Source organism: Mixophyes fleayi, chromosome 10 (genome assembly GCF_038048845.1).
Source record: "Mixophyes fleayi isolate aMixFle1 chromosome 10, aMixFle1.hap1, whole genome shotgun sequence".
Classification (NCBI taxonomy): domain Eukaryota; kingdom Metazoa; phylum Chordata; class Amphibia; order Anura; family Limnodynastidae; genus Mixophyes; species Mixophyes fleayi.
In genome coordinates, this window is record NC_134411.1 from 52,400,182 (window position 1) to 52,472,270 (window position 72,089).

Genomic DNA, 72,089 nt, shown 5'->3' on the forward strand with positions numbered 1-72,089 from the left:
CAAGAAGTCCATGACCACAAAAAATCAGGCCACTCTGGAATTAGCAAAATACTTCAGTTGGTGTCTTAATGTAGGCCAAAACTCTGCAAAGATGTTCAAAGCTTTGTCCAGTCATGTCCAGTCTGTGCATTAGTCAAGTCTCCACAAAAAGCACACCTGGGTCTAGAGGAACCAATACCTATACTTAAAATTCCATATCACCATGGATATCATAGCTTATCTCCATGGGTTTCAATACCTCCTGGTTGTGGTAGATAGGTTCAAATGGCCCATTTTATTCCTCTAGAAGGACTTCTTTCAGCCAAAAATAATCTAAGTATATTTTATCTCTCATGTCTTCAGACTTTGTGGGGCTTTGCTTAATATTGTGCCAGATAATGGTACACAGTTTGCAAGGCATGAACAACTAATAGACTAATCAGGCAACAGCCAGTGGCGCTGGGTCTGGGCAGGGGGGAAAGACTCTGTCAGCATTTAATTATTATTATTTTTTTTTTTTCCTTAAACAGTGTGCTCTGTGGCTGGCATTATCGGGGCCGCCCCTGGTCCAAAGTGGGCGAACCTGACTGTCACTATGCACATAGACAAGCATGATCTACCTCCAAACTGACAGGCAAGCGGATTTCCTGCAGGCTGCCCAGAGGAAGACTGCTGTGATGAGGTAGGTCAGTTGGTGAGTTAGTAAGTGGGTGAGTGAGTGGGTGGGTGGAGGTGTATGGCTGTAGTGGAGGACATAAGGAAAACAGCTGCTGGGGGAGAGGTGAGAAAAATTGATGCAGGGGGGAGGTGAGGAATAAAGCTGCAGGGGGAGGGAAATAGCTGCAGGGGGAGATGGAAGCAGGGTGGGAGGTAAGGAAAATTGCTGCACTGGGGGGCAATGGCTGCTGGTGGGTTTAAGGAAATTGGCTGGAGGAGGGGTGAGAAAAAAAGGCTGCAGGGTGGGGGGGGGTGAGGAAAATAGCTGCATGGGGACAATGACTGTAGGAGGGTGTAAAGAAAATACCCACAGAGGGGTGGTGACAAAATTAATGCAGGGGGAGCATTGGCTGCAGGGAGGGAGGTAAGGAAAATGGCTGCGGGGGGAATGGCTGCAGTGTGGGTGGTAATGAAAATGGCTACATTTCTTGTTTGAAACCACAGTCTTCCCACATCAGTTTGACAGAAATCTCACATCACTACTCTGGGGATTATTGAATAAATTCTCGCTATTGATATATGGTAAAGCAAATGGCAATATGAAAAAAGGAAAAATATGTATTATTTAGGTGCAATTACATAAATTATTTTAATATTTCACACTATGGTCATTCCTATAAGCACAAATTGATGCTATTTAAATATTAAAATGTCATCTTCAACCAGATGTTTCTAGTCTTGTTAACAGTAGAGATGCTCATGCTCGGTTTTCTGAAAACTGAACCCACCCGAACTGAGGGCATCCAAGTAGGCTCGCGAGCCGGCTCGGTATCTCCGCTTGTACTGGGATCTGAATCGAGGCAAAATGTCATTGTTGCGTTGTCGGATCTCACGGGTTTTGGATTCCATAAGTACCTCCCTCCCAAGGAGATCCAGCGCCAATGCTCACACAGAAGCAGTGGTAGCAGTGTTCTTGTCATCCGCCATTCCCCAGTGACATTGCTCAGTGCCACTGCTCACACAGAAACAGGGGTAGCAGTGTTCTTGTCACCCGCCATTCCCCAGTGACATTGCTCAGTGCCACTGCTCACACAGAAACAGGGGTAGCAGTGTTCTTGTCATCCGCCATTCCCCAGTGACATTGCTCAGTGCCACTGCTCACACAGAAACAGGGGTAGCAGTGTTCTTGTCATCCGCCATTCCCCAGTGACATTGCTCAGTGCCACTGCTCACACAGAAGCAGGGGTAGCAGTGTTCTTGTCATCCGCCATTCCCTAGTGACATTGCTCAGTGCCACTGCTCACACAGAAACAGGGGTAGCAGTGTTCTTGTCATCCGCCATTTCCCAGTGACATTGCTCAGTGCCACTGCTCACACAGAAACAGGGGTAGCAGTGTTCTTGTCATCCGCCATTCCCCAGTGACAGTGCTCAGTGCCACTGCTCACACAGAAACAGGGGTAGCAGTGTTCTTGTAACTTGACACAAATTGACTGGAAATGATTGGAAATTAATGTTATTGAGGTTAATAATAATGCTGGGATAAAAAAGAGCCAAATTATGTGATTTTAGAAAAAAAAAAATCGGGATTGTAGAAAAAAATCGGGAACCAAAACCAAAACACGCGATGAAGTTAATCCAGATCCAAAACCAAAACCAAGACAATGAGGTCAGTGAACATCTCTAGTTAACAGTATCAATACTGTGCTTATCGCTGAGATGCTAAATAGCGATATTTTAGTAAAACACATTGATATCACAACTAGCTACTATAGCATGGTACCCTCTTACCTCTTTGTTTTCCCTTTGTTAATGCCTAGTCTTGGTTTATTACTTGGTTTCTTCCGAATTTCAAAGTATGCTGGTGCTATATAAATAAATGATAACAATAAATAAAAAATGCGCAAAGTACGTTGATATTACAATAATGTTGAAAAAAAAAATAAGCTTAAGCTTACACTTGTTTAAAGATGAATGATTTTGAAGTTAAATAATGCCTTAAAAAATATAACGTATAATGTAGTTTTATGGCTTGGGCACATTCCTGGCCAAAAATGAACCCCTAACTGATACTAGTTAGTAGGTCTTGGATCTCTATGGGTGGGTGTACCTGCTAAAAATCACAATTAAACTAACATGTCCCACCATAGAGAGTGTAAGGGGGTGACGTATTAACGCTTGTGTCTTTTAAATATACCACATATTGAAGAGATACCACTTGTTTCTTTTTCCTCTGAAATTAAATTTTTCTATGTAAAAATGTATTTCTGAGTTTTCCCTGTTAAAATTTGCAGCTGGCCAAATTTTATTGCGCAGAATGGGACATATGTTTGGCTAGTATGTGTATGTGAAAAGGATAAACTGCTACCTCCCACTGTCTGCATTTTACCTGTACCATAGTAGTGTTTCTGAGAAGAGAGTTCACCTTGCTGTGACTGAGCTGTGTGTCATGATGTAGTATTGTGTGAGCAGTGACGACTGCCAGGTTCTCAGCAACCGCTGGTATAGTAATATATGTGACAGAGCAGCTGGTGTCCCTCTCTTGACATTCCTGCTTGGGGGGAGGTGACAAATGACAGATACATAAGCTGTGACACTGATCTCTATGCTGGAGGGACAATCTCATATACTTTTCTCTGTCTCCTTCTATTTCGCTGACCTTCCTTTTTTTTGCTCATTCTTCTGTTTTCATCTCTTTTCTTTCCTGTCTCCCCCCTTCTTTTTCTTTCTCTTGTATGCTCTCACTCTATTATTATTCTCACTTTGGTGTGTGGGGGCGAAAATGACCTGAAATTAACATAATTACAGAAGACACCCGGAGAGAGAATGAAAGAGAGAGAGAGAGAGTGGGAGTGAAGGAGAGACTGAGGAAAACTGAACGTAGAAACAGAGAAAGGAATATGGGGAAAGAAAGACTGAACAGAAGTAAGGGATATAAAGTATTGATGCATGGGCATAATACATTCATTTTTAAAATAAGTTGGCACAAAACTTGTTTAACATGGAAAAGCTATTTGCAATTAATTAATTTTTTTCATAGATGATAAATATTAACTGTTTATGCCCTAATTACTGTTATTTTTTTCATTTTACATAAACAAAATACATACAGGGGGACTGATTCAAATTCCCTTCCGCTGCAATATATTATCAGAGGTTTCTCTTCGATGCTGAGACACTGTACTACCTGAAAATGTGCACAGCCGTAATATTCAATGGAACATTGGGGCTAATTGAAATTCCCCCATAGATAGATACAGAAAAAGACAGACAGAGATAGATAGATATTTTTTATCATGTTTCGTAAACCCAAACAGAAATTATCTAAAATATATTAGCCTCAATATTAAACATTCACATATGCTACAAGTTACCTAAAAATACACGTTTGCTGAATAAATTGGTGTCAGGCAATCTCATATTTGATTTGTAATAATTTCTTTTCCCTTCCAGCACATAACGTGGCTGCAGTTAACAAAATATATTATACAGTGAAGTGCAGGTATGAATTTGAACTGACAATCACTCACATTAGGTACTGTCTCTGTCACATAGCTAACACTGGGCCTGAGTCATTAAGGAGAGCAAGGGCAAAAAATGAGTAAATTTGATCCTGGACAAACCATGTTACAATGCAAGGGGTGCAAATTATTTTATTATTTTTCATGTAAGGAAAATAGTGGCATCTTTTTTATGTAGCACGCAAATACTTGATAGCTTTATTTTGACATTGAAATTTAAAGTTGACTAGGACATATCCTACCTAACTACAAATCTGTCCCCACATTTTAAATGTACCTCCCCCTTCAATGCAACATGGTTCTATCAAGGTACAAAATACAAAATAAAAAAATTTTGTTGTTTTTTTTCTCTCTTTCTCTCTCCAGGACTGATCAACTGTAGCTCTCAAGGTGCTTTGAAACTACAAGCATCAGCAAGTTTTGCCAGCAGAGTCCAGGGCCGCCAATGGGGAGGGGGGCAGGTACTAATTACCCGGGCCCGGGCATGTCAGGGGGACCGGCCCGGGCCCATGCGCCAACGATTTTTTTTTTCACAACTATATATTTTTTATTTTTTTTTAGGGGGGGGATCGGCCGTTGGTGGGGGGAGCAGGGTAGTAAAAAAAACAACAAAACATGCTCACGTGATCGCGGCGCCGGCGTCCCTCCTCTCTGCTGCTCCATTAAGACTGAATGCCGGGTGTGACATCATCATGTCACGCCCAGCATTCAGTCAGTCTGGAGCAATGGAGCACAGAGGAGCAGAGAAGACCAAGAAAGAAAAGAGAAGAAAAGGTAAGTGAAGGGAGGAAAATGGGTGGGGGGGGGCACAGAGGGGTTAAAAAATGGGGGGGGCAACATGACACAGAGGGGTTAAAAAACGAGGGGGGATACAGAGGGGTTAAAAAATGGGGGGCAGCATGACACAGAGGGGTTAAAAAATGAGGAGGGGCACAAAAGGGTTAAAAAAAGAGGGGGCAGCATGACACAGAGGGGTTAAAAAATGAGGGGGGGCATGGCACAGAGGGGTTAAAAAGGGGGGGCAGCATGACACAGATGGGTTAAAAAACAGGGGGGGGCATGGCACAGAAGGGTTAAAAAATGAGGGGAGGCATGGCACAGAGGGGTTAAAAATGATGGGGGCATGGCACAGAGGGGTTTAAAAGAGGGCGGGCATGGCACAGAGGGGTTAAAAACGAGGGGGCAGCATGACAGAGGGGTTAAAAAAATGGGGGGCAGCATGGCACAGTGGGGTTAAAAAGGGGGGGAGGCATGGCATAGTGGGATTGAAAAAGGGGGGGAGCAGCATAGTATAGTGTGATGAAGGGGAGCCAGGTGAAGGGGGCAAAAGCAGCATGGAGGGCGCAGTGTGATCATAAGGCATGGCGATGATGAAGGGGCACATTATTGTAATATTGGAGCTGGAGGAAGGCCTAATAATTAATCGTGGGTGGTATTGATTTAACGCCAGGGTTGTTTGGAATTATCTAAATGTAGCCATTTTTTCCAAATAGGGCCCCCAGCATTCCAGGATCCAGACAAGCCGCAACTAAAGAAACATGCAGCCACAGGTGGTGAAAGTGAGAAGAACAGGTAGGAGAGAGCAGGACAGTATGTGAAATGTTGTGATTCTAGTAGGGACAATGGAAATTTTTGGTGAGCCCAATGTAAGGTGCAGGCCAAAACTGAACTCTTTGTGTACACACTGCATTTTTTCTATACTACACTGTGGTGCTAGATGTCCTGAACGTCAGGAGTGCTTGGACATATGTGACGCTCCAGCGAAATGAGAGCCTAGTGATTTTGATGTGTTAGCCACGCCCCAATGGCGCATTTGCCACGCCCCAAAATGCATGACCACACCCACGAAAAAATTTGCGCATACTCGACTATAAGGGGGGCCCCATGAATTTGTTGTAAGGGGGCCCTGAATTCCTCTTGGCAGCACTGGCAGAGTCAACAGACAGCTAATAGAGTATGCTGGGACTTGTTATTTCACAACACTTAGAGAGCCACAGGTTGGACAGGCCTGCTGCACTCTGTCTTAGTAGACTGTCAGCACTCAAACCAACATTGTAGGTCTTGGCAACACAGCACAAGGTGAAACTGCAGCCACCTTCTCAGATCTCAGGCCAGTTTGACTCATGAAGCCAGCTTACTACCTCTACAGTCTCCGTGGTGGTCAGTGCTCGAAAGTATACAGGACTCAGATATACTCAGTCAGACCCGTCAAATTAAAAAATCAGAACTGAGACTCTCCCAGGCATTGGAACACGTATTTAGATCCTCCAATCTTGAACAACTCTAGCACAGATCGCATAACATGCCTCAAGGGAGACACTTTTACTTAGGCTAATTACTGGGGTCCATACAAACTGTAGCAAAGAGGTCTATTTGCCACACCTGTCATGCATAGGGACAGATGACTTCCCAGGAAGACTGCAGGGGACAGCTACATACAGAGTTAATTCAGTACTCAGACAAACTCCTAGCCTCCACACACACACACAGGTGGTCTAATGAGGTATTAGATCAAGGGGAGGAGACTTGTGTACGTAAAACCTGAGTTGGACAATTGTGTTTGTGACTGATGCTGGAAGAGCAGGCCAGTCAGTAGAGAGCCAAACTATGTTTAGCTTAGCATTAAGGTCACCAGGAGGTGTAAACAAGGTGATATTGTTTACTGGTGTCATCCTGACGAAGTATTGCTCTTTGTTGCAATGCAAACAATAAAGCACCGTTTAATTTGAAGCTGTCTGTGTCTGATGTCTGCAGGGTCTCAGTACCAGAAGTACTACAAGTGATGTCAGGAGGTGTCAGAAGTGCTACACTACGTAATAGTTGTCAGTCAAAGAGAAACTACAGTAATATGTTACAAATTGACCAGGCCATATTATAATGGACCGTATAACAGCAAAATTCTTGGGGGGAAAAATTGCATATACAGCCTGGCAGTCTGTACATATGCAGCACCAGCAATATTGTTTCATGTATTTTAAACCAAGAGAAACACATAGCCGCAATGGTTTGATAGCGCACGGCAAGTAAAAGTGAATGTCTCCTAGAGAAATACAAAAAAAGCCCACAGAGGGATCAGTTATCAAAGTATACAAAAAATAAATAAATGTGTTCTTCTAATTTCTGGGCCCTAGTGGAATATTGCGGTGGAGTTTCTCCTTTGGATTATGGGACAGAACAAAAGTGGTATCCTGTATACTTTTACTATCCTATCCACATTTCGACAGAAGAGATAGATGCACCTGTTTTGTTTCCTTGTGTTTTTACACCTTATTATATTATGTTTTAATATCAAACAATATCAACACCTATCAACATTATTGACTATAGTTTGTCTATCAGAAGATTCATTTATGTGTTCTGATAGATGGACTGAATATTGTCAATAATGTATGAACACAATCATCATAATGTGTAATAACACAAGGAGATAAAACTATTTGATCAATATTAATGTTTATTAAATTTATGATCTCCTTGATGTGGGTAATACTACAGATTTTCAGAATATACAATATTTGCACAAACCCTATGCCGGCTCTACTGAAGGGTCAGTTTATGATTTTATTTAGCTGAATTATTTACTATTCTCACATATTTGATTTTAATATTTACACCTTTTTTTTAGACCTGGTTAATATTTATAAGTTTTACTGTAGTACTAATAAAAGTGTTTTTATGATTATCAGTGGACTGGAGTGCTTCACTAACCAACTCTAACCTTGTGACTAAGTTCAAATGGTGAATTCTGTATCTAATCCACTAGTTCCCAGGAGTCGTATTATTGCGGCTAATTGAATCTCCCCCTTAGAGTTGGGTGTAGACATTGTTTCCTTCAACTGTGGTCAATCTGCCTTGTAGTGATGTCCCCCTTGGCCACAAGTTTGTACAGTACATTTTCCAGGCAATAAAAGTACTCTGTTAACTTTTCATACTCTTTTTGGGTAGTGATATTTATCTGCTGTAATAGTTCTATTTCATTAGCATCTTTAGTGGGACTATTCTCTGGTGCATGGAGATAGTCTTAGGAAGTCACAAATTCTTTGCTCTACCTTGTGGCCATAATCAGTTGTGGTCATAATCATAATCCCCCTCAATCCTTTCACAAAATCAGGGTACTGTCATTTATCAAGGTATTGAGTGGAAACTACTCTCCCTTACCCATAAACCAGCTATCTTATCTTGTGGTGGGGAGTACACTGCAGAAATGAGACTGCTTGGGGCCAGCCAACCTTCCATAGTCTTCCCTGTTAACTCTCTACTGAGATGCGTAATTTAATTATGATTGTCATATGGGTGCCCCCTTCAAGATGTTTTGGACTTATCTGTTTGGGTTAGTCCTTAGGTAAGAGCATGTCATATTCCTGTGTGCCTTCTTTAATATCAGTCACAATCGAGCAGTTGCAAAATTCACATTGCTGCGCCTCACACAACCGCAAATTTTTGCATTCTTTATGCACTATTAATTAATTCACAATTAACACACCTGGGTCAGTTCTCTCACCTGCCTTACTCGAGTAATACATGATGAATCTGTCTTTTACAACCTTGTATTCAGCATAGTCTTTATCATAAAGCATATCAATGCTCAGTTGTGCAGCTAACAAAGGGACCACCATTACTTCCAATTACACTGTGGAATATCACCAGAGGCTTTTTATTAGAGATGTCCACTGACCCCTGTGTTCTGATTTTGGTTTTGGTTTTGAATCTGGATTAACTTTGTGTTTTGGTCTTGGCATTGGCTTTGACAAAACCGCCTTTGCGTGTTTTGTTTTTGGCTTTGGTTTTGGATCCCTATTTTTTTTTCTAAAATCCCTATTTTTTTTGCTAAAATTACGTAATTTTGCTTTCCCCCCTACATTATTATTAACCTCAATAACACTAATTTCAAGTCATTTGCAGTCAATTTTGACCATCTCACAGGTCACAATATTATTTTCATACACTTTCAAAGACTGCAGCGATCTGGCTGGATGCTAAGTGATAGAGCAATGACTCAAACACACGGCAGTTCAGAGCACATCTAGGAAACATTGCTACACAGCAGTGGCAGAAAAGAAAAGTGGCACAAGATGGAATTGTCCTTGGGTCATGAAATCAGTTATGGTTCATTTGATCGCTACAACCGTTCCTTGGATAACTGTGGTAATTCTACAGCTAATACATGACGACGAGTGCTGACCCCCATCTGGGATGCATGCTTTTATCAGGTCCAGACTCATCCAGGGTGCCAGACAATGCATTAAAAAAAGCCAATGTAATTCACAGCAAAAAGCTAGTTCATCACTGAGTTTCGAATCAGCCCCAATACCCAAGAAATTATAATATAGTTAGGTACCCTTGACCTAAAGTGCAGATTACAAACACTTTGTGCAATACTGATGAAACAGGAGCAAAATGGAAGGTAGTACATACACACGTCTATTTAGACATCCATGCTCACATTACTGTGGCTTTACAAACGCTACAAAAGGGTAGACAACTGTTGTCAGGATTTGGGTAAGAATAATTCCACACATAAGAGGTGGATATTTTGGTCTTATGCCCAGGCATGACAATGGCCTTCTTCTTATCACGTGCAAGAACTGCTTCCAATGGAGCAGGACTACATCATCCTCATCAACATCCTCATTAGCGCCCTCGTCAGCTACACAAATATCCCCCTCATCCTGTTGAAATTCTAAAGTGGCATCTTCAATTTTATGCACACATCTGCATAAATGCTGAAAGGGGCCTTCTTTATGGGTACACTATCAGACAGTTCAGGATTACACATATCACTCGTGGATAGACTCTCCTCAGGGATTTGTGTCATTTCTGAATCTGAACATACATTTTCCTCTAATGCCTTACTGTTTTCTTCCAGCTCGGCTTTTACACGTAAAAGTATTTGGGCACCACTTTTGGAGTCCGAATGACAAGGTCATGCTTGTTCATTACTGACCTTACAAGAAGATGCCTCAGTGACAGTTGCAGAACTAGCACTCATAGAGAAAGGCGAAGGCCTCATTCTTTCCTTGCCACTGCGTGTGTAGAATGGCATGTTGGTAATTTTATTTTTTTCTGCAGATAACTTTGCCTGGATTAAAAGTCTTTCTTTCTTGACCAAGATAAAAGGTGTTTTTTTACATTTTTGTTTCCCTGACTTAAAAACACTATGCACTTTAACATAGGCTTTAGCAGATGACGTAGAGGGATTACTATCATCATGACTGGAGCCATCAGCTGCTTGGTGCTCCTGCTCTTCTGTGTACTGCTGTGAATCCATTTTGATAACACAGTACAATGTTACTGCACATTAAGAACAACACTGCCAGCCCTATTATTTCTATTTCAGCAATGACAATTAGCAATGGAGCAATGGAGCTCTCCTCTTTGTGTTTTACCTATATAACACAGTACAATGTGACTGCAGATTTAGAAGACCAAGCCTGCCAGCACTATTCTTTCTATTTCAGCAATGACAATTAGTAATGGAGCAATGGAGCTCTCCTCTTTGTGTTTTACCTATATAACACAGTACAATGTGACTGCAGATTTAGAAGATCAAGCCCGCCAGCCCTATTATTTCTATTTCAGCAATAGCAATTAGCAATGGAGCTCTCCTCTTTGTGTTTTACCTATATAACACAGTACAATTTGACTGCAGATTTAGAAGACCAAGCCTGCCAGCCCTATTATTTCAATTCCAGCAATGACAATTAGCAATGGAGCTCTCCTCTTTGTATGTCACCTATATAACACAGTACAATGTGACTGCAGATTTAGAAGACCAAGCCTGCCATCCCTATTATTTCTATTTCAGCAATGGCAATTAGCAATGGAGCTCTCCTCTATGTGTTTTACCTATATAACACAGTACAATGTGACTGCAGATTTAGAAGACCAAGCCTGCCAGACCTATTACTTGTATTTCAGCAATGACAACTAGCAATGGAGCAATGGATCTCTCCTCTTTATATGCTACCTATATAACACAGTACAATGTGACTGCAGATTTAGAAGACCAAGCCTGTCAGACCTATTATTTGTATTTCAGCAATGACAATTAGCAATGGAGCAATGGAGCTCTCCTGAATGTCACTGGAGACTTTGAAGAACACTGCTATCCCTCCTCTTTCTTTTCTACCTATGACGCTGCCCAACTGCACTAGAGACTGCCAAGAACTGTGCTACCCCTTCTGTGTCCCTCTATGAAATGGCGCTAGATTGGCATGGAGGGCGGTATTTATAGTATCCAAAACTCACGAGATCTGAGATCCGACAATGTAACAATGATGTTTTGCCTTGTTTTCAATTCAGAGGGCGCGCAAAAGTACCGAACCGGCTCGGCTCGGTACTTGGATCTGCTAAGTTCAAGGGTGTTCGGTTCTCGGGGAACCGAGCCTGAGCATCTTTACTTTTTATAATTCGCTGATGCCCCAGAATTCACAATGCAATGGGACTCTCGATTCTGGATACTATCCTGAGATATTTATGGCTGTGGCTGGCCTGGCACTCTTCTCTTGCAGGCCTCACTCCGTGTATCTTGCTCCAATTCTGTCCTTGGCTAAACAGAGCAAGATGGCTGCTCTTCATGGGCATATATACATGTTTCTCCTAGCATTCCTATGGCCAGGGTTGCTGGGAGGTATAGTTTCCCCAATAGCAGGGAACTGTGACAAGAACTCAGGGCCTGGAGATATATCTGCCCAACCAGCAATGTTGAAGGTGCATATAGTGCAGTGAGTGTTACAATAATATTATGTTATTACGTAAAAGCACTAGTGCAATTAATATCACCATCATGTGTTTTACCTCTGTACAGACTCTATGAATATATCATCATCATCATCATCACCATTTATTTATATAGCCCCACTAATTCCACAGTGCTGTACAGAAAACTCACTCACATCAGTCCCTGCCTCACTGAGACTTACAGTCTAACACACACACACACACACACACACACACACACACACACACACACACACACACACACACACAGACTAAGGTAAATTTGTTAACACTACATAAGTATTTTTAATCCCTTGCGATCAATTCCACCAGCCTCTACTAAACTAAAACAGTCAATGACAGTCAGAGATGGCAGCCATTTTGAGGACTGAACCAATTATCATGCGACTGCAGCCGATTAATGTACTAAGATGCTGTGGCCTTTCATGACAAAAAAGTTACACCAAACAATGGAATTATACCAGAAATATTCCAGTGCTTACAGTACGTAAGTAGCTTCATAAGTGTTAAATTCAAGTTGATTCAGGCAGTATTTTGGTGTGTTAAATAACTTTCTGAATTTCTCAATGTTTTATCTACTTGTATTTGGCCATGTATTAATTATGACTAGGTCTGGCACAGCAGATGAGGTGACTCTTTGTGATCTGCACTAGGCACAGGATTAAAGTTCTCCCTACAAGATGACTAAATTACAGCCATCCAACTTGTAAACCTTATATATTTAGGTTGCTTTCACTGGAATTAGGCCACAATCTGGGAGAGGTGAACGATTTGAGTGTCTCCTGTCTAATGGATTCTGTGCAAGTCAGATACTTCATGGATATACAGTGAAGTTTGCCTATGCTTTGGTTGCAGCTTATTTCATATGAACTGCATTTTGAATGCAACCCTTGATGCAGATATGTCACTTGCTGATTAGGCAGCACACCCGCCTTCACGTCCTCAGCACCAGAGCTTGTGAACACACAGAGGAATTTGGGTGCAGGAAAGTTAAACATTTTGGGGCTGCTGTCTCAGGTCCCAACAACTTTCTGTTGAACTCAGATTTCTGGATTCAGATTATAAAGAGATAGCCATAACACCATGGATCCTCAAGTCCATGTCACCAGTAAAGCACTTTTTACAGGTTTTAGATTTGTGTTAGATCATGTTCTTAAAACGTAGGAAGAGCCTTTCTGCCTGAGATCATCTGGTTTAATAAGCAGCTAATTGCTAAATAGAGTGAAGGTCAAGTTAACTCATTAAATTCTTTTTCAGAGTATTCAATCTTTGGGACTGACTGGTGTTTCGGTGCTATGTGGCTAACAGCTAGTGAAGCAATTCCAGTAGTCTTGAGCCAGCAGGGAAAAAATTATGTGGTTATTGCCGTTCGACAAGGTGCCCCAATTTTGACAAGTGTTGGTAGCTCCTTTAGAAAACTGGTTAGGAAATCTAGCGGTGTCCTAAGAACCCACATGGTGACAATTTAAGAACCGTAACCACATCATTTCAAATATGTTTATGTATATTCACAAATTGTGAAAATCACAATAATTAATACAATATTGTGGAGACATTATGCCAAGTGGGAAAAACCTTTTACACTTTGTATTTAAGATACTAGATAGAATACTTTGCACAGTATGACATCATATTTTATACAAAAACTTACAAATTGAAGATACACTTTACATTGTGCCAATTTATGATCTTATTTTTTTCATTCTTAAATTTATAAATAGTTTCAAATTGGAATTTCTTTTTAAGAAAGCAGTATTAACCCTTAGCGTGCATTGATATTTTAATAAACTGGAAAAGAAGCAATGCTCAATCTCTGCTAATATAGGAGACGACCATTAGGCACCCGTGTAATGGAGCTCAGATTGAAAGAGGTCCTAAATATGCCTCTTTCTCCACCCATTGGTAGTCTAGCAAAAAATAAACCCCTCATTTAAATTATTTGATGTGTACTAGTTCTAGCTATCCCTATTGACAGTACTCATCTTGTATGAAAGCAAAATATCTATTTGCCTGACACAGGTTTTGCACAGAAAACGCCAATAGCAAGGACTCAATATACAAAGTATAGAGAATTTCTACTTTTATTTCTATTTGCATTGAACGTTAAGAAATCCGATCAAAATACCCCTTTAGTGCCTTACTGATTAAAATTGTTATTGACATTTATAAGCAGATTATAACCAATATTACAAACCATACTCATCAATAAAAATGATTCTGCAATGTTCTTCACCTATGATTCTTATATGAATATTTCTGCCATCTTGTGGTCACAATTAGAAAAACAGTAATTAGTTATTACTACTACAGGTCAACATATACAGTAAATTACTTACAATGTACTACACATCCTGTATGCAATGGCCAATTTGGTGTGAAACAATGAATAACTGTACAAGATTTCATGCATTTTTAGTTTACAATGTAGCACCAGCTGTGAGATAGTATTCATTCACAGTGCACGTACATTGTGCTTGCAATGGATTATATGCAATTGGGGCCTTTCTTCTGCCTGTGAGCAGAGATGGATTAAGGCTATAGAGCCCTAGGCAACATAAACGTTTAGGCCCACATCTCCCTCCATAAAAAGGTGTTAGAGTAATCCGGCCCCATCTGGGCCTACTGGGCCCTAAGCAGGAGGCTAGAAAAAATGGATAATCCAGCTGTGCTAGTGATGACTCCACAACCACCTATTTAATCTATTTTATAATAAAAATCATATACAGTGTTAAAACATTGTTTCATATGTAATTAACACCATCCAGGTGCGGGCTGGCAAGTTTCAGCCCGGGGGGGCGCACACGCGGCCGCATCACATGACACGTGATGCGGCCTTGTCATCAATGTCGCGGCCGCATCATGTGTCATGTGATGCGCCCGCCTGTGCGCTGACGCGGCCGCATCGCGTGTCATGTGATGCGGCCGCCGGTAATAATTAGGTAATAGTGCATCGGGGGGGGGGGGGGGGCTGGGCGGCCAGCACCTAACAGTGGTTAAACTGAGCGGCCCGGGGGACCAATGCCCCCCTGCCTCCCTCCCAGCCCGCCCCTGTCACCATCCCATCTAAACAGTACTGAATACACCTCCATTTCATAACAACTATTTCATTCAGACCCATATCTGGTGAATAGCATACAAATCAAATCCCTGTTTCTGGGCTAGTAAACAAACCGATTCTGACAGCAAATGTTTAAAGACCACAGTGGCAAATATACAATACAAGTTAACCCATGCATGATACTCATGCATTCTAGTCAAATCAAGCTACTTAAGGTGTTAAAAAGGTTCTTGTCATGCATTTGGGGCTAGGCCAGGCCTCCTCAGGGGAAGAGTGTTACTTCCCGACGCAAGCGCCCTTTTTTAACGTGGTTTTGTCCACATGTCACCACCTCATCATTTTTCTCCATCACCTCATCCTTCATCTTCATCGCCACATCCTTCATCAAGCTAATTAAGGTATTAAAAACTCCCCACTGTCACCCCCGGCAACCAACAACCACTCCCAACTGTCACTTCTCCTTCAAGAAATATATAGGTCAGTGTATAACTCTGCCCAGCAGGTGGCGCTGCAGCTTGTTTTTTTTTTTTCACACACACGCCACTAGGCATTTATATAGTAGATAGACTTTCTCTTCTGGTTAGTGTAAAATCCATTTTCTGGTAGCTAGTGAACAACACAGAACTTACTTAGTACCCAAATAGCTAGTAACATTTACAGACAGACCCCTTTCTCAAATAACTAAACAATGCAGACTATTAGTTGATAACTATTATACTATACGGACCCAAATGTTTGGTATAAAGTATATAATGCATATTATATTATCTGGCAGTTAGTAAACAATATAGACTTCATTGTATAGTGGCAAGCGGCCCATAGAAATTTCAGTAAATAATATAGTTCCAAAAAAGTGCTTTTGTATTATATTAGTTCTTTCTAGTTCAGCATTCATAAAGCAGGTTATAGTTCTCTAAACATGGATTGGTGGACGTGTATGATGTGTCACCAATCATTTTAAGGATGTGGGTACAAAAACACTTGGGGGTTGATTTACTAAACCTTCAAAAAGGAAAATGGGAGGTGTTGCCCATAGCAACCAATCAGAGGCTAGTTATTATTTTCTAGAATGTACTAGATATATGATAGTTACAATCTGATTGGTTGCTATGAACAACACGTCCGCTTTTGATTTTAGAATGTTTAGTAAATTTACTCCTTTATCTCTCTTTGTAAAGTCATATCAAGGTGCTAAGAGCTGTGTCTGGAATCCCACCACCGCTTCAATGAGTAACGACATCTTAAACTGTGGTTTTGTCTAAATTCCATGAAAAACATTTCAATGGGTCCTGGTATAGAGATACAAAGTGGACAAAAAAATGCAAATGCCTGGGTAAATAAGAGACATCAAGCATAGTGAAAGGAAGGGCTTCCACACTGGTGTTGTTTATGTGTTAATTAAGTAAATAACATCCTAGCATAGTCAGGGTAAGGTATAAAAATGCTAGATTGCCCTAGGTTTGTAAATTTATGAGTAGCATGACTTTTATTGCCATGCTTTGGGTCAGTTCCTTAAAAGTCAAGGTCATTGTTAAGCACTACTTAATGGCAGTGAGTGATCCCCATATTACAGCATCTCTATCCTTACAGGAAGGGTGTCTTCCAGGGTGACAATGCCCCACTCCACAGAGCATGTGTGGTTACCCAATGGTTTGATGAAAATGACACTATTGTTATGTATGTATCATGGCCTTCTCAGACACCAAATCTGAACCCAATCAAGCATTTATGGAATGGCTTCTGGGACAGTACTTTCCATCGCCATCAAATAGATTCAATTGAGTGCCTTTCTTGTGGAATACTAGTTCTTGTGATAATACCGTCGCCTTTGTCAATGACATCACAAAGTGGCGCTGGCTTCTTCCTTTATTGGGATTGGTTCAAGTCGCTTTGCAGAACAGTCGTCTTCAATACTCGTCGGGAAGGAGGCGTTCAGAGTCGAGATGTCGGGGTAAATCTTGTCGGAGTTAATTTACAGCCCAATTCGCAGTGGAGCGGGCCCACCATATTCCAACTCAAGCACCCCCTCCTGGAGCCCCCCCACGCACCTTCATAGCCAAATTGTTGCACTATCGTGACCGAGATATAATTCTACGCTTGGCTAGGCAGAAAGGTTCAGTGGAATACAATGGTCAGCGAGTAGCAATGTATCCTGATTTCGCTCTGGATGTACAAAAGAACAGGGCTCAATTCATTCCGGTGAAGAGAAGATTGAGAGATTTACAGATCCCATATGCCATGATTTTCCCTGCCCGGTTGAGAGTGGTTTCGGAGGGCCGTACATCCTTTTTTGATACTCCCCGAGAGGCTGCAATTTGGTTGGACCGCCTAGCTGCTGCTGGACGCTGATGCAGGATGAGTACTTTTTTATGTCTCTCCTGATAGTCCTTTGGACATTGCTGATTTGTCATTGATATTATGCATGGTATTTGCTATACATAATGTAATTTCTCTTCTGTGGTACAAAAAAAAAAAATGTATTTCGCTCAGGTGGGGTCTGTGATTTTCAAACTAATATTGAAAGGTCCACTGTAAAAAAAAAAAAAAAAATATGTAATGGGCTGGAGAGCCCATGGCTTTAAGGCCATTCTTTACCTCGTCTCAATTCGCCCCTTTTCCTTCCTTCCTTTTCCTTCCTCTATCTTCTGGTATTTTGCGGGTTGGCGGGTGACCTTTTTTGGTAGTGTGCTGGCCTGCTGAATATCTTAAGGTAATTTTAGTTAGGGTTTAAGGTATACTTAAGTTGGGTGGAGTATACAGGGTGGGGGTATGGGTTTAGTATTAAAGTTATTTAAGTTGTGGGTAGTTTTAATGTTATCGCAAATATATAGACAAGGATTATATGTGCTTATAAGTATGTCAATGTATGCTCTGCAGGGGTGTGGGATGCGGGGTAGTGAGATAAGCGGGACTACTATTATATGTATTCTGGTACATCTGATAAGGAGCTGAAAATTCTCTCCTGGAATGTGCGGGGCCTAAATAATGCTGTGAAACGTTCTCTTGTACTAAGACAAATTAGAAAAAATGATCCTGATATTGTTTGTCTATTGGAGACTCACTTACACGGTGATAGAATACTCGCCCTTAAAAAAGCATGGGTAGGTAGGGCATACCACTCTACGTACACAACTAATTCTCGAGGGGTCTCTATATTGGTACATAAACGTCTCTGCTTCTCCTTGGAAAAAATTCAAGTGGATGCAGGGGGAAGGTTTATACTGATGAAGGCTGTCATTAATTGGGTTCCGGTGATTCTGTTAGCTGTATATATACCCCCACCGTATAATGGTGAGGTGTTAAGGAAATGTGGAGAATTCATGGCATTGTTCCCAGATGTTCCAGCCATTTGTATAGGGGATTTTAATAATGTGATAAATGGAGAGGTGGACAGATGGCGAGAGAAAAATGCTGTAGTTGGCAACTCTAAGTCGGCTTTTTCTGCTCTGGTTGAGGAAATGGGGTTAGTAGATGTATGACGTTTGAGGCACTCAGAAGATGTCCAATTCTCCTGCTTTTCTACATCACATAATGCATTTTCAAGAATTGATCTGGCTCTGCTGTCACACTCTCTGGTACTGCTGGTGAGGAGCGTGGAATATAGGGCTAGGGGAATCTCTGACCACTCGCCCCTCTGCCTATCTATTGATTTTGCAATTGATAGAGGCCAGTCCTTTTGGAAATTAAATCCCTTCTGGCTCTCCTTGATGGGTACAGGAGCGACCTTGGTGACACAGTGGGAAGGCTTCTTTGTAGATAATCTGGTAACAGCAAGGCCACCTATAGTTTGGGACGCTTTTAAGGCTTTCCTAAGGGGGACATTAATTGCTGGCATAGCTGAAATTAAAAAGTCGTCCAGACAAAAAGAACAGATGTTAGAGAAAAAGTGTAAATCCTTAGAAGCACATTACATTGCGGACAAAACTGAGGTTGCAAGGGGAACATGGCAGTTGGCCCAGAGAGAGTGGGTAGAGTATGTATTTGAGAAATCCAAACGTAAATTTCTGTTTTCTAAGCATGTATGATATGCAGAGGACGATAGAAATGGTAGCTTCCTGGCTTATCTGACAAGGGCGGAGAGGGCAGATGCAGCAGTACCGGTTATCTGTGATGACAGTGGGGTTAAGAAGTATCTGATGCCTGATATTGTTGAGGTATTTCATAAATATTACACGAATACATATAAGTCACAGGTCAGATATGACATGGATACGTTACAGCAGTATTTGAATGGTATCTCCCTTCCTGTCCTCTCCGATGATAGTAGGGAGTTTTTGGACTCACCCTTTACTCTTGAAGAGATTGATATAGCTATTATGTCATTCCCTAATGGTAAAGCCCCTGGAGTAGATGGAATCCCAATTGAATTATATAAAAAACACCGGCCCTTTTTTGTGTCTAGGTTGTTGGATACATTCAAGCTGGGTGAGATTGGTGCTCTTTCCCCTTCAATGGCAGAGGCAATAGTGGTGGTGCTGCCTAAGTCAGGGAAAGATTTGTTGTACCCTGAGTCCTACCGCCCGATTTCACTTTTGTCAAATGATGTTAAGATTCTAGCAAAATTACTGGCTTTGAGGTTAAGTAGAGTGGTGCTGGAATTAATTCATCCGGATCAGACGGGATTTATGCCGGGCAAGTCCTTGTCTATCAATCTTAGAAGGCTGTATACTCTCCTGCAGGTGCGGTCACCCTCCTCTGAGAGCGAAGTTGTGGTGTCCTTGGACGCAGCCAAGGCGTTTGACTCGGTGGAGTGGCCGTACCTGTGGGAGGTGCTGTCCCGATTTGGAGTGGGCCCGGAATTTATAAAATGGGTTAAACTTTTGTATTCACATCCAGTGGCGCGGGTCTGTGTCAATGGGCATCTTTCTCAACAATTTCAATTAGAGCGGGGTACTAGACAGGGATGCCCGTTGTCTCCGGCCCTGTTTGCATTAGCAATAGAGCCGCTGGCCTGTAAGATCCGGCATGATAGAGAAATTGTGGGACTTAGATCAGAGCACAGAGAGGATAAGGTGGCATTATATGCAGATGATATGCTGTTGTTCCTTTCAGATCACGACACTTCCCTAAAACATTTGCTGCAGGTGGTTGATGGATTTGGGTTTTTTTCCGGCCTAAAAATTAATTGGGATAAATCTAGCGTGTTCCCTCTGGGATGGGAGTGTCCCGTGACAATGCCAGAAGGCTTACAGTTAAAATGGGTATCGAAATTCAAATACTTGGGAATATGGATCTCCAATACCCCAGCTGAATATGTAGAACTTAATTTGCGGCCCCAGATCAAATACATTAAAGAAAAAACTCATGTATGGAAGAAGCTCCCACTTTCTGTCTCCGGTAGGATAAATTTAATTAAGATGATGGTGCAGCCAAAGTTTTTATATATACTCCAGCAGTCACCTGTATATATTCCACCCTCCATTTTCCGATGCATTGATAGCTATTTGATTTCATTGGTTTGGGGAGGGGGAAGGGCTAAGGTCAAGCTCAGCTCGCTGTATAGATCCAGATCTTCTGGTGGATTTGCACTTCCTAACTTGAAATTATATTATTTTGCCTCTCAATTGGTCCACTTTAAGGCATGGGTTTCGGACCCCGATTACCATGAGCTACATTGGGTGTTGGTACACCAATTTAATTCTAATCACACTCCCTTACAGTCACTGCTGGCGGGGCGGCTTGGTATGCAGGCTCCTCCGCTCCTGATTCAGGCAGTTAAGATTTGGACAATCTGTAATAAAATAATGAAACAAACTGACATTGATCCATATACTCCTATCTGGGGGGCAAAGAAATTTAAGAAGTTGAATACAGTGAAGAGGGCCAGGGAGTGGTCTCGGTTGGGTGTGGTGTCGGTAGGTCAGCTTTATGATACAAATGTACTTAAATCCTTCGAACAGTTGGTTGGGGAATTCTCTGTACCCAGAACAATGTTTTATTCTTACCTTCAGTTACGACACGCCCTAGACACACAATTTAAAGGGGAGACTTTGGTGTTTGGGGTGGATCCACTGAGGAAACAATTACAGGCCTTGGGTTATAGAGGTCTGATCTCTCGAATGTATTCATGTCTTCTGTATGAATCCACTGCAGATGATTTGGATGGTTTGAGGAATCAGTGGGAAATAGATATTGGCCCTTTATCAGACAAGGAGTGGGAAATGGTTACAGACAGTACTAAAGGTTATACTTCATCATTAAAATTTCAACAAATACAGGTGTTTATCTTACACAGGGCCTACTTTACCCCTATTAGATTGGCAAAATTTCGCCCGGATGCTACCCCTAACTGTCCGAAATGCAATTCGATCAATGCTAACTTTTGGCACCTTCTATGGGAGTGTTCATGTATACAAATCTTCTGGCGAAGGATCAGGAGATGTATTCAGGTTACTGGAATTGAAGTGTCTCTTAGTTCACCGGCCACTTGTCTCTTTGGGCTCCGATTGAAGGGGAAAGTTAATAAACTGACAAAAATGTACATTTCACAGTTATTGATGTTGGCTAAGGTCTGTATAGCGAGGCTGTGGTTGGCCCCGGCAGCGCTAAGCAGGAAAATGAGATCGCAGGAGGGGTCATTTTGGCGGGGCTCCCAGATTGGCCCCGGCATGATGCATCTTAGCGGTACATAAAAAAGCATTACTGCGATGTGCACGATGCATATTTATTTGCATTGCATCAAATTAATGCATAGACCCTTAATTGTTTTCTAATAGCTGTTATCTAGGGCTAGTGTTGTGAATTTTCACAATCAGAGACGGAAGTGGGTTTGGACTACTGGTTTGCCCACATAGCACATGTACAGGACTACCAAATGTCATATTATTAACTTTTCCATCTTTTGTATATTTTCAATACATTCTCTCTGCATGTTGCTGTGATTTATTGTTCCCGAGGACTACCACAACAATTTCTTACACATTTCTCAGGCTAGCTCCCTCATTTATTATCCTCTGATTTCCCCAACAACATTCCAACCATTGATTATCCACAATCTCTGTTTGCATCCAAACTGCTCTCTAATGTCATCTCTTGGCCTTTTCCAGTGGACTGACTAGAACATCATTAGCGAATGTCCTCAAATATACTGCTTTCTACAACACCTATCTAAATGCTGTTTACACTGCCTAACATACTTCCAAATCTCTCATCTCTGCTCAGGATTCTAACCTAATGCCTTTTTAATACATTTAAATTTTTTTGCAACCCTCTGAAACCAACCCCTCTGACTATCATCAATGAAATATCTTGTTTTCAACTTCAAGGACAAAAATTGATAAGATCCGAATTGAAATGGTATCTTTTTCTCAGACAAATGCTAATTTATCAATCCTCTCTGGCTCTTTGGATTTGCGTGCATCTGACTTTTGTGACTCCTTACCACTGGAGAGGTGAACCTTTAGAAAATACATGGGAATGGGAGGTCTAACATAAGCCAAGTGGAGTGCAAATTCAGCTGAGGCAGACCAACCAGGGGACCCATTCACACCTGTCAAGAGTTGTATCTTTTACACCTGCTAGAGGGCCAGTACAAATACATGCTGCAGATGATGGTTACAGTTGCCAGCACTTTGTAGCAGATTCTGATTGGTTGAGTGCAAACTCACCTCTGAAGCCTACAGGTGCAGAGCTGGACGTATCTTCAGATGCCTACAATTTAGCATAAGGGTATAAATTTGCCATTTTTACAGGTGTTTTTTGTAGCATGGTTAATAGGCCCAACATTTTTCTACCGCTACTCTACTCTGTCAGTCCCAACATGACTATATTTTACAGAATCCAGTATAAAATACTTTACATACAAGGCCATAAATAAATATTCACCAACATACATCTCTTCACTTGTTTCAAACTATCTCCCAACCCAACCAATCAGCTCTTCGAAGGGTTGCATCTCTCCACACTCATTACCTGCTCCTGTTCCTCATTACTGGACTGTTTTTGGGCTGCACCCACTCTGTTGAATTCCCTTACTTGCACAACAAAACTTTCCTCTAGCCTCTAAACCTTCAAATATTTTCCTGAAAACTCACTTCTTTAGGACAAGCTTATCTAATTTCAGAAATACCCTCTTAACCTACCTAAACAATTCTACCCAATTACCATACCTCAACAGGTTTCCCACAAAACTTAAATGTATCCTCTTTCTTTACTCAAACCACACTACAACCCCAAAATTAACATTGCTGTGTGACTGGATCAATATGCAATATGTTGCTCTTAACCTCATGTATCAAGTTCCTATTTCTTTATAGATTGTAAGCTTGTAAACAGGAACTTCTTACCTTACCTCTTTGTTTGTCTGTTAATAGCAGTCAAAAGCTGGGTACACACTACAAGGTTTTTGTCCAATAATCGGCTCAACCAGCCGACCTACGACCGCTCGTTCGAAAGTCGGGTCAGTGTGTGTAGTGACACATTGGTCGAAAGTCTGGGCGATTATCGCCTCATTTGGTTGGTCGTACCGTTCAATATTTTCCGATCAATCACCTAACGATCATGTAGTGTGTATGCACTCATGCTGACGATCTCCATAGAGTTTACAGAGTCAGGCTCTTTTCAGCCGATGTTAGCACTGAATGTCAGAATGAATAAATGTAGAGAGTGCTGTAGAAGGAATAATTCATTTGTTCGTTCTGAGACAGAATATTTCGTTTCAGAGTCACAGAAGCTAATGAAATTTGACATGTGGATAGAAAGGCGGTTTTAATCAGTGTGACAATGTGACAGTAGTGAATTAATGAATGAATATTGTGCTGTCATTCTCCAGACTAGAGGACCAGATAAAGGACTAGATGAAGAGCACAGATCTGAAGGTAAATCGTGTCAGTGTGTATGCATGAATCGTCACACTGATCGGACCTTCAGTTGTAGGTATAATCGTTTGAAATAGCACGTCCGTCGGAAAATTCTTCAGTATGTACCCAGCTTTAGTAAGTAATTGTTTTCAGAGATATACAGTGCAGATAAAGATCAGATAAAGAGTGGAGGTTGAAAAAACAGGAAGTCAAGAAGGAGAAAATTAAGAAAGAGTAGGTAAAGCTTAAAACAAGAGGTGAAAGAAGACAGATATATCAGAGGACAGCTGGAGATAGAGTAAAGCAGCTCAAAAACAAAAATGTGTGTGATTCAGAGAAAATGGAGACTGGAGTTGTTAATTGAGAAGAGAAAAAGGTGATATAGGAAAAAGATACTATAAAATCCATTAAAAGCACAATTTATTATCTAGCCCAAGCACTATCCACCAATCAGCAGTCAATACTGTGTTTTTTTTCTGAATAAGAGTAAACTTACACGGCCATACAGCAGGCACCAAGTGACACCATACTGAGTAGCTGGAGTTTACTATTGATTTTGGGCACCCAAGAGATGAGACATAATTTAATTAACCGCACCCCCATCTGACACAGACATCACATTACAGAGGAGCGAGTATTCATTAGAGCTCTGATACAGCATAAGCCTGGCAGATAATCTACAATACTGAAATTGAAAGGAATTACAGTAGGCACTTATTTTTTTTAATATCATTTTCTAAACTAGTGCCATGCTCGTTCATTTGTATAGTGACACACCGAGAATTGGGATTGTAATATGGCATGTTCTCACAATCCCCCCTGGTGCCTTATTTAGATTAAGATTCACTGTTTGCATCCTTGTCTACAGGTGGTCCTTCAGAAGCATGCATTGTGTTTAGCACTGTGTGAGTTGGTCTGCCGTGTTTACCATGCATTTTTATTTTCAGCTTAGTATTTTGTGAAAGCTCATCATAGCAGACATGTTATATTTGTTGGATATTTTTTGGAGTCTCTCACATTAAACCCCTGTCTCCCAGTCAGAGTTTTTCTCCCACAATCTCTCTCATTTCTTATGTTCAAGTACAAGTAGCAGTAGATCAAAATAACTATAGTGGTGAATGTGTCCGGAAGTGGTCATGGCCACTTCTAATGGTTCTGTTTAAAATCATAGTGCCTGTTATGGTGTAGTGCTTCCTGGTACTTAAAGTCCCAATATTTTTCTGTTTGAGGCTACACACTAAATGGCACTGGACATATTTTATAATCTCATCTGAGCAAGTTTATTATACCTCAAGTGCACATCACAAAGTGCAACTGTTTCAGGAGGCTACACCTCCTTCTTCATGTAAAAGAAAGATTAGATGGGACTTTAAATAAAAGAACAAGAGGAAGCCGCGTTGTTTGGGAGCGCTCTATGGAGAGAAAACAGAAAATTGTGTACATATTAAATATTTGTGCTTTCTGGTGCCACCATAGAGAAAAGCTCACAGAGGGAGCTATAGATCTGCATTGTATCACCACCACACACTTAGTGGTCTGCATGATATAACCAACATTTGGGATCTATGTTGTATATTCATCACAGATGTGGAAGTTTGCATTGTAATGCAACCAGAGGTTTGGGGTTCTCTATTCTATAGCTACCAGAGATTTTTGCCTGAATTGTATTGTGGTAAAGTGGTCACTTAGATGGCCCTCTGTATTTTATAGCGGTCACCAAGAAGCTCTCTGTTCTGTATAGTGGTTACTATAATGTTCTCCGTATTGTATATTGTTCACTCTGATGCTCAATTTATTGCACACTGGTCATTAGAATGATATTTGAATTGCCTATAGTTCACAAGAAATTCTATATATAATTATTAGAATGTGTTCTGTATCATATATGGGTCACTAGAATGAACTATGTATTTTTTTATAACTCATTAGAATTATCTTTGTATTGTATATAGTCACTAGAGTAGGCTGACCATTGAATACTGGTCAGATAGGGCAGCATTGTATTTCATTATATATCCTTGAAATATCATATTTATAATTTATTTAATTTGCTTTATAAAACAATGTGCACATTAGACAAACCACACCCAAATGTTTTGACAAAGCCTATTCTTTCCCACAGTCCCTCTAACATAGTACCAATATCTCCCTGAATGTAATTTTTCCAGGCTGACATTGATTGTAGGCTGGGTGACTGGACACAATATGCTAGCTCTTCTTTAGTGTTTGTAGTAGTGATCAAAGCAGGATTGTATATGGTGGTATGACATAACGCCACTTCTCCTACTGCTTTGATTGTAAAACAATCAAATTCCATCCACTTTTATATTTTTCCTACCGCCACCTCTACATTTCCATACCACTACTTTTACTGGTTTGTAGGTAATAAATGGGCATGAAAGGATTCCTAGCAGGCCCGTCCCTGACATGAATTGGATTTTCTAAAAACACAAAAGGTGTTCTGTTCTGTAACTATCCTGCCAGTAGCCAGCATGCAGGGTAGCAATCTCTTGCAGAATGAAAATTAATTTAGCTGGGACTCCATGATAAATAAGTATCACCCCTAAACCCTCTATTCTGAGTGGCATCACTACCATTGACAGTGTTGCTGTAGAAAACCTGGAAGCACTTGTCCGCTCCAATTCACGTTCATGCTTCATGGACTTTATTTGCTGTACTATAAAATAGCTAAGTATGCTTAAAGAGTTATCTCTATCCCAAGACCAACAAGATTCCAGCTGTATGGCCAACTGCATCAGGCGCTACTTAAAATCATGGATACCTTGGCTTGTCTAGGAGAGCCTCAAACATAAAAATCTGCTTACTGTACACAGTAACAAATACCCCAAAGTAAGGAAATACATAGTATAAATGCTGGATGCTATTTAAATAGAATTTAGATACAGGCACCTTTTAGGGCCAAAATACAAGGTTTTCTACCCACCTTTACACATGAGACTCTAAAGACAATTTGGGGCTATACATTTTACCTGTGGCCAGAAAAAGGTCAGTGATTTGCTGAACAGTCCCCGATGTTATTTACATGCATTCAAGTTGAAATCAAGTGCCAGCTCTAATGACATTATTTAAACATTAAACAATTATTTATGAATTAATACACTAGAAATTGTGAAAACAGCTGTTAACCTGTTAACAAAAACTATATACAATAAAGATTAGCTAAACTACAATAAAAAAGCAAAACATAATAACATAACATAATAAAACAATAATAACAGTATTGATAGAATGAATTAGGTATTCTGATCCTAATGAGATATCATCGATTCATAGCCACGTTCCTGAATCAAAACTTTACTGGGACCTGGAATCAGAAACAAATGTCACTTTCTTATTCAGTTTTGCTAAATAAACAGCAATAGCTTGTTCACAAAATTCCATTGTACATTAATATTAAGACCAATGTAATAAACACATAATGGGTGTGCTTTATGCATTTTAGCCAAACTATTTTAATATGCCTTTCTTCATCATTTTAATATATGTTAATATGTATACAGGACATGATAAATCATGGTAACTATTGTGCAGAAATTATTAGCAATTATGTATTATGTTTTTTTATCTCATCCTGAAAAAGTGGAGTAGCTAGATAGTGTCTCAATTTGTTTATTAACTATAATTATCTTGTTAGCAAAGCCTTCCACTACCAGTCTTCTACAGCAGTTATAGGTTGAAGTAACATCTAATTAATGTCAATGAATTATCTAAAGTAACTGAGCCAATTATTAGTCCATCTGTTCCAAGGAAGTCCATGCAAAAACTGCCCTTTGCTTGTCAAGGCATAATCCAATGAGAATTAAAAAAAAAAGGTCAAAGGAGGAACAAAAAGTACTATCTGGTTCACTGGGACAGTGCTCAATGAGAAACTGACTTCTTTGTATAGTCTCTTCTATGTTCTCTGATTGGTTGAAATATTGTCTCACTACTTCTCATGCATCTAATAGGTTGGCAATTCATATCAGTCAGAAGCTTAAGGATTTTGAATGATTTGTCTCACCACTCTCTAAATAGGTGTAGCCGTGGACCTAAAAGAGCTCAGAGGAAACCTTTAAAAGACTCTCCTATAAGAATCTACCAGTACATACAGTTGCAGTACTCAAGAATGCAGGTTTTTATTTTGGATTTTCTTTATATTGGGGCATGTCAGATCAAGAGAGGACCAGGGGCTTCGATCAAGATAATTTGTAGATTTTATCTGATAAAGGCTGAGGGAAATTACTTTGATTGGTTACGCATATAATGAGATTCAGTAAGTACTAAGGGATGTAATGTTTTATTTATTTTCAATAATTTCATGCCTGGATACTCATCTTTTTTCATGACCAGATCATTTTTCACATGCACAACTTTCAGAGGAAATAACTTTATTTTTCTTAGTTCGACAAGTGAATTTTATAAAATGTTTTCTTTACAAAGAGAACTTTTTTATGGCTGCATAATTAAACAAATATTAATATTTCATACATCTTATATGGGGAACATTTCAGTTTATCCTCCAATACTGTTTGTGTAGACTCATTCATGTCTTAAATTAATTATGAGAGTAATAACACTGCCTCATGTGACACTGTGTTTTAAGTTTTGGCTTTCATTGGCCTGGAAAAGCACAACTGATGCTGGATGGGCCTACTCTGTACTTTGCGAGGAGAACGCTCATTCCCCCCAACGTTTCCATTGGTTGGTGCAAACTTTTGGTCCTTATTAAAAATGATGTTGTCTTTCTAAGCAAACTAATGCCATTTGGTGAAAACCAAAGCGCACTTGCGCAAATTGAGATACTGTCCACCACCAAATAATACCTTAATAAATGATGCCCAGTGTGTTGTCATTGGTCAAGATACAGTGCCGGTGCTACCACTAGGCAAACCAAGATGGTCGTCTATCATCATCATCATCATCATTTATTTATATAGCGCCACTAATTCCGCAGCGCTGTACAGAGAACTCATTCACATCAGTCCCTGCCCCATTGGAGCTTACAGTCTAAATTCCCTACTATAGACACACACTCACACACAGACAGACAGACAGAGAGGGAGAGACTAGGGTCAATTTTTGATTGCAGCCAATTAACCTACCAGTATGTTTTTGGAGTGTGGGAGGAAACCGGAGCACCCGGAGGAAACCCACGCAAACACAGGGAGAACATACAAACTCCACACAGATAAGGCCATGGTTGGGAATCGAACTCATGACCCCAGTGCTGTGAGGCAGACGTGCTAACCACTAGGCCACTGTGCAGCACCAGAGTTTAGGTGGTGGAGTAGTGACAATGCATTTTTAGGGGCCATTTGCACTCGGTATAAACTCATAGCTGGTGATCTTCTGGTGTTGTCATATACTTTTAATGGGATCTGTTTTGTACCATTATGTTGCACTTCAGTGAAGAAGCAAATTTCCAAGCACACGCCAAGCAATGTAATTAAATGTTTCACACACAAATGCAGGCAGTCCTGATGTCCTCTTACTCTCAAAATTAATTTAAGCTGTAAAGTAGGCTAATCTCGGAAGTATTGTAGGTCAAAAACCCCCAAAAATTTTTTAATAAAGAGTTGTACTAGTGGTAGAAGGTTGGAGTTTAATATGACAATTTAAAAATTTGAAAAGTGAACCAATTATTCAACTGCTCTGTACATCTTGACGCATCCCTAGAATGCATTAGTAGTTTCCTAAGCATCAAGGATAAGTGTGCACCTTCATGTGTGCTGTGCAAATCATCCAGCCACAGCCATCAAAACCAAGGTGACTTTGGCTGCACTTTGCAAATCACCCCAGTGTGATGTCCACAGAATAACAGGAGCGAACTGAGCAACATCAGGAGCACTGAAGATGTTGGGGAACTCGCCACATGTAAAGTAACCTACAAACTCCCAACCTGAGGTAAGTAACCTATTGGGATCAGGTTTTCCTTATGAAAATGTAGTTATGGGTGGAAACATAAAAACAAGTAATAGTGAAAGGAAGGGAATTGAAATTACTTTGGAATATATTAATGGGGGAGAAAATCTGAGAAAAGGACATACATTTTATCAACTGTCAGTCTGTACTTTCAATGTACCATCTTTTGTGTGGAATGATAAATATAACTTCCTTCTGTCTCTGTTACTGCCAGTCTGTCACCATATGCCTTTTATAGTGTGTCCATCTGAGAAGTTAAAGACATACTCACAGCTCCCTTAGGCATTATTCCTATTTTGTTTTTAAATATCAAAGAACAGGTTTGTAGTTCATATCTACAAATGCCTACTGGTTTGCTTTTCTCTTTATAGGCTAGCATATTGATATATGCTTATTCTTTTTCAACCAGTGTCGCACTAAAGAACCATTTCTCCAGGAACTCATGGCAGGAAAGATTTATCTTACTTAGTCCTTGAGGTAACTGCCCTGTCCCTCTGTCTTCTGTTCTTGTACCAGTTGGTAACCTGTGTAGGACGCAACCCTGTCATATAAGAGAGGTGCCTCTTTTGTGCAGGGCTTGGATATGGGTCTCGAAGGTAACACTCTCTCAGCAGCTTCCGAGTTCTCTCCTAGAAGAGACAATTACACATAATACACTCTCCTTTTTCATTATAACAAATATGTATTGTCATTTATATAGTCTCATAATAAGGTTAAAATGCATACATTTAGTTTTATTTATTTGTTTAGTTTTTGTTAATAGTGTGATGCTACGGATTCTGTAGTGCCTGATAAATAAGCTAAGATGGTGAAGATGATGTGTTCATTAAGTGCAACTATTTTTATAGCTAGGTTGATCCCGAGAAACAAAAAAAGAGAGGAAAGTTTTTCTTAACCAAATACCGACCACAAGATCAATCCCCTTGATTAATCAACTATACTGTATAACTTACACACTGTAACTTTCCAAATATCATTCCTTCTAAGAGACACCCAATCCATTTAGTGAATCTGCCATCTCCAGTTCCCTTGCTATAGAATGCCAACCTGACTGACATTACAGTGAAAAATCCCTTTTCATGTAAGTCAGGAAAACACATCTAGACATAATGAATATCCCTTTGTCCCTTGCACAGTCTTTTGTTTGAATCATTCAGTAGGTAAATCTATGTTTTGACCTTGACTATATTTGTAAATATTAATTAGATCATCTCTATGGCACCTTTTCCCCAAAGTTACTACTACATTCCTCCAAGCAAACCACTTTCTGAATCTTCCCATTGACCTGCTCACAATCTCTCCCTCTCCCTTTCCCTCCCTCTCCTCTCTCTTTCCCTCCCTCTCCTCTCTCTTTCCCTCCCGCTCCTCTCTCTTTCCTCCTCCATATCTCTCTCCCTCTCCTCTCTCTATCCTTCTCTATCTCTCCGTTTCCTCGCTATCTCTCTCTTTTCCCTTCTCACACTTCCTTCATCACTGCTCTGCTGTAGTTTACTTTAAAATATAGGGAAAAGCATAAAGCAGTTTCTTCCCTTGCCTTTCATGAAAATGTTTATATTCTATGTATATAAATAGGTCACAAATACAGAGCACAGGAAGTTATACAAACCATTCTGATAAAGAAGAGCTAATGCAAGGTCTTGCACAGGTGCAGAAATGGTTCAACAACATGTCTTTACCTCTATATATTCAAGTGTCTGTTAATAAAATTGTGATTTTATTTCAAGAAAAAAGTGTCTAGAGTTGAATTCCAGATACCTGGTATCCACCATCACACACAACCGACTGAATTGAAATGTTCTTCCTTCAAAAGTCACACACCATACATCCTGCTGCATAGCTGCCACACGTTTATGTCTATAATACCAAACACACTGTTCCTTTCACTCTTCTTGCAATTCTCTTATGCATTATTTTAAATTTTCTCATCCATTTCCAAATATGAGACATGGAAGAAGAGGGGAGAGGATAATACATATTATAGAAAAGAATATAAACATTTGAAGCAAGATTGGTTTGCTGTGCAATATTAATGAAAAGACAAAAAAAATCCCTATTACTAAACTATTATTTCTATCTATCCTTATTAAAATCGCACCTTCAAGCAGTTTGTTTTTTTGTTCTTCTCTTCTCCCTCAGCCGTCCCAGGTGTGGTACCATCTATGAGAGGAACAGTGGATTTGAAGGTCTCCCTTATAGAGTGTGCAGCAGATAAATGTGGTGGGAGCGACCAGAGGAAGAGAGCTAGATGATCCATCTCTCCAACACCATGCAATGTGGTGCAGACCTGGGCAATGTGCCCGGGGGAGAGTAGAGACACATGTGGGTAGTGAAAAGACATGATGGAGAGTGTATGAGGAAAAATGCAACAAAATCAAAAGAAGAGAGTTAAATAAAGTTTAGGAGAGAAGGACAAAGGTAGAGACTGTGCAAGAAAGAGTTATATGAAGGAATGAGTCACATACAGAGAGTGGGAAACAAGATACAGTTCTGTCCACTGTCATCAGGATGATCTCATGACGGCGAAGGAGTATGAAGGTATCTTGGGTATTATAAGATGAGTGCCAAATGTCATATGTTATTGGATTAACACTAATAAGATCCGATTAAAAGACAGAGGAGGGTGGGGTAATAGAGAGATTTGTGAAAGAGAGTATGTGTAGTATTACTACATTACACAAAATAATTGAAATATTGCATTACTAGAATAATGGCCTTTTTCTTCAAAATGCAGTATAAAATGATATAGTGGGAATAAACTAGTGAAACAACTTTTGCAAACCAAGGGGATAAACTATATTGGAAATCACCAAGGATTTTTGTGACACAATGCTGCAGACTTGCTATAAAGAGAACAGAAGTACAAGGCGACTGTATAAATGTATTTATGTATGCAAGTTTAATTACATGGCATCACACAATGGATGTCAAGTTGAATCACAAATACTAACAAAATAATGCAATATGAATGAGATCCCTGCTCTCAAGAGGTACATATCCAGTTTAATAAGTGTATATATAGAATCAGTATACAGTGCAGAGCCTCATCTGGTGTCCACTGTCCAATACAATGATGACTGTTATGTTTAATAGAACTCCTCAGACCAACAGTGTACCGCAGATACCAAAAGTATACATTATTGCAGAGCCGAAACTATAAATGTTAGCGTCCTCCATGAAGTGTTACCCAATCTAAAATATTCATGATCCTGCAACCCCTCCAGTTTTGTGCACGGGGCGAGTGCCCCTCGCGCATAGCTCTAGTTACAGCCATGCATTATAGAGCTACCTTTTGATGACCAGCATACAATACAGATCTCACCAAATATCTAATATACAATAAATGGCTCGCCTCTGTGGTGCACAATAAAAAACAGAGCCTCTTAATGTGGTCAGTACATAATACAGAATTCTTTTGATGTTCAGTATAAAATTCAAAACCCTTCTTTTGTGTTTAATATTCAATACAGACTGTCTCTGATATCTTGGATATAATACATATCCATCATTGATGTCCAGTACACAATATTGAAATAAGATCCCTGCACAGACAGCCAGCAATAAAACAATTAATTTAAATTTAAAACCTTCCTCTAAAATAATAATAAAAGTCTTACATATATTTGCATACACGTGTAAGCTACCCACCACTTTCAAGGTGTTTTCCTAATAGGATGGCCCTAACTTAAATCACTGAGAGTTCCAATATTGAATGATATATGTTATTTTTATATTTTTTAAATTAATTGAAACTTACCTAAGCAAAACAGACATGTAATGCATTGCAATGGAAGCCCAGGACACCAAGAGAAAACTGAAGACCTTACAGTATAAAATACAGCCTTTCTTCAGCACAAATACAATCACACATAAATGGAGAACAAGTAAAGAAAAGGTTGAAGGAGGTGTAGACATGAGACAAAGTGTAGCGAGAGCCCTGCTCAAGATAGATTACAGTCAAGAGGGAGAGGGCAATGCTGAGACAATAGGAGTGTCACAATCACAAAAATGAAGCATGTGTCACTTACCAGAAGTTGGCGCTACTGAGTACTGAGGCACGGAATCTAGCACGCACCTGGTTTTTACCAGGGACCCCCGCAAGGAGGTATGGACTTAGCTGCAAGGGACGTGCAGGTCGCAGCCATCAGTATCAGTCTGCTGGTGAGGTATCAAATGAGGCAGCGGTGATGGAGCATCAGGAAATCAGATGCAGCGGTACACAGGATAGTCAGCAAGCCGGTTCAAATCCAGAGAGACAAACACAGCCAAATCAGGAACAGGATAATGGTCCGGAAGCTGAGTCAGAACCAGGAATCACTCAAAGCCAAAATCAGGAACCAAAGGAGAAGTTGGTAACAAGCCGGGGTCAGAATCTAAAACAGTAATAGGCACAGGAACAAACGCTAGAGCAAGGCTGAAGACCAAATACTCTGGCAAGCAAATGGTGTCAGGGTGTTCTTTAAATAGAGGACAGACAGGCCCGGCGCTCCCATTAGGCAATGTTAGGCAGTTGCCTAGGGCGCCGGGCTCTGGAGGGCGCCTGTGGTCGAGGAGACTGATTATTAAAAAAAACAAAAAAACAATTATTCATTAGTTAATTTTAAGTGGGCGGCGCGATCGCCCAGGGCGGATCGTCCGCCCGCAATATAGTGGTCCTACAGACTTAGGCGGTGCTGCACTGTAGCAGCACCGCATTTTCAAATGTGCCCGGCGCCTGGCAGCGTCGTGACGTCATGACGCTGCCAGTGTAGAGAGCCGACAGGAGTCCGGCAGAAGTAAAGAGAGAGGAAAGAAGCAAGAAACAAGAGGCAGAGAAGAGAATGGAAGAAAAGTGAAGGTGAGTACAGAAAAGGGGGAGGGGTAGTGAAAGTATGCGACAGTGAAACGGAGGGGAGGGTGAGAGAAGTATGCTGCAGAGAAACGGAGGGGAGGGTGAGAGAAGTATGCTGCAGAGAACCGAGGGGAGGGGGGGCAGTGGATGCTACAGCAAAAGGGAGAATAAATTCTACATAAAATGTGTGTGGTGGAGAATGGATGCTACATAAAATGTGTGTGGGCAAGAATGGATGCTACAGAAAGCGTGTGTGTGGGGGAGAATGGATGCTACAGATAATGGCGGGAGAATGGATGCTACAGAAAATGTGTGTGTGGGGGGAGAATGGATGCTACAGAAAATGTGGGGGGAGATGGATGCTACATAAAATGTGTGTGGTGGGGGGAGAATGGATGCTACATAAAATGTGTGTGGTGGGGGGGAGAATGGATACTACATAAAATGTGTGTGGGGGAGAATGGATGCTACAGAAAGTGTGTGTGGGGGGAATAATGGATGCTACAGATAATGGCGGGAGAATGGATGCTACAGAAAATGTGTGTGTGGGGGGATAATGGATGCTACAGAAAATGTGTGTGTGGGGGGAGAATGGATGCTACAGAAAATGTGTGTGTAGGGGGAGAATGGATGCTACAGAAAATGTGTGTGTGGGGGGAGAATGGATGCTACAGAAAATGTGGGGGGAGATGGATGCTACATAAAATGTGTGTGGTGGGGGAGAATGGATACTACATAAAATGTGTGTGGGGGGAGAGAATGGATGCTACAGAAAATGTAGGGGGAGATAGATGCTACAGAAAATTGGGGAGGAGGCTGGAGAAAATGGGGAGACCGGGGATTACACTTATAAATGTCCTTAAGTTAGAGACTATGGAGTCTATGTACTAAAATAGTGCCGTGACAAATTGCAGCGATGCAAGGGCATATGTGACATATGTGAGAATAGCTAGTGGGCAGATGGGCATGTGTGAGAGAAGTTGGTGGGCAGCGGGGTACATGTCAGTCTGTAACAGGTGAGTGGTGTAAAGTTTTCTTTTTTTTGTTTGTTTTGTTCTGAAATCTAACATTTAGAGCCTCCCCTCTAGATATCCTGTGTTTGCTCCTGGGCAGCAGTGAAGCCTGGACAGCATTCTGCATCAGACATCTGGACTGCATTGTAGCCAGCTAAGAGGAGGTAAGAGTTATTATTTTTATTTAAAAAATTTCAAGTGTGTTAGGGGCTGTGACATAAAAAAAAAATATTTTTATTTGGGGGAGGGGGGGGGGGACAAGCTTAAGCTTTGCCTAGGGCGCCGAGCAACCTTGCACCGGCCCTGAGGACAGAGATCCCTCATTGGTGCTGCATCAATCGGCGGGAGGGTCGCAACCAATCGCCGAGTGGTCGCTATGCGACAGTGCCAAGATCAGCGTATGCATGCGAACAGAATGGAGAATGTGCGTTGCTATGCAACGTAACAAAGGCATCGCATGGAAGCAGACGCCCGTCTAGAGGCAGAAGCAGGACGGTACCTGACAAGGAGCACTAGCTCAGGAGAGTGCATGGGACTGCAGCTGGCAAACCATGCAGTGGGTGGTAATATCAGGTGAGGTAGGATAGGCTATAGTGAAGAGATGACTTTTGAGAAAGAACTTGAAAGATTGAAGGTTGGGAGCAAGTGGTCAGGCAGAGTAGGGAGTTCCATAAATGGAAAGCAGCATGGGAGAAATATAGGTGGCGGGAGTGAGAGGTGGTTAAATGGAGAGGAGGAGAGGCGTAGGTCAGAGGTAAATCATAGAGGGCATGAGGGAGTGTGAAGAAGTCAGAGATCTATGAAGAGAAGGTGTATGTACACTAAGCTCAGTGAATTGCAACAGTCTACTAAAGCTCATTGAGTAAATGCCAGAAGGCTTCCCTTGGCTACAGTGGTGTGTGATCTCAAATTTCTTTGAGCACAGATTGGAACACATTGCAAAATAATTTCTATACACGTTGCATAGATAATATGTCCTACCTTGCTAAGAGATTTTATATTGCGACGCTAAGTGGTGATAAAAATCTGTATTATCATCACATATTAATAAATAGGGGCATAAATGTTAACAAATTCATTGGAACTACTGAGTTTATCATTTCTCACTGTCTTCCTTCCTATGTTCTTAAAAACAAATCACTACAGTGATTTAACAAGTATGCTGTCAATTATATTTTAATTTCTGGTAATACTTTAGAGAATATGCCTGATATGTATTTTTAAATACAAGGTTATAAAAGCTGTGTGCATGTATTTTATATTCTGACTAACAAAAAAAAATTGGAATGTTATAGATATAGGATATATAGAATGAGGCATAGTGTCATGCATGAGTAGCTGATCTAGTTATTATGGTCACAGATTGTTAGTTAAAGGAGACTGGATGCATGATTAACTTTGTCATAAATCCATTAGAGAGATCCTCTTAAGAGATAAATCCCAACCTGATGCTTAATCCGGATAATGTTGGTGTGATCAGTGGACAGGGGAGTGCGATGACCATTATTTCCATCACGTGAGAGAGAGGGGATGGTAACACTAAATCTGATAATGTAAAGATTGAGTATCATTCATTTGAATTACTTTATAATTTAAATAGAACTTAACAACAGAGACGGATAATTTCTCCATATAGTACCAGGACATCAAACTTCTGTGCAAGGCCATTTTTATCATGTGTATTGTCCTATACTTTGTGAATAAAGGTTGCCTAAGAAATAGTATTTGCATTTCAGGCATACTCATGCCATATTGTCCAACATTCCCAAAGTGAAAACTATTGAAGCCAAAAAGAAGAGAGAAAAAAAAGCATATAGAAGACAATTAACCTGTAATAGTTTATTTGCACAGTTGCCTCCTAGTACTATATACACTTGGTATAACCTACCTGGGCTATAGTGTGGTACAGCCCTGGTACCCCAATTTTAAAAGTCTTTCCAAGTATATCATCATCATCATCATCATTTATTTATATAGCGCCAACATATTCCGTAGCGCTTTACAATTGGGGACAAACATAGTAAACTAATAAATAAACTGGGTAAAACAGACAAAGAGTTGAGAAGGCCCTGCTCGCAAGCTTACAATCTATTGGACAATGGGAGTTTGACACATGAGGTTAAGTCTACATTTGCAGTCGGCCCAGCCAGGCTGCAAAGGTAAAAGTGACTCATAAGCTAAATGATCCTGTCACACAACAATGTTGGTCAAGGGGTAGTTGTATAACAGGTGGTAATAGGGTAGTGTAGTGAGGCTAAGATGGTGGTTGAGGAATATTATAAGCTTGTCTGAAGAGGTGGGTTTTCAGAGAATGCTTGAAAGCTTGTAGACTAGAGGAAAGTCTTATTGTGCGAGGGAGAGAATTCCATAGAGTGGGTGCAGCCCGGAAAAAGTCCTGTAACCGGGAATGGGAGGATGTAATGAGTGTAGATGAGAGACGCAGATCTTGTGCAGAACGGAGATATTTTGTGACAAGAGAGGAGATGTATGTTGGTGCAGCGTTGTTGATGGCCTTGTGGGTTAGTAAGAGTATTTTATATTGGATTCTGTAGAAAACAGGCAACCAGTGTAGATGTAGATATATATATATATATATATATATATATACACACACATACATACACACAAGTTAACCCGTGTATGATACTCATGCATTCTAGTCAAATCAAGCTACTTAAGGTGTTAAAAAGGTTCTTGTCATGCATTTGGGCCATAGCCCAGGCCTCAACCACCAACCACTCCCCACTGTCACCCCCGGCAACCACCAACCACTCCCAACTGTCACTTCTCCTTCAAGAAATATATATATATATATATATATATTTTTAAAATCTTTATAAACACTTTTAACAATTAACAAATTAAATTAACAAATTAAAAACATCTTAGTATACCAAATTTCAGCCCTTTCTGAATTTTTTTTTCCACACACTAAGAATTTAGTAGGTCAGTGTATAACTCCGCCCAGCAGGTGGCACTGCAGCTTGGTTTTATTTTTTCCACACACAGACAGACTAACACACGCCACTAGACATTTATATTATAGATATATATATAGATATATATATATATATATATATATATATATATATATAGAAAGAAGAAGCGCCAAACATAGTGTATTATCACCAATTAGTTAAATGTGGAAATAATTATTCCAGATTAGCCCCGTACCAGATTGCAGATGATAAATTGCACATCTTTGTGATATTCCACTGGGATTCAAAACTGGCCTCCGAATTGGATTCACACACTAGGGCTCAAAAGGAACTAGCAACACAATAGTGTAGTACATTCATGACAAGTGCGTTATTTTCATAAAAAGGTAATAAAATTTAATAGACATGGCACATTCCAAAAAGACAAATATATTGCCCGTACATTGAATAAAATATAAGCAGGCTTATCTGTGTCAGAGTTCCAAATAAATCCAAGCATGGACCAGGAACTCCTTCTCCTGCTGCTAGCTGGAACACACAGAAAAAGATGCTGCCTCCTTGACGCGTTTCGTCCGCAATAGACTTTATCAAAAGGGTGAATATTGTTTGGGACACGGTTCCCCGTCTTTTATAGTCCCCACTTCCAATCAGTGATATCCGGAGTGTTTATTTCCCCTACAGAGATCAATGGATCTCCTTTGGCCTCCGTTAGCATCCGATATACACATCACTTCCGCCCGTTTGCGACATGTCACTTCCGGTTTTGCATCATTTCCGGAATACAGAGTAATACTATACAGCGCTATTTAAGTCATGAATATGCCAATAGTAATTATATATGACATAGGGGATATATATATATGGTCCCCATTAAAAGAATAATCACTAAAAATCTAGCGATATATTACAAATCCATAAGGGATACTAGACACAGTATGCTCACTATACTGATACACAAAAGTATAAAACATCAAATAGCTAACTTAGCAGATATGATAGGTGGTACATTGTATCGCATATTGAATGCTAAACATAGTATGCTAACCTAACTAATCAGAGTAAACAGAATGATTCTATATATCAAATAACTGACTGAACAAAATATGCAACTAAGATTCTCCAGGATAATAGCTTCCTGTTTGGTATAAAAGACTGGACAAAAGCTAGAAAAATGGAGCAGAGAGAAAGCAAATTAGTATAACAAACATTGAGGACAAAATCATACATCAAATGAATGGAGCTATTTCAAAGGCTTCGTTTAAGCCCAAAGGAACAAGTGTACTTAATTGAAAAATCCAATACATTTCCCTGCAAGATAATCTATTGGCAAGATCTCCCCCCCTTGGACCTAAAGTGACATGCTCTAAAGCTTTAAATCTTAGTAAACTGGAGTCTCCATCATGAAAAAGTTTGAAATGTCTGGAAACTGCATGGGTGTCAAGTTTATTTTTTATTGCCCGCACGTGTTCCTGTATACGTATCTTAAGCATTTTTTTAGTTTTCCCCCACATATTTAAGATGACACGGACATTCTAAGATATAAATAACTGAGGAACTTTGACAGGTAATAGCTCCTTTAATTTTACACTCCTTGGTATTAGTTGAGTCAAAAACAGATCTTCCATAAGTATCAGCTAGTTTGCAAATATTACATTTTGAACATTTTACAAAGCCACAGTTAGAGCCCAAATTAGAAAGAAAAGTTCCCCCACTTTTTTCCACTAGATTGCTCAAGAGGCTAGGTGCTAGTAGAGTTTTTAGATTCTTAGTTTTTCTAAACACTATATCGGGCTTATCCCCCAGTACAAGACCTAGAATAGGATCCATTTTAATGATATTCCAGTGTTTGTTTAGAGAGTGTCTGATTCTTTTTTCATCAGCACTATATTCTGTTATAAAAGGAACTTGTAATCTTCCTGCTGTTATCTTTTATTCTATAACTCAAAAGTTCTTCTCTCTTTCTTTCCCTAGTCCTAATAAGTGCATTATCTAGCAGGCTTTCAGGGTATCATTGTTCTTTGAATCTCTCAAAATAGATCTTAAATTGACTTGCACAGATGACTTCATCAGAACAGTTCCTCTTTACCCTATTGAATTGAGAGAAAGGTATATTTTCCTTCCACTTTTGCAAATGGCAGCTCTCAAAGTATACATAACTGTTACTATCTACCTCTTTAATAAATGTACTTGTTTCAATTCGGCCATTTTTGGCTTCCAATTTCAAATCCAAAAAATCAATATAGTTGACATCAGTCTTATAGGTAAAGCTTAAATTGAGGTTGTTGTCCCCAATAAACTTAAATAAGGCAACAAGGGTATCATCAGAACCCTCCCAAATTATGATGATATCGTCAATATAACGTCTATAAAACATTATGTTAGACTTGAATGGATTATTGGAGTATATGTATTCTGATTCCCATTTGCCCACAAATAAATTGGCAAAACTGGGCGCAAATATTGTGCCCATAGCTGTACCGCACAATTGGATATAGAACAGATCCATGAATTTAAAATAATTGTGTGTAAGAATAAATTTTATAAGAACACATATAAATTTTCTATGGGAATTGTCCAAATTACTATCTAACTCCAAAAAATATATTATGGCCTCAACCCCCTTGTCATGACCAATACAGGTATATAGTGCCTGTACATCTATGGTTGCCCATCGGTAACCATCTTTCCATTCAAATGATCGTAACAGCTGTAATAGAGAGGTAGTATCTTTGAGATATGCTGGTAATGTAACAACAAATTTTTTTAGAAATATTTCCACATATTGAGATGCTGCCACTGTCAGAGAGTCAATCCCAGAAATTATAGGTCTCCCTGGAGGGTTTGTTAGGGACTTATGTATTTTTGGGAGAAAATAAAAAATAGGGATAACAGGATTTTCCTGAGACAGAAATAGGAATTCATCTCTATTAATAACATTTTTACTGAGGGCTTTGTTGAGTATAATACGTAACTCATCCACAAACATCTCCGTGGGATCTTTAGGCAGAGTTTGATATGAATTAGAATACCCCAATATTCTATTGGCCTCCATAATATAGTCTGTTCTATTGAAGATAACAATACCCCCCCCCCCTTTGTCAGCTTCTTTAATAACAATTTCATTATTTTCCATCAGACTCTTAAGTGCTTTTCTTTCTGGAATAGAGAGGTTTCGTCTGAGTTTGGTAGATCTATCAATGTTAATAAGGTCCTTTTTAATCAATTTATAGAAAATCTCAATATTCTCTCCTTTAGACTCGAGAGGATTAAATTTAGATGGTTTTTTTAAACCAGATTTAGAATCTGAAACTACTGGATTAATCTGTGATTTTTGATTATCAGATTCTTTCTTTTCAAAGTGACGCTTAAGTGTAAGCTTTCTTACATACTTGTTAAGATCTACAAACAATTGAAATTCATTTACTTGGTTAGTGGGGGCAAACGAAAAACCTTTTCTCAAAAGTTGAATTTCATTAAAGGACAATTGATAGTTGGAAAGATTAAAAACACCCTGTGTTACATTTTGTGTAGTAACATTCAGACATTCCTTCTTTTTCTTTCCCTGTACTCTGGCTCGTTTCCCTCTCCTTCTGCATACCTTCTTTTGAGGGGGGAGGCTGGTCTTATATTTTCCCTTATTCCAAATCTTTTGAATATTGTATCCTCTTTGGGGGTGGGGGTTGGGGATAAAAAATCCTCATCTGCACTCCAAAATTTATCTCTTTGGAGAGGAGTATATCTATTAGAGAGTTTTAAATGGGGCGGTCTGTATGAACGGAAATTTCTAGGCCTACCACCTCTTTTGTTATAATTAGCTACAGTCCATTCCTCATTAGAGGACTTGTGATTTCTAAAGTTCCTCTTATCATTATCCCAGAAATTCTTTAATTTTTTCTAGTATATTTGCTCCAATCATAAATCATATCTAGATCGTAATCTTATTTATCTCAAAAATTTGGTTCTTTTCTTTCAATTACATCAGACTCCATTTTATCTAATTTTTTCTGGAGTACAGTCTCATTTATCTTAAACTCACCCTTATGTTTAAACTCTTCTGCCATTTTTTCCCTTTCTTTTACCTCTGCATTAATAGCTTCCAAATTTTTTTGTTTCTCAGATATGATCAATTTCATTAAATTAAAAGAACAATCAGTCAGAATTTTCTCCCACTCTTTGATAAAGTGAGAATTTATTTCCAAAGGTTGGATTTTTCTTAAGTCTCAATCCTCTTGGAATTAGGTCCAAGGGGGGGAGATCTTGCCAATAGATTATCTTGCAGGGAAATGTATTGGATTTTTCAATTAATTACACTTGTTCCTTTGGGCTTAAACGAAGCCTTTGAAATAGCTCCATTCATTTAATGTATGATTTTGTCCTCAATGTTTGTTATACTAATTTGCTTTCTCTCTGCTCCATTTTTCTAGCTTTTGTCCAGTCTTTTATACCAAATAGGAAGCTATTATCCTGGAGAATCTTAGTCGCATATTTTGTTCAGTCAGTTATTTGATATATAGAATCATTCTGTTTACTCTGATTAGTTAGGTTAGCATACTATGTTTAGCATTCAATATGCGATACAATGTACCACCTATCATATCTGCTAAGTTAGCTATTTGATATTTTATACTTTTGTGTATCAGTATAGTGAGCATACTGTGTCTAGTATCCCTTATGGATTTGTAATATATCGCTAGATTTTTAGTGATTATTCTTTTAATGGGGACCATATTTATATATCCCCTATGTCATATATAATTGCTATTGGCATATTCATGACTTAAATAGCGTTGTATAGTATTACTCTGTATTCCGGAAATGATGCAAAACCGGAAGTGACATGTCGCAAACGGGCGGAAGTGATGTGTATATCGGATGCTAACGGAGGCCAAAGGAGATCCATTGAGCTCTGTGGGGGAAATAAACACTCCGGATATCACTGATTGGAAGTGGGGACTATAAAAGACGGGGAACCGTGTCCCAAACAATATTCACCCTTTTGATAAAGTCTATTGCGGACGAAACGCGTCAAGGAGGCAGCATCTTTTTCTGTGTGTTCCAGCTAGCAGCAGGAGAAGGAGTTCCTGGTCCATGCTTGGATTTATTTGGAACTCTGACACAGATAAGCCTGCTTATATTTTATTCAATGTACGGGCAATATATTTGTCTTTTTGGAATGTGCCATGTCTATTAAATTGTATTACTTTTTATGAAAATAACGCACTTGTCATGAATGTACTACACTATTGTGTTGCTAGTTCCTTTTGAGCCCTAGTGTGTGAATCCAATTCGGAGGCCAGTTTTGAATCCCAGTGGAATATCACAAAGATGTGCAATTTATCATCTGCAATCTGGTACGGGGCTAATCTGGAATAATTATTTCCACATTTAACTAATTGGTGATAATACACTATGTTTGGCGCTTCTTCTTTCTATTTTTTTCTATAGGTTTACATCTGCAATCTGATGTACAAAAGTGAAGCAGCCTACTGTATGTGAATTTATATGTCTATGAGCACGTTTGTTCACATGTTGTTTTAATTTACACTGAGCGCCGTTGTCTTTTCCACTATTATATATATATATATATATATATATATATATATATATATTAATATTTATATAAATGCAGGCTTTGTGGGGTGAATGATACAATAAAAGAAGGCAAAGATGGACCTGCCCAAATGAGATTACAATCCAAGAAGCGTAGCGAACACTTGATATAGTACATAAGGTATAGAAAAATAAATGTAGCTGCAGGCAAGGAAAATGCAGGTGGATTTTGTACATTATTAGTCACCAACAATAAGCAGTCATTGGTGACTGGCGTTTCTGTGCAGCTGCCGGTGGTATTGCATGATTGGAATGAGGAGTGACAGCGGAAAGGAGAGACATGCAACAAGTCACTGTAGAAATCCTAAAACTGTCCTCCGCCTTTTATTTTACTTGAACCGTATTTCTCTTCTGGTTCTACAGTAGTCTTTTGTGCTGCAAGGGGAATCTTGTGGTTATCCACCAGCTGTGTGCCTGGTGTTTTTCTTTACTATCACACACAAATATGCGTCCAACTCTAAATGACCCCTTTCGTGTGAATTTCTATTATAAATTTTATCTGTTCTGTTATTATATATTTACATTGGAGGATTGTGACGACTGAGCACAATGACCTCTGATCAGGGCCATCTCTTCCATTAGGCACAATGGGCAGGTGCTTGGGGGCCCTGCGGGCCAGGGGGCCCGTCAGAGGTAGCGCTAAAAAAAAATCCTGCAAAAAAAATAACAATAAAATACTTACCTTGCGGTCAGCTGGCGATCCGGCTCCCTCCCTGGTCTCCTACTCCGTGCGGCGCTCGCAGTGCATGTCGGGGGTGTGACGTCATCACGCCCGCACGACATCCATTGCAGAGCGCAGCACGGAGGAGTCCCCCGTGCGAAAACAACTTTAATCATCAGGCAGCAGCAGTGACTCGGAAGAAAAGTGAAGAGGATCGCATCAGAGAATAAGCCGATTAAAAGGTAAGTTAAGGGTTTTTTTTCTAAATTATTTCAAGGGACGCTGACGGCTGACCATTGCATAAAAAATGTGATTATACATACATACATACATACATATATATATGGGCCCCGGTGCACTGCTTTGCCCGGGGGCCCATAATGTTGTTAAGAGGGCCCTGTCTCTGATCCCTCTGTGGAGATAAGTGTATGCATTTATAAACTTTGCTCTGGGGCCCTTAACTATCTTGGTCCAATACTGAAAAAGTTCTTTAGCTTAATTATGTTTTCTTGTAATAGGCGTACCTTTATTATGAATAAAATCAGCAAGTTCAGTTATCTAAAAAACAACACTATAATAGTGTAATATTGATAAAAGGACATAATTTAAAAATAGATGGAAAGCACTCACTGTTATAGATGATTGAGTGTCTTTTCCATGTACAAATTCCTTTATAACATCCACTTATTGCGATTTTGATGAGACCCTGCTCATTTCATTGGGAGACTTAAAATGACTGCATGGGACCTCATTGGAGAATTCAAAAGTCATGGAAACATCAAAAAATAAAAAATCTACATAAACCTTTATACACATAAATTGAATGTTGGATAACTTATACCAATGAATGCTTTCAATCCATATAAAATGATTAATAAAAAACTTTACAATCTTGAAACAGACATGTAAAAATCGTTAATACACATATCAATGATCCAACTGGGAGGTTCTGAATCAGCCAAATAAACACCCAAACTATAAACAATAAAAGAAGTAACCACATGAAACAACCATTCAGAGCAGAACCAAAATAAACTTATGATATGTTTAAGGAAATTGAGAATCACATTCTGGCACGTATCACAATGTCAGATACAACAACTTTAGTAATTACTTAAATCAGATATCCAAACCATAAACGCACTCATGGAAAAAAAGTAGTTGATTAACATTGTCCCAACTAAAATATCGCTGAGGAACTGTCCTGTCAGACCTCATTAGAATCACCATAAAATGCTTAACGGCTGATATCTTTCCTTCCTTTAACCTCTTACCCTTATTTTAACCATTCTTGAGTAAATGACACAACACCTTAGTGTGGCAAAATTAACTGAGTTTATTTTGACGGTATGGTGGTGGAGGAAAAGAGCAATCAGTTTGACATCCATCAGGCAAACCAGAGAGCCCCAGCATTAACCTGAGACACCCACAGCTGGGGGTACAACCACACACACCCCTGGTGCACCCATCTACCTTATATGGGGCATTCGCCTCGGGCACTAAAGAACCCGCAACCCTTCTGGGCTAACAGAATGCAACCACAAACTGATCCGCATGGGCAGTGCTTGGACCAAGACTATAGCTGACTCCATCGAAGAGAGACGGGTTAATGGTGCCAACTACCGTAATGTGCGCCATAACCACTGGCCATTGACTGCACTGCATTTTCCGGCAACTTCAGCATCCTTGACAACCACCAACACCAGCCGTACCAGAACCGGCTTCATCACTATTGAAACAGCCTGTATCCCCAGCAGGCCCTAATGTCATCTAACCAGGGAGGGTGGGTGGGTAACGTCCAGAAGCCACGAGGCTGCTTAACTTTCCACCCATCTAACTTATGTGCTAGATCTGGTCCCCCCATATGACGTCAGAAGGGCGTACTCCCTTTAATTAAACTATTAACCCCAGAGTACTGACTACAGTTTAATGATCCAGCATTAGCTTTTAAAATCCTTCGAGCTTAATTCATCCCTCAGTTCTCAAACTCTTCAAAATCACAAAGTACATACAGGAATGATATTTGTGTCTTATTGTAAAATTACCCGTTAGAATATCACTTATATATAATCATTTGGTTCGCTTAAAAGAGTTTACAAAAAACACAGCTAAATTGTCTTAAACCTATATCTGAAGACATAAAATCTTAAAACCAGCTTATTTGTAAGTCTACATGTCCCAAAGACAATCCCATGCCTTAATTACAAAGTTAATATGCACAAAGCCAAAACATCATAAATTTTAACTTTAAATTGTAATTTTTCAATAAGCATAATAAACACAACTACAAGCCAAATAGATCTATCTGCAAATTGAATAAAGGGACACCACTCTTTTGAGCTAATTAAGAATAAGAGAGGAAATGAACATACAGATAATATATCATTAATGAGAAATACATGTTACTAAATATAATATATATAAAAATATAAATGCATCATACAACTTAACTATAGATAAATTCAATATTGCAATTAAATATAAGTAGTAAAACCTCTATAGCAATTTCATAAAAATAAATATAGATAAATGTGGGAAAAAGGACCAGGATTTCATGTAAATGTACCGGAGGTTAAAATGAGGGTTGCAACAAAAATGCTCATAAGAGTATAACAATAATTAATCCATCAGGACTAAAAGATTTTATTGCATGAATCCAGAAGGTCTCCCTCTGGGAAAGTCTTTTGGCTCTATCGCTACCCTAATACCCACCATCACTTTTCAATCAAAATAATCCATATTGTCCAACATTATAATTGTGTTTAGAAATATTTTGTTTTTTTGTGATATTTCCACAAGTTTAGAATTCACCAATGAGATGCCAGCAGTCGATTTAACAGTACCCTGATAAGTTAATACCTGCACTCGTCTGACACAGTCAGCAGCGTTGCATGAGACTCATAAAAAATTGATGTTATAAAGGATTTTACACATGGAAAAGACTCTCTATGATCTATAACAGTGGGAACAACAGCATCACTTCTGTAACTGAAGCTTGTGTGTGAGTAAACAACTTTAAACTCGTTTTTCCTGTTGGACATGTGAGTGCATTGCTTTTATTTTAAAATTATGTCTTTTTACAATATTACACAATTGTAGTCCTCTTTGTTGGGTAAATAAACTTGTTGATTAATTAAAGACAAGAGGATACTTTATTATTTAATAAAGGAACAACTATATTTTGGTTGATGTGTGTGACTGCTTGAGAATTGAAACAAGTTTGGCAACTGTTTGTTGTATTATATTTATAGCACACAGGGACATTTTTTCTTGCTACTTGAAAAACCTGGAATAATTATGGGGACCCTCTATACTTCACTTTCAGCTGCTATTTTGGAAAGAATTTTAACCCTGACACTAAATCTTGCGGACAGTCTATCATTTTCTTTAAAAATATAAATAAAAATTATAACTTGTTTTGTTTTTAAACCATGATCGTAATGGATATCTGAAATTAATTCTATGTTTTGGTTATTCTATACTATGCAATAATGTATGTATACTGTATGGATTTCCCTAAAAGCATACTTTGCTATTTCTAATTTAATGGCCTGTAGGTTTTCAGCCTTTAACATAAAATAATCAGGTTACTTGTTGCTTAGCAACCAGCTTATACCTTTTGACAGAAATGATCAATTGACTGACATTTAGCAATTGTACCTGTTCTGTGTAAAGAGCACGTTCACATGTCATATTTGAGGAAATAAATGCTTTATTATATCCCTTAAATGTATGCCATGTATTTGTTTTCCATTTTGTCTTAAAAGAAGAGGACAAGTCCAGTTGTATCAACTATGTGCCTACATCTTATTTCTATACATGATTGATCCAACTTAAAAGTGTTAAGTGACTGAGTGAGTCACAGTAAAATCAACTCTGTTGGTAGATGTTCTGTTTCAGCATACGCCTATGCAATACTCTAAAAGCTCAGTGGGAGAGGTATTACTTATGAGGGCTGTATTTTATTTGCCATCAGCATTTTGAATGGTTTATTTGCATATGTGATAATGATCCCAAATGAAGTACAAGTGTTCTGAGATAGAGCAGCCAAATATGAATATAAAGTGCTCAGGATTATATAGTGGCCACACAGATGGTGTCTCTGTGGACATAGACTATTGGTTAGACATGTGACTAGGAAGATAAGATAAAGATTAGAGAGTATGTACTAAGGGCATTATCTGGAGAGGAGGATAGGTAGACTATTTAGAGAGCAGCATATGAATATATGGTGAGCTTTCTTGAAGAGTTTTCCATGGATTGCTTAAAGCTCTGATGGTTAGGAGATGGTCTGAAACAATGAAGATTAAAACTATATAGTTTAAAGTAGATGTAGCATAGGTTTGGCATAAGAGCAATCTCATAGGCAGAAATGGAACTTGATAATAATCATAGCTTATTTTTAAAGCATAACAACAAGATTCTGCAGCACCAAATGATTGGGATAACAATTCACACAAAGAAAATCATCCATAAAAACAGGACAAGTACACACAAGGCTGACGAAAAAGGAGAAGACACAAAAGATAGAAAAGACCCTGTTCATGAGAGATTTTAAAGTATAAGTGATGAATTGTGCTTTAATGTAAGAGGATAAGTACAGGGTAAAATCTGATTTGACCCTTATAAAATAGGTTGCGCTGGTTATAAGAGCATTATTTATTACTAAGAGTCTGGTGGGCAAATTTTGCTGGAGGGTGGAAGCGCTAGCAGTTTAGCTTAGATAGGTGGAGATTAAGGAACAGGTAAGGCATTTGCTATAGGAAAAAGAAAGTTGGGTATCATCAGTTTAAATATGGTATTGGACACTACAAATTCTGCTTAACTTGGCAAAATAATAAGTGGAAATTAAGAAAAGAAGATGCAGAGCTATCTCCAAGGACAGAAGCAGAGCCACCAAGTGAGACACTAAAATAATAACTAGATAGGTGGGAAGAGAAATAAGATAAATCAGTAATCCTTAGACAAAATGAGATCAAAGTTTGACCAACAATGGTAGATCAACTGTGTTAAAGTCAGCTCTCAAGTCCTGAAGAATTTTACGATCCTAGGGAATTAGTTTATAGGTTTCAGTGGCTTACAATAAGCGAACATCTGATTGTAGGAAGATAGTGGGTTAAGCACGCATAGTTCTACATTTAGATATTCTTGTGTCAGCTAATTCCTTGTGTCAGCTGTAAAATAATGTGCAGATATTACAGCAATGAGCAGTGCAAGGATGTGAATTATGCCAAATTGAGTCCAAAACAGCAGCACCTCTGTTGGAACAGAGGAATTGCATGCTACAAAATGTTTAGGACACAGTCTAACAATTCCCCCCCCCCCTCATTAGCAAATTCCTGATGCTCCAGAAGTCAGTCAACCATCATATGAATGAGACCCATTTTCTCTGGCTGGACATTATGACTTGAAGTTGATGCAGGTGTCACGGTTTGGTATTTTGGACTCTGGATCTGTTCATAGATGTTGTGGGAACAGATCCTTGGGGAGTGAGAATATGGTAGTACACTGGTAAGTGGTAATGATAGCCTGAGGTTCAATAGATGCCAGATGCAGGATAAAAGTACAATCAGTGGTTTAATGATGACTGGATGAATATACAGGAAAGTCTTGATATATACACACTAGGAGCGTAGTACAAGGTGGGCGGAGCCACCGGCAATATCATATGCAATATGAACAATCAGCATGTAATTAGATATGGCTTTGAATGCACAGTCCAGCAATAAGGTGGAAAGAATAAGGCAGCAGGTATATGGTATCACAGTAGAGCAGCCCACATCAGAGGAGAGATTAACTGTCCAGGTAGCAGTATATGCACAATAGCTGCAGCAGGAATCAGGAACCAAATAATGCCTTAATGCTTTCAATAATACATGAACAGTTCAGCCAGAGAAAAGAACAACAAGCAGCTTGATGATACTACCTGTGGAGTGTCACACAGCAGAGATAGTTGCAGCATGAGCTGAATAGTCTGTGGAATAGTACACAGCAGAGACAGTTGCAGTTTGATCTGTATGGTCTTTAACAGCAACACAGCAAGGCACTGACGATCCAGGTGAGAGCTCACAGAATAGGTAGGAACCTAATCAGACTGGTAACTTGATCAACAGGCCCAGAGGAAAGGGAGGAAGTGCCTTTTCAAGTCTGGAGCCAACGCAGGAACCAATAGGAATCTTAATTAGAAGTAGACAGGTAATCAGTCAGCACCTGTGCAGATCAAAACTTAGAGGTTTGAAGTCTGTTAATGAGACACCTGTGAGTGTCTCAGTCTTTGTCTGTGGAAGCCAAATGAGCAGCGTGTGACAGTAGGATTGCCAGTAAAAAACTTACTGATTACTGCATCATCAAAAGCCATAATGTCGTGCAGTATGGGGGTTGATGATAGAATATGCCCACTTTAGAGCCTCCCCTATAAAACCCATAACTATAAAGGCTATTGAGTGTTACTGAGTGATATCAGAGGAAATAATGCATTGATCATAAGAAAAAAAATCCACTGAAACTTGGAGAATTTAACATTGGCGCATTTGCAAGATAGTGGCTGATACCTTGGGTGGAGCAATTTTCTCAGAATTCACCGACAGGGCAGTAGATACTGTTACGATGCTGGTAGTTACAGGTCTGATAGTCAGAGCAGGCCTGTACACGACCAGATGCTGAGTCTACTAGGTTCAGAATAAGGAGGCAAGACACGATGTAGTTCTTCAATACTTCAATGAAAAACATATGTATATATATAAATGCAACAGAAAAACAAGCAGGGCGCCTCTCAGTGATATATCAAGTATACAACGTGGAATAGAGCAATACCATGCGTACCGTGAGGTAAACAATGATGTGTCTTGTAGGAGATAGTGGAGTAGTCTTTGTTGCACTTGTAGTCCTCCAGATCTCCACCAATCAGTACCAAAATGTAGAAAAAACAACCATAGTATAACTCTGTATTATTATAGTGAGGGCAATATCCCCAAAATCCTATGGGGTGTGTGGGATTGGTATCCCAAGATTATATATTAGATGACACCCATATAAGTGCAACAAAAATCTCTAAATCAGCGTACCAGATGTCATGGAGTATCCCACTTCTGGAGAATGTTAAAACATGTGCAACACCAATGACTTCACAGTCACAACCTCATCCAGATGGCGAAAATGCATAAGATTGAAAAAAAGGAAGATATTTTGGTATGCATATAAAAATTTTAATAAAATGTAATAAAAGCACTCACATGAGGTACTGGATAACACACTGGATACAGCTCAACGCGTTTCGTCTTGCATAACTCAAGACTTCATCAGGAGCATAAGATATATATAAATATGCAGATGATATGCAGATGTCAATTAGCCACAGCGGAGCGTGACAAGGTGGTAAACACAATAGCAGTCTAGTCACAGCACAGATGATATTATGCAGGTGTCCAATAGCCACGGCGGAGCGTGACAAGGTGATAACCACAATAGCAGTCTATTCACAGCACAGATGATAATATGCAGGTGTCCAATAGCCACGGCGGAGCGTGACAAGGATAAACACAATAACAGTCTTGTTATATGCACATGAACAGACTTGAAGCAGGCTGTGAATCAGTAGAGGCACAATAGAGAGAAAACAAAGTCTTGGTAATATGCACAAGATGATACTTGCAGCAGGGAAATCCCAGTAGAAGTGCTCCAGCACTAGGTAGAGAACTGAAACTCATACACAGGAAGACACAGGATACACAGGATACACAGGAGTCCAAGGAATCAGGCTAGCAACAAGTTGCACTGACAGTGAGCAGATGTCAGTGCTGAGTTTAAATAGAGCAGGTAAAGTGACCACGCCCTGAGGGTGAGTCATGTGATGCACAGAAAAACAGAGCAGACAGGGAAAGTAACAAAATCTGGTCAGGATTGTTACAGGTACGTCTACAGGGCTGGAAGTTAGGATATTTTTCTTTGTCATCCTACATTGAGAAAATATCTCAGTGACCTCAGTCTGGACTGCAGACAACGGTGGCACCTTGGGCTGGATTGTAGACAACTATTAATAAATAGATAAAGAAGTTTTAGGAGTTATCGTGTGTAAAATTGCTCTGCACATGCTCAGAAATTGACTTTATGCCAATGAATGCAATTTTCATACTTTTCATGTCCGAATGAAACTGACATTACGATTGCGGAATGGGGGTGGGAAGAAGTGGACCGATGTAGCCCATGTACAGTAAGGCCGTGCCGAGGATGTGACTATGCATATGCAGTCAATTTAAGTTCAGGACATCCCTTAAGTACGTGTTTTTTAGCCATATCATTTGCATCAGCTACAGGGCTGGTGTAAGTGTCACTGATAGTGATGATATCCTTCACCTGCAGCCCTCAGCTCCTCTGTGCCCTACTCTGACTTATTCTCTGTATTGCTATAAATCAGAGAATAAGACTGCACAGGAGCAGCCGACTTCTGCATCACGTGATCACAACCAATCAGGATAGAGGAGGAAAGTGTACAGTGCTTTCTCTACCACATGCTCTCCCTCCTACCTCTGCAAGTATTTTTTCATGTGGGGAGATATGAGTGGCATGTGACGTGCATGTGGAGTGGTTAAATGACATGAGAGGGGCATGTGGCGAGTTCCGAGTGGCATGTGGGGAGGTCTGTGTGGCATGTGATGAGGTCTGAGTGGCATGTGAAGAGGTCTGAGTCGCATGTGTTTGAGTTGTGGAGTACAGGTGGGATCTGAGGGCTTGTGGGGTATGAGGGCATATGAGGCTATTTTGGAGCAGGTGCGAGTAATGTGGGGAAATTTTAGGATGAGTGTCATTTAGGTGCTGAAGCTATTTTAGAGTTGTTTTCGCATTCTTGAAATGAAAGGTCCGTTTGAAGGGTGGAAGGCCGAGCGTGCATCCATTGAAGTATATTGGGTTGTTCATCAGTGTCATAGAGCATAGTGATTATATTATAAAATTCAGCTCAATGCTGACAATATTATTTTGGACATACCTTCCCTTTCTGTATATCATAAATGTCCTTGAATTCTGGTATGTAAAGAAGACTAAATAGTCTACATTATCTGTGAAATATCTTACTGTTCCAATATTTTAGGGTATCCCTTCATAATGTGGCACGATTTGCCTCCTGCAGCTATTGTCTGCCAAGATTTATGTTGGACATTACATGTATCCAGCCTGCAGTACCATTGTTCCCCCAAAGTGGCCACTGTGGTACTTGCATTGTCTGCTACCTGCTAGAGCTAAGTTTGTTACTCTGGGATGTTTAACACCTGCTTCTAGCCTTTAAAAGACTGTCTGTCCCATCAGCCTTTGCCAATTCATCTGTTGCCTTCACTGCTGCTGGGTTTCCTGTGTATGAATCCTGATTGATTTCCTGGTTTTGACCTCTGCTTGGCTCCTCGTTTTGCACCTCATATTATGAGCCAGACCCTGCTTTGTTGTGACTTCTCTTCTGCCTTCTCCCTGGTATCGTGGTGAACCGTGTTGGTTTTGACCCTCCTGTTTTAATGTGTTTGCATTCCATTGCACCCCTAGCAATCCATCATCTACAGTCTGTGGCATATCCAGCTCCTGTGTCTACATTCCATTTCACCAATAGCAATCTTGCACCTACAGTCTGTGGCATATCCAGCTCCTGTTTCTGCAGTTGTTACACCTCTGTATCTGATCCAGTTTCCTGGCTGTCTGCCTCTGACACCTGTGACTCACCTGGTGCCTCATGCCTCCAGAGAAAATCAGGTATCCTGACACCAGTGGTTTATCCCCCTTCTCAGTACTGCCATACCCTGAAGACTTGTACTAGTTGCCAGGGGAGGGCTTGCATATTTCAGCCCGGGAGGCAAGCACACAGCAGCGGCCCATCCTTAAAGGGTGGTTTTTGGTGCAATATATATTTATCTATATAAAAAGAGGCTATTGTAGTGTTGCTTAATCCATATATATATATATATTTATACCCAGGCCCAGAGTTGGATTAAGGCTCTGGGGGGCCTGGGCACTTTAGACAGGGTAACCCCCTATGATGAAGCATGGTTATCATTGTAGTCAAATACACAGGCAATACTGTGTGCACTATTGTTAGGTGCACACAGTTCTGCCTTCACAAGCAGTACACGGTGAAGCGGGACTTACCTCCCAACTGTCCTAAGCGAAAGAGTCACCCAAGTTCGGGACTGTCTCACCAGATTCAGGACAGTTGGCAGACTGTCCTGCTCTCTCCTACCTGTCTTGTCACTGTCACCACTTGTGGCTCCTGGTTACTTTAACTCATTTGCTGGTTATCTGGACCCTGGAATATTGGAGGCCCTATTTGGAAAAAAAAATGGGTACATAAAATTTAGAAAACTCTTATAAGTACCAGTGTTAAATCAATAGCACCCACATTTTATAATTAGGCCTCCCTTCAGCCACAACATTTTAAAATAATAATATTCACATTTGCTAAATAGATTTCTTTCCCTCCAACCAACCCTGACATTAGATAGATATACTGGCCTCTTCTCACACACATACATTCATACACTGGCCCCTTCTCACACACATACAATAATATACTGGCCCCTTCTCACACACACATACATATTTGGCCCCTTCTCACACACACATACATCCATATATTGGCCCCTTCTCACACACATACAATCATAAAATGGCTCGTCTCACACACACACTTACATCCATATATTGTCCCCTTCTCACACACACATCCATCCATATATTGGTCCCTTCTCACACACATACAATCATATAATGGCCCTTCTCACACACACATACATCCATATATTGGCTCCTTCTCACACACACATACATCCATATATTGGCTCCTTCTCACACACACATACATCCATATAATGGCCCTTTCTCACACACACATACATTCATATACTGGCCCCTTCTCACACACACATACATTCATATACTGGCCCCTTCTCACACACACACACACACACACACACACACACACATCCATATATTGGCCCCTTATCACACACACATACATCCATATATTGGCTCCTTCTCACACACACATACATCCATATAATGGCCCCTTCTCACACACACATACATTCATATACTGGCCCCTTCTCACACACACACACACATCCATATATTGGCCCCTTCTTACACACACATACATCCATATATTGGACCCTTCTCGCACACATATATATCCATATATTGGCCCCTTCTCACACACACATCCATATACTGGCCCCTTCTCACACACACACATACATCCATATATTGGCCCCTTCTCACACACACATACATATATTGGCCCCTTCTCACACACACACACACACACACATCCATATAATGGCCCCTTCTCACACACACATACATCTATGTGATGGCTCCTTCTCACACACACATACATCCATATAATGGCCCCTTCTCACACACATACAATCATATAATGGCCCCTTCTCACACACACATAGATCCATATAATGCCCCCTTCTCACACACACATAAATCCATATATTGGCCCCTTCTCACATACACACACACACATTCATATAATGGCCCCTTCTCACACACATACATCCATATAATGGCTCCTTCTCACATACATACATATACTGCCCCGCTAACACATTAATTTATTATACTGACACAAGTATACACTTTATTAGTATACTACTACCCCCCCAGCACTCACCTGGTTCATCGGCGCGCTGTGCAGTTCTTCATCTGTGCGCACATGTGATGGCACCTATGACGTGGTGCCGTTCCATGTGACACTAGGAGGTCAAATAGTTGAAGGGAGATTAGTGCCGCAGCCAATTAGAGATGGTGGCTGGCCCGTGGGAGGGGCCAGTCACTAAGTACACACTACAGTGTGCCCCCCTGCCCCTGCTAGTTGCCTTACAAATTATTACATCCCAAACATGTGTAACCTGTGAAATAAATAAACCAATTCATTCCATTTGCACTCTCTCAGTGGTCTTCATATTGGGAATCCTGACAGGATGTAAGTTCTCACAGGCAGGGTCCTCTACCCTATGTCCCAGATCTGTACACTCACTCATGTCTGTCCACTCTTAAGTCCTCCTCTCTGTTTTTGTTGTGACTTATGCTAAATTGTTTTTGTATGTCATATGATTTGTTTTATAAATTGCATCCTAACATTTATTATTCTGCTTACCCGTAACCATTGTTCTTATCTCTATATACTGTATGTTCTAACCCCTATGTATGGCACTGTGAAAGCTTTGTGGCACCTTATAAATAAAAGATAATAATAATTAAAGCTAAACATGTGAATTAACAGTAATCAGATCAAAATGAGGAAGTGCATGAGAGGTATGATTGCAGTGAAAAATAATTTTCAATGGTTATCAGGATAAAAACTTTCAGTAAAAAAAAGTAAAGAGAAACCTATTAGAATAAAATGTAACTGTCAAGGTGACAAAATATTAAGGCATGATTAATGTATAACATTTAATAAAGAAAATAATGCAATACCTAAAAGATCAATGCTATGACAAACAAATAATACAAAATTTAGGAGATTAAAGGAATTATCCACCGAAAAACAAAGAGTGAAACATCTATATACTGTCCTATAATCAAAACATATCTAAGATGAGCAATAAAGATAACCCTAACAAAATTACAAAATCTAATTACTGTGCTGGGAATGATTATAGACTGCCTAAAAGCAATATAAGAAAACAAATACAATATAACCACAAAACGCTAAGCTTCACAGCAAGATAATGATCCTGAGAAGAAATGAGAAATTGATTTCCCAAGGGAAGGTGTAAACCCGAGGAATATACAGGTAAGCAAAAAAAAATCTCTAGGTAGATAATTTAATAGCGTTTCATAGGCAGACAATGGAGAAACAATTTTCATGCCCATAGAAGAGCATCAGAATGATGACAATATTTTTTAAAATTGATTGTGCTCATAACAATAAAAATATACTGTATAGTATGAAGCCAAATGTGTGAAATTGCTTTGTTTCCATTGCAATTGCATGTGGTATAGTACATCTGCAAAAGTTACCGTGAGCCCACAAGTACACATTTATGTATGGGTATGTGTGTGTACAGTGTTGATACAGGGCCATCTTTTCCATTGGGCATGATGGGCAGCTGCCCAGGGGGCCCCACGGGCAAGGGGGCCTTATAGGCACGGCTCTTAATGAGAAAAAATAATCCTGCAAAAGAAAAAAACCTGCAAAAAAAACCTACAATGGTCACTGAGCAAGTACATCTATCTATCTCTATCTCTATATATCTATATTTATATCTGTATTTATATACATCTATATATCTATATCTATATCTATATCTATATCTAGGGGCCCCGGTGCACTGCTTTGCCAGGGGGCCCATAATGTTGTTAAGATGGCCCTGTGTTGATACTCCCCAGTGGGCACCGACGACTGATTGTTCCACCTTCTTCGTTGATGGGGCGGTGCAGAGTACTTACAGTATATATACTTACCTGATCGTGGCGTTGACACTCCTCCCTGCTTCATTCGCACTGAATGTGGGGCGTGACGTTATCACGCCCGACATTTGAGGAGGAGCGGCGCAGACAGAAGCCACGAGATTGAAGAAAGAAGACAAGAGACAATAGAAAGGTAAGTAAAGGAATGGAGGCAAGGGGGAGCGAAAGCACCATGGCACAGTGTGATGAAGGGGGGCCAGGTGAAGACGGTAAAATTTTAAGTTACGGCTCTGCCACCTGATGAAGCTAGATGCAAGTCCTACACTAACATTTACACTTCAAACAACACCGAGGGGTATATTTACTAAACTGCATATGTTGCCTATAGCAACCAATCAGATTTTAGCTGTCATTTTGTAGAATGTACTAAATAAATTATAACTAAAATCTAATTGGTTGCTATAGGCATCTACACTTTTTCAAACCCGCAGTTTAGTAAATATACCTTCGTGGTAATGCCGTTAAAATCAAATGCACTCATCTCTCATGTATGGTGGCTGACATGTAACAAAGGGCTGGTTTATTACCTAATAGTGTCTTAGCTGCCGTCCATCCAATTTATTTAAGGCATATTCACTAAAATCTCATACTTTCATTTTGCTAGATACATACAGATTTGTAATATATATATATATTTATATTGCCATGCACCTGATACCCTGGACAGTAGATGATTAACCGAGAGCATCCTTATTTTGTTTTTATTTTGTTACCAAATATTATCTAATGTTATCCTGCTTTACATCCAGCCTTTTTAAGGCTATTTGGGTGTGGTTCATAAAACAGCCCTTGTTGTATGTTAGCCTCCATACATGAGAGGTGAATGCATTTGATTTTAACTGCATTTCAGTGTTGTTTCAAACACAGATATTTGTGTAGGACTTCCTGACATGGGTTGCAAGCTTATAAGTTTTGATCAAAATATGAACTAATACCTCATACTTTCATTTTGGTAGGTAGAGACATACATTTGCAATAGTAAGGATAAGTGCTTAAAGCAACTGTTTTTTTGCATGTAACATTGTAGAAGTGTTCACACTCTCAATATTCTTAAAATAAAATTATTATAATAAATAGTCATCAATTTTTAAATAATCTCCAAAACACATCAGAAAAAAGTCTGCAGGTAACAGTGAAGCATGGTGGAGGTTCCTTGCAGGTCTGGGGCTGCATTGCAGCAAATGGAGTTGGGGATTTTGTCAGGATTAATTGTGTCCTCAATGCTGAGGAATACAGGCAGGTACTCATCCATCATACAATATCATCAGGGGGGCATCTGATTGTTCCAAATGTATTCTGCAGCAAGACAATGACCCCAAACATACAGCCAATGTCATTAAGAACTATTTTCATCTTAAAGAAGAACAAGGAGTCCTGGAAGTGATGATATGGCCCCCAAAGAGACCTGGGGTAAATGTGTCAAGCTCCAATTTTGAAAATCCAGTGATTTTCTCACGGGTGTTTCATCTCGCAAATGTATTAAACTGAGATTTGCTGCAAAATCGCCAGAGATGTGTTTCTGTCAAAATCGCTATATCAAAACTGATAGAGATCAAAGTCCCGACTGTTTGCTACTCTAGCTAAACAAGTCTCAAATGTATGAAGCTGCAATTTTAAAAAGCGCTAAATACAACACGCTGCATCCTAGCAACATAATTAGTAAACACATCACTGCTACACTGCCCCTGCCTATAGAGCCGAAGGTCTGGCGGCTGTCAAAAGTTTAAAAACAGATAAACGTTCTAAAAAAGAATGCGTGGGGTCCCCCCATCCGATCACTATTAACCCTAGTCAAACCAGTCAGGTGGTTGGTAATATAGCAGGGGGACACGAAGCAGGGGTCCCCCTGCCATAATGACAACCAACCTCAGGCTGTTCAGCGCGGGGTTGGATCCCCTAGGAAGTAGGGTCCGCTGAAGAAAACGAGCGGGCCCCCCATCTAGGAAGACCCAGCCCAGTGCTTAACGCACTAGGGATCTTCCTACCCCGTGGGCTGTGGGTAGTAGGGTAATAAAAGCGAATTAGTATTTAAAAAAACAAACAGACGCCATTTTAATTTGTGGAACTACAAGTCTCAGCCAGCCCAGGCGCCATAAACAGTATGGGCATGCTGATGCTTGTATAACTACAAGCACCAGCAGTTCCCTGCGCGTCCCGTTGGTAGGCAACGGGCCGCTTTAGCGCTTCCGCAACTCTGCCTCTAGTGAGAATTGGTCAGGGGGGATTTAAGGAAGCCTCTGGCACCACTAGGGTGACAGAGTATTTGGTTTCATCCTGCTCCAGCGTCTGTCCTGTATTTGGCTCCTGTTAGAACTACTGATCCAGCTTCCTCTGACTTTCCCTTCGGATCCTCCTTTGGTACCTTGTCTTCTCTCCTGGTTTCCTGATTTGGCCTGTTCCTGACGATTCTTTGGATTCTCCCTCTGTACCTCGCTGCCCGCTGGTTCTGACTCGGTGTGATCGACTATGCTACTACTCTGTTCCTACGCTGGTTGCCGTCTTGGAGAACCGCTACCTGCGCACCCCTTGCAGCAAAGCCCAAACTCCCTTGCGGGGGTCTCTGGTTAACACCGGGGGTGCATTAGACTCCGCAGCTCCTCGCACGGCTGCGCCAATATCAGCTAGTATCAGTGCGTGATAGTATACTCTGGCCAGAAGATGAGTGATCCAGACGAACCCTCCGCTCGTGATCTTCTGCTTCATCTCGCTCAGAGTGGACCAGAAAAAGTCGAATCAAGCCCAGCTCTTACAGTGCTTTTAGGGAGTGGTCTCCCACCTACACACCCTCCAGGGATCCTTGCCTGGTAACCCAGCGCGCGTGGCAGTGACCGCTTCCTCCTCTGCCACTGTCGCCAATGTAAGCTCTTCAGCTTCCAGGGGTCTACGAATTTCTCCGCCCGAAATATTTGACAGTGACCCTAAGAGCTCAATCAATACGCCATTCAATTCGAATTGGCTCCGGAGAATTTCGTCTCAAAAGGTTCAAAGCTGGCCTATATAATTTCCCTTCTTATGGGTCAAGCTCTAGCTTGGGCATTGCCCCTCTGGGAAAGAAATGATGTTATACTCCAGAATTCCTCTCATTTTATTGAAAACTTCCGGAAGGTTTTCGACAAACCAGGCCGGGTTTCATCTGCTGCTTCAGGTTTGCTGGCTCTTCATCAAGGTTCTCTAACTGCTGTCCAATATGCAGTACAATTTCGGACACTCGCTTCAGAACTGCATTGGAATAATGAGGCACTCGTAGCTACCTTTTGGCAAGGCCTAAATGAACGCATTAAAGACGATATGGTTTCTCGCGATCTTCCTCCCGACCTGAACGAGTTGATATCTCTATGCATCAAGGTAGACATTCGCCATAGAGAACGCAACCTGGAGAGGGATCGCTCACGCCAGAATTTTCCGTGCCTGGCTCCACAGTTTCAATCTCCCACAGTTTCCTCTGAAGAACCAAGAGAAACGTGATAGACGTATCAGAAACCACCATTGTCTCTATTGTGGTTAATTGGGCCACCTCCTTTCTTCTTGCACCAAGAGGCCGGGAAATGTTCCATCCTAGGCGATGTTGGGGGGGGTTCTTCCTAGGATCCAGGTCTACCACTCTTTATTCTACTAAAGATGCCAAATTCCTTATGTCTATTATTCTCTATGCACTGGATGGTCCCCAGCAAGTATCTGCCTTCGTGGACTCTGGATCCGCTGGCAACTTCATATCCACTGAGTTGGCATCCAAGCTCCACCTCTTCTCCCAGCCATTGACACAGGCCCTGGTGCTGACTGTGATTGATAGTAACCGCGTCACCAACGGCACCATTGACCGCATGACCAGCCCAGTACGGTTGTTGGTAGTAGCTCTCCACTCGGAATGGATACGTTTCCTTATTCTTCCCCATTCCATCAATCCGGTTATTCTGAGACTACCCTGGATCCGGTCACACTCACCATAATTCGACTGGCATCATGCCCAAGTCACCGCTTGGGGTTCTTCATGCAAGCATCGTTGTCTGTCTCTGGTACTCCCTGCCAAGACTTCGATCTCTTGCCTCACCTCTGCTACTCTAACCATCTTCCCCAGACTTCCTGGATGTCTTTTCTTTAGCCTTACCCAAGACTTGTGCCATGTCGGCCTACATTTCCGAAAACCTTGAACGCGGTTTAATCCACTTCTCCTGCTGGTGCTGGATTCTTTTTTGTTAAGAAGGACGGTTCTCTTAGACCTTGTATTGATTATCGGAAATTGAACACCATAACTGTCAAGAACCGCTATCCTCTTCCTCTAATTTCAGAACTCTTCGACCGTATTCATGGAGCCTAAATTTTTACTAAAGTCGACCTCAGGGGAGCCTACAATTTGATTCAAATCCGCCACGGTGACGAATGGAAGACTGCCTTTAATACTAGGGATGGACATTATGAGTACCTGGTCATGCCCTTCGGGCTATGCAATGCCTCTGTAGTCTTCCAGGAGTTTGTGAATTACATTTTCCGAGACCTGTTATATTCCCCCGTGGTTGTTTACCTTGACGACATCTTGATCTTTTCCCAAGATCTTCTCTCTCATCAAGAGCACGTCAAAACCATCTTACTTCGTCTACGAAAGAACCACCTTTATTGCAAATTGGAGAAATGTCTTTTTGATGAATCTCAAGTCCCCTTCCTTGCCTGTCTAATCTCTGGTACAGGATTGCAAATGGATCCCAATAAAGTAAGAGCTATCCTCAATTGGCTGTAACCTTCTTGCCTTAAAGCCACTCAACGTTTCATCGGCTTTTGCAATTGCTATCAACAATTTATTATGACTTTTTCTTCTTTAATTGCACCCATCTCCTCCCTCACTCGAAAAGGGGGACTGGTGAAAGATTGACCCAGGAGGCTATCTTCGCCTTCAGATCTCTGAAAGAGGCCTTCTCGGGGGCTCCCATTCTGAAACAACCGGACCTACACAAACCATTTTTTCTCAAGGTAGATACCTCCTTTGTCGGCGTGGGGGCAGTCCTTTCCCAGGAAGACTCGGCTTGCACATTTTTTCCTTGTAGGTTCCTCTCTAAGAAATTTTTACCTGTGAGGTTAATTATGGCATCACAATAAAGAAGTTCTTGCAATCAAGGTAGCCCTGCAGGAATGGCAATACTTTCCATCCCATCACGGTCTTCACAGATCATAAGAATCTTACTTACCTACAGTCAGCACAGTGTATGAACCCTCGGTAGGCCTGTTGTTCACTCTTCTTTTCCAGATTACAACTAATCCTGCCCTTTCGTGCTGGCTTAAAGAATGTTAGGGCTGATGCCCTCTCAAAGTCTTTTGATCCATCTGATTCCTGCCCTGCTGTGCCCAGGCCCATTATCAGTCCACTTAAGGTTTTAGCCTTAACCAAATCCTCACACAAGACACCACCGGTTGGGTGTTCCTTTGTGGACATACATCTTCGTCCTAAACTTCTATCCTGGGCCCACGACTCTAAATTTGCCAGTTACGTGGGCATTAAGAAAACCATTGCCCTCTTATGACATAATTATTGGTGGCCCTCCATGAACTCTGATGTCCACAAGTTTATTGCTACCTGTGACGTTTGTGCCTGCCACAAGACTCCTAGACGACCTCCAGCCAGGCTTCTTTTACCACTCCCAGTTCCAGAATCTCCATGGACAAGTATCTCCATGGACTTTGTTACAGATCTTCCCAACAGTAATGGATTCAATACCATTTGGGTGGTGGTGGATCGTTTTTCGATATAGGCACACTTTGTTCCTCTGGAGAAATTACCTTCGGCCTCTGAACTCACTATCCTTTTTATCAGCAATATCTTTCATTTCCATGGTTGTCCCTTAGAGATCATCTCTGATCGAGGGGTACAATTTATTTCCAAATTCTGGAGGTAATTTTGCAAACATTTCGGCATCCAACTAAAATTCCAAATTGAGATGCAGACATGTTCACCTAAGCTGAACAAAAGATGCATTATTATCAGTTTACGTACCTTCTAAACTTTTCCCTGCTATGATGGCCCAATTCCATTTTAACAAACCAGTTGATCACATAGGAATTACTAGAACCTTGGCTCTCATTTTCCATTAGCTCTAGGACCTGCCCTAAAAAGGGACATCAATTAGTGAAAGTCTGTCCAATATGTCATCAGTCTAAGACTATTCAGAAACCTACTCAGTGACTCCCCCAATCCCTTCCAATACCCATACAAGATAGCACACTGGTCTAAATTTACTTTATAACCAATTAACTTGTGTTGGGAACTGTAGACAATTTTTCTAAAATGTCTCACTGCGTTTCTCTCAACCAGCTGCTTATAGCCTCCATACTAGCGAAAGTCTTCATCCAACACAATTTTCTTCTACACAGCTTCCCATAGATCATCAGCTCTGACAGAGAAGCAATGTTTGGGCCTCATTTAGTGTTACACGCACATGAATTTTTGTGGTGTGGTTCATACTGTGCATACGCACCAAAAATCATTCATATTCAGATTGGTGCGTATCTTAAAATCAGTGCCATAACGATCCATTTTAGTGCCCTGGGCGAGACAGGGCACCGGCACCCCCCATCTAAGGAGGGGGAGGGGTAGGAGGAGAGAAAGAGAGAGAGATTTTAACTTACCGGAGTTTGATGCTTCTGCCGTTAAGTTCCGCTGTGGAACGCATATGCGTTTCACTGACAGGAAGTTCGGAATTTGGAACGCAAATGCCGAACTTCCTGTCAGTGGAACGCACATGAGTTCCACGGCAGAATTTAACGGCTGAAGCATCAAACTCTGGTAAGTTAAAATCTCTCTCTCTCTTTAGCCCTTAAGCAGTGGCAGAAAAGTGGTGCAAGATGGAATTGTCCTTGCATCATGAAATCGGTTATGGTTCATTTGATTGCTCCACTCGTTCCTTGGATAACTGTGGTAATTCTACAGCTGTTGACGAGTGTTGACCCCCCCAGGATGTGTGCTTTTATCAGACCCAGACCAATCCAGAGTGCCAGACAATACACTAAAAAGAGCCATTGTAATTCACAACAAAAAGCAAGTTCATCACTGAGCTTCGATTCAGCCCCAATTCCAAAAAAAATATAATATAGTTAGGTACCTTTGACGTAAAGTGCATATTACAAACACTTTGAGCAATACTGATGAAACAGCAGCAAAGTGGAAGGTAATACATGTACACGTCTATTTAGACATCCATGCTTACATTACTTCTGCAAGCAACGTTGTACTTTCTTAATAAAACTGTTGTCTTTATACCGCTCACCATTCTTTGGATGTTGATAGTTGATAGTAGGGTCAGATGGAGTTACAGCAGAGGTGTCACTAATTCTGCTCAATTCTTTTACAGTAGACAAGACCAGATGTCAAAATCTTGTGTTGAGTCATCTGCATCATCATCAATGGGTGTCTAAGATTTCTGCAAAGCACACAACAGTATATAGCACATGTAGGTAACATTGGCACACAGCGGTAGCTGAAAGGAAATGTGGTGCAAGATGGAATTGTCCTTGGGCCCTCCCATCCACCTAAGGCACCTAAGGTAACAGTGCTGTTAATGAACTCTACTGTGGAAAGATGGTGTTATCATCCCCAGCCTCATCCTCACCCTCATCAGTGTGTACATCATCCTCACCCATTATTAATTCATCAACGCTGGAATCCACCATTACAGAAGTATCAGTATTTTGATGTAATTGTTGGAAAAGCCTTCCTCGTGGAAATTGAAGTTAATTTTTATGAACATCATCTTTGAGGAAGTAGCTTCCTACGCCGATCACTGACAAGGTTACCGGCTGTGCTGAAAACTCTGAGTACACACTGGAGGTTGGGAAGCTTAGGCAGTGCAAAGTGAGTTGGTACATGGGTCTCCAAATTCCCTTTTTCTCCTCCCAGTATGTAAAGAGACTATCTGATATGTCTATTTCTATGCTGTCGCTAAAATAATCCTCCACCATCCTTTGGATGTTGATAGTAGGATTAGGTGGAGTTACGACAGAGGTGTCACTTTTCTTTGTCATTTATTTTAGACCAGATGTCAAAATGTTGTGCTGAGTCATCTGCATCATCCCTGGATGTCTTGGGAAAGCTAAGTTTTTTCCTAGCAGCATATGACTGAGAAACTGAAGGAGGAGAGGCCGTCTTGTCATGCAACACTTGAGCTTTCATCGTGCTCACCAGGAGCTCCTTGTATCTCTTCAGATCTGGGTCAGTTGGAAACAAAGAGAAGACATAGCTCTTAAACCTAGGATCAAGCACAGTCGCCAAAATGTAGTGATCCAATTTCAAGATTTTTATAACTCTTGGATCCTGGCGAAGCGAATAAAGTACTTGATCTACAAGTCCGACATACTTAGCCGAATTGCTTTGTTTTATCTCCTCCTTCAGTTTCTCAAGCTGCTTTTCCAAAAGTCTAATTAAGGGAATCACTTGACTCAAGCTAGCAGTGTCTGCACTCACTTCACAGGGGACTACTTTGAATGGTTTCAGCACCTTGCACAACACAGAAAGTTTTCTCCACTGCACTTGAGTAAAATACATCCCCCCTCCTTTCCCAATGTCATGGCATGTGGAGTAAGCGTGGATGGCTTTTTGCTGTTCCTCCATCCGCAGAAGTATATACAGGGTGGAATTCCACCTTGTCACAACCTCTTGCTTCAGTTGGTGGCAGTGCAAATTAAATTGCTCTTTAGCTGCTGCAATCTCCTACATGCTGTTGCCAAATGCCAGAAATGTCCAGATATTTTACAGGTCACAGACAGCATCTCCTGCACGTCCCTGTAATTTTTTAAAAAGCTCTGCACCACCAAGTTTATTGTGTGAGCAAAACAGGGAATGTGATGGAATTCACCAGCTGTAATGCTCTCACAATATTGGTGGCGTTATCATCATCATTTATTTATTTATATAGCGCCAACATATTCTGTAGTGCTTTACAATTGGGGACAAATACAGTAAGAAACAAATTGGGTAAAACAGACAAAGAGGTGAGAAGGCCCTACTCACAAACTTACAATCTGTGGGACAATGGGAGTTTGATACATGATGTTAAGTCTACAATTAGCATTTCTGTCCAGCCAGACTGCAAAGGTAAAAGTGATTCGTAAGCTAAATGATCCCGTCACACAACAATTTTGGTCAGGGGGTAGTTGTCTTGTGTGAAATTGTGTAACAGGTGGTAATAGGGTAATCTAGTGAGGTTAAGAGAGTGGATGAGGAATATTATAAGCTTGTCTGAAGAGGTGGGTTTTCAGAGAACGCTTGAAAGTTTGTAGGCCAGAGGAGAGTCTTATTGTGTGAGGGAGTGAATTCCATGGAGTGGGTGCAGCCCGAAAAAAGTCCTGTAACCGGGAATGGGGGGTTGTAATGAGGGTGGATGAGAGACGCAGATCTTGTGCAGAACGGAGTTGCCGAGTTGAGAGATATTTTGAGACAAGAGAGGAGATGTATGTTAGTGCAGCTTTGTTGATGGCCTTGTAGGTTAGTAAAAGTATTTTATATTGGATTCGGTAGAAAACATTCAACCAGTGTAGAGACATACAGAGTGATTCAGCACAGGAATAACGATTTGCATGAAAAATCTTGCCACTGCGTGCAAAATAGATTGTAGGGGTTTGAGTCTGTTTTGGGGAAGACCAGTAAGGAGGGAATTGCAATCGTCAATGCGGGAGATGATAAGTGCATGAATTAAGGTTTTTGCAGTGTCTTGTGTAAGATATGTGCGTATTCTGCAAATGTTTTTTTAGAAGTACATAATACGATTTAGATATAGAGTCAATGTGAGAAACAAAGGATAGTTCTGAGTCAAAGATCACACCTAGGCAGTGAGCTTGAGAGGTGGGGTTTAAGGTCATGTTATCAACAGAGATAGAAATGTCAGGTATGCTCTTGTTGGTGGATGGGAGTATTATAAAGTCTGTTTTAGAAAGATTGAGCTTGAGTTGGCAAGAGGACATCCAAGATGAAATGGCATAAAGACAGTGAGTTACACGGGACACACAGATGTCGAGAGATCAGGAGAGGATAGATAAATTTGGGTATCATCCACATAGAGATGATACTGAAATCCAAAGGAGCTTATTAGATTTCCGAGAGAAGCAGTATAGATAGAGAACAGCAGAGGACCTAGCACTGAGCCTTGCGGTACTCCAACTGATAAAGGAAGCGGAGCAGAGGTGGTTCCAGAGAAATTAACAGTGAAAGAGCGATTAGAAAGGTAGGATGAGAACCAGGATAGGACAGTGTCTTGAAGAATTAGGGATTGCACTGTTTGTATGAGAAGAGAGTGGTCAACGGTGTCAAATGCAGCAGAGAGATCCAGGAGAATTAGGAGAGAGTAATGGCATTTAATTTTAGCAGTGATCAGATCATTGACAACCTTAGTCAACGTAGCTGTGGAGTGTTGAGAAAGAAAGCCAGACTGAAGAGGATCCAACAGGTTGTTTGCGGAAAGGAAGCGTGTGAGGCGCGTGTAGGCAAGTATCTCTAGAAGCTTTGAGGGGCACGGAAGCTGAGGGATGGGACGGTAATTTGAGAGAGAGTTTAGGTCGGAATCTTGTTTTTTCAGAAAAGGAGCAATCACTGCATGCTTGTATAGTGTTTGAAAGATGCCAGTAGAGAGAGAGATAGATTACAGACTTTAGTTAGAGGTGAAATGAGCACAGGAGACAGGGATCTACCAATTTGCGAGGTAATAGGATCAAGAGGACAGGAGTTAGAGTAGATAGATAAGAAGAAAGTAGAAATTTCCTCTTCATTTGTGGGGTCAAATGAAGAGAGGGAGTCAGAGGGTGGTGGGAAGGAATTGAGCTGGTTGCTTGTCGAAGAAGAGGATACTATTTCTAGTCTGATCTTATCAATCTTGTCTTTGAAGTAGGAAGCAAGAACCTGGGCACTGATAGCAGATGGATTGTTTGGGGTGGGAGGATTGAGAAGAGATTTAAATGTGTTAAAAAGGCGTTTGGGGTTAGAAGCCTGAGCATAGATGAGAGATGAGAAGTATATTTGTTTTGCAGTGTCCAGAGTATTTCGATAGGAGCAGTAGTTAGAAGTGTATGTGAAGAAGTCATTAGAGGTACTGTCACACGCCACACTCCCGCTGTCCGACGCGGGAGCCATCGTGTGTAACCTTGCCTCCGCTGCTTCCCCCACCTAATTCCTATTCCCTGCTTCACTTACCTGGTTCCACGCTGCAGCTCTCCTCCAGCGCTGTCTCTCTGCTTCCTGGATCGGCAATCACTGTTCTGCGCATGAGCAGAATGTCCTAACCCTTTTCTCTGCTTCTACTGCCCTCTACTGGCTGCCTAATTGGAACTACACTATTTAATGCCTTCCTGATCTGAAATCTGTGCTGGTTCTTTCAGTCAGTCTCTGACACCCGTACTGAATACAGCTCCTGTGTAGTCTCAAGTTTCCGGGGATTCCTACTCAGCCTTTCCGAGTTCCTGCACCTCCAGGCTCCTACGCCACAGTATATTCCGCTATTCCCTCCTGGAGCTGGTTTCACCTCATTATCGCTACCATCTCCAGTGGCAACGCGGCAGGGTATCCGGTGGATTCGCTCCTAGCAACATCCCTTGGCTCATCTTCTCGTCAGTTGCCAGTAGCAACGCATACTACCTACATCAGTCTACGCTCTCTCTCTCTCGTGGTGCGCTGAGAACTTCCTAGGGAGCCGCGACCTGCAAGTGGAAGCCGCGAAGTCCATATTCCCTTGCGGGAATCACTGGTGAACACCATTTCGCTTGTTAGACTCCGCGCCCCTAGCTGAAGTCACGTCAATTCCAGTGAACCACCGGGATCCAGTTGTCCCTCGTTGGAACCGTGACATTAAGAACCAGCCATGTCTGATCCTGACAGAGACCCTTCCGCCAAGGACATGCTTCAACACTTGGTTGGAAGGGTGGAGCGTCAAGATGTCATTCAGATGCAATTATTACAATGTATACATACGCTGACAACTCGCCTGGATGCACTACAGGTGGCTCCGCCTCCCCCGGTTGTTCAACCTCAACCACCTGCTGCCGAGATTCCTCAGGCCGCTGCTTCTTCTTTGCGTTTACCTACCCCTGCCAAATTCGATGGAGACCCAAAATCTTGCCGCGGATTCTTGAATCAGTGCTCCATTCAGTTTGAGCTCTTACCTCAGAACTTCCCCACTTCCAGGTCAAAAGTGGCCTATATGGTCTCCCTGCTAAATAGTCAAGCCCTGGCATGGGCCTCTCCTCTCTGGGAGCGTAATGACGGCCTCCTCAATGATGTTTCAGCATTAACCTCAGCATTCCGGAGGATTTTCGATGAACTAGGACGGGTGACCTCCGCGGCTTCTAGTGTCCTGAGACTACGCCAGGGTTCCCGCTCGGTGGCGCAATACGTTATTGAGTTCTGGACTCTATCCTCCAAACTCCAATGGAATGAGGAGGCTCTAATTGCGGCCTTTTGGCAAGGGCTATCAGATAAAGTCAAAGACGTCCTTTCCTCTCAAGAGTTACCACCCACCTTGGACGCTTTAATTTCCCTCTGTAACCGGGTAGATCTTCACTTCCGGGAGAGGACCTCTGAGAAGGATTTCCCTAAACGCCCTATCTTTCGTCCAGGTCCCCGATTTTCATCGCCCACTCCTGCTGTTGAGCCGATGCAGCTGGGACGCTCCCGGCTAACTCCTGAAGAAAGGGACAGAAGGATGAAGAATAAGTTATGTTTATACTGTGGAGATTCTAGCCATCTCCTAGCCTCCTGTACCCGGCGTTCGGGAAACAACAGACCTTAGCCTGCTCTGGAGAGGTCAGGCTAGGGACTTTTGCTTCCTCTCCAACTTCTTTCCCAGACCCTACATGTTCTTTTCCTGTCACTTTAAGTTTGCCGTCAGGATCCACTCCATGGCATTGTTGGACTCAGGAGCAGCCGGGTATTTTATTTCACAATCTCTAGTTACCCAGCTCGCCTTACCTACTGTTCCACTGAAGAAGCCTGTGGTTACTACCGGCATTGATGGTTCCCGACTCCCTAATGGCAGCATTCATAAACGGACCAGACCCATCTCCATGCAAGTTGGGGCACTCCACTGGGAAAAAATTCCTTCCTTGTTCTGCCACTGACCATCAGCCCCATCATCCTCGGACTACCTTGGCTACATCTTCACTCACCCCACCTGGATTGGCCTTCTTCACAAATAATTGCATGGGGCCCTGCATGCTCCTACAAGTGCTTGACATCTGTTAAACCTATCTGCTCTACTCAGATTCCTCTGGAACCCGTTTCAGTTAACTTACCTCCCCAGTAGTCTTCATTTTCAGACGTGTTCTCTAAAGCCTCCTCTGAGCGTCTACCACCCCACCGACCCTTGGATTGCCCCATCGATCTCCTTCCCAGGAAAATTCCTCCATGTGGACGGGTCTACCCCCTTTCACTACCAGAAACTGAGGCTACTACGCTCTATATTAAAGAAAATCTGCAACGGTGATTCATTAGACCCTCATCTTCACCTGCCGGGGCCGGATTTTTCTTCGTAAAAAAGAAAGATGGGGCCCTTCATCCCTGCATTGATTACAGAGGGTTGAATGCCATCACTATCAAAAACCGTTACCCTATCCCATTGATCACAGAGCTGTTTGATCGCATTAAGGGTGCTAAGGTTTTCACGAAATTGTACCTACGTGGAGCATACAACCTTATTAGGATCCGTTGTGGCGACGAGTGGAAAACGGTTTTCAATACTCGGGATGGTCATTATGAATATCTAGTGATGCCGTTCGGCCTTTGTAACCCCCCTGCCGTTTTTCAAAGCTTCGTGAATGAAATCTTCCGTGATCTGCTATATTCATATGTAGTAGTATATATGGACGACATTCTCATCTTCTCCAGGAATCTCCTTTCACACCGTATGCATGTGGCTGAGGTTCTCTCCAGACTACGCTCCAACCAT

General features: G+C 40.8%; 1 long non-coding RNA gene across 1 annotated transcript; it reads right to left on the minus strand.

Moving 5' to 3' along the window:
- Positions 1-25,629: 25,629 nt before the first annotated feature.
- On the minus strand, positions 25,630-32,163 carry LOC142103482 (uncharacterized). Its single transcript, XR_012679368.1, has 3 exons — positions 31,769-32,163; positions 30,139-30,302; positions 25,630-27,076 (listed from the first exon to the last, which is right to left on the minus strand). It is a non-coding gene; the product is annotated as an uncharacterized LOC142103482 (long non-coding RNA).
- Between the last annotated feature and the right edge of the window lie 39,926 nt (positions 32,164-72,089).